The sequence below is a fragment of the Mauremys mutica genome, chromosome 13 (assembly GCF_020497125.1).
Source record: "Mauremys mutica isolate MM-2020 ecotype Southern chromosome 13, ASM2049712v1, whole genome shotgun sequence".
Classification (NCBI taxonomy): domain Eukaryota; kingdom Metazoa; phylum Chordata; order Testudines; family Geoemydidae; genus Mauremys; species Mauremys mutica.
The window spans coordinates 53,755,333-53,825,565 of NC_059084.1; the positions used below are offsets into that span (position 1 = coordinate 53,755,333).

At 51.8% G+C, this 70,233-nt stretch overlaps 5 protein-coding genes and 2 pseudogenes across 5 annotated transcripts; 5 read left to right on the forward strand and 2 right to left on the reverse strand.

The window, feature by feature from the left end:
- The first annotated feature begins 10,991 nt into the window (after positions 1-10,991).
- On the forward strand, positions 10,992-11,924 carry LOC123347757 (putative olfactory receptor 10D4). The gene has a single exon (XM_044984958.1). It carries the CDS (start codon positions 10,992-10,994, stop codon positions 11,922-11,924), a length of 933 nt encoding a protein of 310 aa, XP_044840893.1.
- An 11,712-nt stretch (positions 11,925-23,636) lies between these two features.
- On the forward strand, positions 23,637-24,568 carry LOC123347758 (annotated as a pseudogene).
- A 9,935-nt stretch (positions 24,569-34,503) lies between these two features.
- On the forward strand, positions 34,504-36,665 carry LOC123347759 (annotated as a pseudogene).
- Positions 36,666-38,888: 2,223 nt separating this feature from the next.
- Positions 38,889-40,696, forward strand: LOC123348622 (olfactory receptor 10G6-like; the record flags this gene model as incomplete). Its single annotated transcript, XM_044986199.1, has 2 exons — positions 38,889-39,793; positions 40,681-40,696. Coding segments are annotated over exons 1-2 (921 nt in total), but the record flags the coding sequence as incomplete, so codon positions are not given.
- A 4,313-nt stretch (positions 40,697-45,009) lies between these two features.
- LOC123347760 (olfactory receptor 10G6-like) lies at positions 45,010-45,693 on the forward strand. The gene has a single exon (XM_044984959.1). It carries the CDS (start codon positions 45,010-45,012, stop codon positions 45,691-45,693), a length of 684 nt encoding a protein of 227 aa, XP_044840894.1.
- Positions 45,694-60,340: 14,647 nt separating this feature from the next.
- LOC123347762 (olfactory receptor 958-like) lies at positions 60,341-61,267 on the reverse strand. Its single transcript, XM_044984960.1, has one exon. It carries the CDS (start codon positions 61,097-61,099, stop codon positions 60,341-60,343), a length of 759 nt encoding a protein of 252 aa, XP_044840895.1. The 5' UTR covers positions 61,100-61,267.
- Positions 61,268-68,504: 7,237 nt separating this feature from the next.
- LOC123348441 (olfactory receptor 958-like) lies at positions 68,505-69,422 on the reverse strand. The gene has a single exon (XM_044985979.1). The coding sequence runs from the start codon at positions 69,420-69,422 to the stop codon at positions 68,505-68,507; it is 918 nt and encodes a 305-aa protein (XP_044841914.1).
- Between the last annotated feature and the right edge of the window lie 811 nt (positions 69,423-70,233).

Below are 70,233 nucleotides of genomic sequence, written 5' to 3' on the forward strand. Positions count from 1 at the left end.
CGATCATCTCGTCCCGTGTCTTTTTCTTTCGCCGCCTAATCTTTGCCAGCCTCTGTGAGGGGGATGCTGTGGCAGGTCTGGAGACAGTTGAGGCTGTGTGATGGGAAAAAGGGAGTGAATTCCTTGCAAAGGTAAATTTTTGCGAACAATGAACACACTGTACTCTGTGTCTGTGAACAACACCATGCATAGCACCTATCTCGTCCGCACTCCTGCAGCAGGCAATCCTGAAATCATCAACTCTGCCCCTGTTCCACCCCATCGCAGTGTCCCCCGACCCTTGCACTTCTGGGTTGAGATTCCCAGTGCCTGATGTTGCAAATTTCAGTCTCACGGGTGGTTCTGGGTACATGTAGTCAGTCATTCCTTCCTCCGGGAAAGCAACGCCAGACAATCATTTTGAGCCCGTTTTCCCTGGATTACCCTGGATTACCATGGAGCCTGTTTTGCCTTTTGTCACTGTCACCGTATGTGTACTAGATGCCGCGGACAGAGGCGATTCAGCAGCGCTACACAGCAGCATTCATTTGCTTTTGCATGACAGCAGAGATGGTTATCAGCCATACTGTACCATCTACCATGCCATTGTAAATTGGCAAGGTGATGATGGTTACCAGCCGTATTGCATTATACCTTCTGTTGCTGTCATAGGTGCCCCTGGCTGAGATCAGCCGGGGGTGCAAAAGACAAAACTGGGAATGACTCCCCGAGTCAATCCCTCTTTTATGGTATCTAAAAATAGAATAATTCCTGCATAGAATATGGGGCTAGTGTAGTAGAGATCCAGTGTTCCAGAGAACCAGAGAGCACAGCTGCTCCATGTCAGCTTATTCAGGAATGATGAGCTGCATGGCATTCACAGGGGGGTGCTCTTGCAACAACCCCACCTGTTGCTTCCCTCCTCCCTCAGCCTTCCCGGGCTACCGTTGCAGTGTCCCCTGATTTGTGTGCTGAAGTAATACCGAATGCAGGAATAAGAAACAGTGACTTGTTACTGAAATGAAATAAGGGGAAGGCAGCCTCCAGCTGCTATGATTGTCCAGACAGGACATTAAGCAGTGTGTGGGAGAGGAAAACAGCATCCTGCTGCTATGACAGTCCAGGCAGTACAGAATCTTTTCTTTACACATGAAGGGCGGGGGCTGATGGAGCTCAGCCCCCTGTTGCTATGATGAAGACGGTTAGCAGGCCGTCTACTTATGGGCTGATGAGGAGGACGGATACCAGTCGTATTGCACTACACCATCTACAGCAAGGCTGATGATGATGATGACGCCAGATATCAGTCTTACTGCACCATCAGCCACCCATGAGGCGGGACGGGGGGGAGGATGCTACAGTACAGTGCCGCAGCATCGCGTCTACCAGCAGCATTCAGTACACATAGGGTGACATTTAAAAGAGTCAAGAGACGATTTTTTTTCCTTTTCCTTCTGGGGGTGGGGGAGGGGGGTACATTGACGAGCTATGCCCTGAACCGCCGCGGACAATGTGTTTGACCGTTCAGGTATTGGGAGATCAGCCAAGAATGCAAATGCTTTTCGGAGACTGCAGGAACTGTGGGATAGCTTGCGTCCTCAGTCCCCCCTCCCTCCATGAGCGTCCATTTGATTCTTTGGCTTTCCGTTACGCTTGTCACGCAGCAGCGTGCTGAGTCTCTGCTATGCCGTCTGTCCGGAGATTTTTTAAAAATACTTTGGACCAGGCGTAACATTACAGTAATTCCCCTAATTAGATGCAGGAGTCTCCGAGCGAGATCACCCTGAGGACGGTCACTGAAGGAGATAGAGAGCGCATGCTGCGTGAAAGCTAGCACAAACCAGGGCCCTATGCAGCCATGCTTGGGGAGGCAGTGCTCCCTGAGTACCTCATGAAAGCCAGGCGCGGGAAAGTGTGCTACCACGGAGCACCCAGTAAGGCAGCTCTCCCCAGGAATCTTCTGCGGAGGCTTTTCGATTACCTCCAGGAGAGCTTCGTGGAGATCTCCCAGGAGGATTTCTGTTCTATCCCCATATATATAGAGACCTCCTTTTCACATACTTCAGATTCCTGTTATATTAAGAATAAAAGTTTACATGGTTAAAGCACTTACCGACTGCTCCTTCCCCTGATTCAGGGTCCGGGTTAACGGCCGGGGAGGGTTGGTAGGGGATCTCCGTGACGGTGATGAAGAGATCCTGGCTGTCGGGGAAACCAGCGTTGTAAGCGCTGTCGCCTGCCTTGTCCGCCACAAACCCTTCCTCATCTTCCCCGTCCGCGAACATCGCCGAGGAACTGGCCGTCGACACTGTCCCATTGTCAGAGTCCATGGTCACTGGTGGGGCAGTGGTGGCAGGCTCCGTAGCGTCCGTTTGCCGCTTTGATTTTTTGGTAGCCTTGTCTGGGGTCCTTGATTTTCACGCGGCGCTGCGTTGCATCCCGCCTGTATCCTCTGTCTCTCATGGCTTTGTAGACTTTCTTGTAGGTGTTTGCATTCCGTTTTTTGGAGCGCAACTCCGAAAGCACAGACTCCTCGCCCCACACACCGATCAGATCCAAGACTTCCCAGTCAGTCTATGCTGGGTCCCTCTTTCTATTCAGAGATTACATGAACTCCTCTGCTGGAGAGCTCTGCATCGCTGCCGGTGCTGCTGAGCTCGCCCCGATGTCCAACCACGAAATGAGATTCTAACTGTCCAGACAGGAAAAGGAATTCAAATATTCCCAGGGCTTTTCCTGTGTGCCTGGTCAGAACATCCAAGCTCGGACTGCTGTCCAGAGCGTCAACAGAGTGGTGCACTGTGGGATAGCTCCCGGAGCTACTAAGTTCGATTTGCATCCACACCTAGCCTAATTCGACATAGCCATGTCGAATTTAGCGCTACTCCCCTCGTCGGGGAGGAGTACAGAATTCGAACTAAAGAGCCCTCTATGTCGAATTAAATGGCTTCCTGGTGTGGACGGGTGCACGGTTAATTCGAATTAACGCTGCTAAATTCGAATTAAAGTCCTAGTGTAGACCAGGCCTAAGTGTTCAACAATTGGAACAAATGTTCCCAGAGGTAGGAGGAGAACCCAGGAGTGTGACAAAGTGGGACTGTTCTTAATGTTTCCTCTGAATACTGTAGGGGTGCCTCAGTTTCCCCTATGCATTTCTTAAGTCTCTAGGTGGTGGGATAAGGGGGTGTAATTGTTGCAGAGGAAAGGATCAGTGTGCATAAATAGGCAACACTCTGTCTCCTGGCAACTAATGGCCTGGGCCCTTCCCCCCTGCAAGGAGACGCTAAAGGGCTTGGAGAACAAAGGAATCAGGTGACCTCCTGGCCCGGGAAAGGACAAAGCCCAGAGGAGGAGGGGCTGGAGAGTCAGTTTGGAGCTGGCTGGGGACGGGAAGTGAGGGCAGACGTGGGGGTCTGGCTCACTGCCCCCCAGAATGGACCCGGCCGAGATGTCCTGTTCTCTGTACCTACAAGCTCTGTTTTAGAGCGTGTTCCTGTCATCTAATAAACCTCTGTTTTATTGGCTGGCTGAGAGTCACGTCTGACTGCAAAGTTGGGGTGCCGGACCCTCTGGCTTCCCCAGGACCCTGCCTGGGTGGACTCGCTGTGGGAAGCGCACAGAGGGGCAGAGGATGCTGAATGCTCCAAGGTCAGACCCAGGAAGGTGGAAGCCGTGTGAGCTTCTTGCCCTGAAGACAGAACAGGGGAGTCCTGACTTCTGTCTCCAGGACCCTCTCTCCTGTCCAGTTCTCAGGCAGCTCCTGCTGGTAGCAGGATAACCTTGGCTCAGGCCCTGGCAGTTTCCTGCCCCCCAGTCTCTCGAGGGCAGCTTTCATCTCCTTGTTCCTCAGCGTGTAGATGAGGGAGGGCTCTCCTCTCTGGATCAGCACTGACTGCAATACTCCAATATGATGCATGGGGCGCTGTTCTGCAGGGAAGTGGGGCAGGCGATCAATAGAGGGAGCTGTCTGCTAGCAGCCAGGGCTGAACCCAATGCACCAGTGCACTGCTACAGGGTGCTGTGCTGCAAGGAGCAGGGCAGGGGCTCAGTAGTGCAGTGACACTCCCCCCGCCACACCACCACCAGTATCTCCCACCCTACAACACCCCACATTTCCCTACACAAATACACACCTGTTCCCCCTCCCTCCTGCAACCCACATTCCCCTGTGCATATATACATGTTTCCTCTTCCTCCTGCACCCTGAGGTCACACACACACACTACTTCCTTCTCTCCTGCACGCCTCATTCCCCTGCACTCCCACACCAGTTCCACTCCTTCTTGCATTCCTCTTTTCTCTGCCTACACACACAATGTTTCCTTTCCCTCTTGCCCATGTCCCCACATAATCTAAGTTTCCTCTGCCTGCCTTCACAATATATATAATCATGTGAATGGTAATTTTGGCGGTTATTTTTCAAACCGGAGGTTTATCTGCCAGCACATAAAATTGTCTCCTTTAGAGAAACTCACAAAGAACTTCCATCTTTCAAAATGGCCTCCCACCTCCTTAGTTCTCAAGGGGAGTGAAACCACAGCTTCCCTTAGATGAGCTGCCCTTTTTCAAAATGGCCACTCCCTCCCCTTGTTTGCAGCATGAATGAAGCCAGAAACCACCACTTTTAAGGCTTTTATGGACAGCCTATGGCTTCAGTCCTGGTGAGAACAATGGGAGACAGATGACCACCAAACTGGGTGAGTTATTTCCTGAGTCTCATTGAGAACAACAGGAGATGTCAGCCATCTTGGAAGAGGGAAATGCCAGTTCTACATGGACTTCTCTGTAGTAGCAAATTGTTCATCAGACCCTTCTGAAGGAGAAATTTTCACTTATGAAAAGTAAAGGAGGAGGGGGAAATGACCATTAATTCTAATTAAAGTCTTCAACTGTAATCAGTACATAAGATTTCAGTGAATTTTAACCATAAAGGAAGTTTGACACCTCAGAGCTATTGTTATTAAGATCCTTCAGTTCAAAGAAATGATCCAACACCAGGTGTTAAATATTAAAAGGACCCATTTTAATCCATAAACAAATTAACTGATTTATTGGTAAATTGTCAGAAAAGTAATTCTGTGTCCAGAGAGTAAGAGCTATAATATTTGCCTATGCTGTGATTTTTTTTCATAGATTCCTGGATTTTAAGGCCAGGACCATAAGATCATCTGGTAACACAGGCCAAAGAATTCCATATGGTTACTCCTGTAGTGAGTCCAATAACTTGTGTTTGACTAGAGGCTATCTTCCAGAAAGGCATCCCACCTCAATCCGAAGACTTCCAGAGATAGAGAATCCACCACTTCCCTTGGTTGCTGCTGTTAATTAATCACCTTTCCTGTTAAAAAAATGCATGGCTTGTTTCTAATTTGAGTTTGTTGGACTTCAGCTTCCAGTCATTAGTTCTTATTGTGCCTTTCTCTGCTGGATTAAAGAGGTATTAGTACCTGCTCTTTTCTCCCCATGAAGGTTCTTATACTCCTGGGATCGGCAACCTTTGGCACGCGGCTCGCCAGGGTAAGTACCCTGGCTGGCTGAGCCGGTTTGTTTACCTGCCGCATCCACAGGTTCAGCTGATCATGGCTCCCACTGGCCACGGTTCACCACTCCAGTCCAATGGGGGCAGTGGGAAGCGGCACAGGATGAGGGATGTGCTGGCCGCCACTTCCCGCCACCCCCATTGGCCTGGAGCAGCGAACCGCGGCCAGTGGGAGCCACAATTGGCCGAACCTGCAGATGCAGGAGTGAAATTAGGAAGGCCAAATCACGCTTGGAGTTGCAGCTAGCCGGAGATGTTAGGAGTAACAAGAAGGGTTTCTTCAGATATGTTAGCAACAAGAAGAAAGTCAAATAAAGTGTGGGCCCCTTGCTGAATGAGGGAGGGAACCTAGTGACAGAGGATGTGGAGAAAGCTAGTGTACTCAATGCTTTTTTTGCCTCTGTCTTCACAGACAAGGTCAGCTCCCAGACAGCTGCACTCTGCAGCACGGTATGGGGAGGAGGTGACCAGCTCTCTGTGGGGAAAGAAGTAGTTCGGGACTATTTAGAAAAGCTGGACGAGCACAAGTCCATGGGGCTGGATGCGCTGCATCCGAGGGTGCTAAAGGAGTTGGCCGATGAGATTGCAGAGCCATTGGCCATTATCTTTGAAAAATCATGGCGATCGGGGAAGGTCCCGGATGACTGGAAAAAGGCTAATGTGGTGCCCATCTTTAAAAAAGGGAAGAAGGAAGATCCAGGGAACTCCAGGCCAGTCAGTCTCACCTCAGTCCCTGGAAAAATCATGGAACAGGTCCTCAAGGAATCAATTCTGAACCACTTAAAGGAGGGGAAAGTGATCAGGAACAGTCAGCATGGATTCACCAAGGGCAAGTCATGCCTGACTAACCTAATTGCCTTCTATGATGAGATAACCGGCTCTGTGGATGAGGGGAAAGCAGTGGATGTGCTATTTCTGGACTTTAGCAAAGCTTTTGATACAGTCTCCCACAGTATTCTTGCCAGCAAGTTAAAGAAGTATGGGCTGGATGAATGGACGGTAAGGTGGATAGAAAACTGGCTAGATGGTCGGGCTCAACGGGTAGTGATCAATGGTTCCATGTCTAGCTGGCAGCCGGTATCAAGTGGGGTGCCCCAAGGGTCGGGCCGGTTTTATTCAATATCTTCATTAACGATCTGAAGGATGGTGTGGACTGAACCCTTAGCAAGTTTGCAGATGACACTAAACTGGGAGGAGTGGTTGATACGCTGGAGGGTAGGGATAGGATACAGAGGGACCTAGACAAATTAGAGGATTGGGCCAAAAGAAATATGATGAGGTTCAACAAGGACAAGTGCAGAGACCTGCACTTAGGACGGAAGAATCCCATGCACTGCTACAGACTAGGGACCAAATGGCTGGGCAGCAGTTCTGCAGAAAAGGACCTAGGGGTTACGGTGGACGAAAAGCTGAATATGAGTCATCAGTGTGTCCTTGTTGCCAAGAAAGCTAATGGCATTTTGGGTTGTATAAGTAGGGGCATTTCCAGCAGATCGAGGGATGTGATCATTCCCCTCTATTCAGCACTGGTGAGGCCTCTTCTGGAGTACTGTGTCCAGTTTTGGGCCCCACACTACAAGAAGGATGTGGATAAATTGGAGAGAGTCCAGCGGGGGGCAACAAAAATGATTAGGGGGCTGGAAAACATGACTTATGAGGAGAGGCTGAGGGAACTGGGATTGTTTAGCCTGCAGAAGAGAAGAATGAGGGGGGATTTGATAGCTGCTTTCAACTACCTGAAAGGGGGTTCCAAAGCAGATGGATCTAGACTGTTCTCAGTGGTAGAAGATGACAGAACAAGGAGTAATGGTCTCAAGTTGCAGAGGGGGAGGTTTAGGTTGGATATTAGGAAAAACTTTTTCACTAGTAGGGTGGTGAAGAACTGGAATGGGTTACCTAGGGAGGTGGTGGAATCTCCTTCCTTAGAGGTTTTTAAAGTCAGGCTTGACAAAGCCCTGGCTGGGATGATTTAGTTGGCTTTGGTCCTGCTTTGAGCAGGGGGTTGGACTAGATGACCTCCTGAGGTCCCTTCCAACCCTGAGATTCTATGATTCTATGATTCTATGCAGCAGGTAAACAAACCGGCCCGGCCAGCCACGGTGCTTACCCTGGTGAGCCGCATGCCAAAGGTTGCCGATCCCTGTTATACATTGTCATCAAGTCACCTCTTGATCTTCTTTCTGATAAGATTGACCTCCTTAAAGCTCTCTCTGTGAGGCAAATTTTTCCAGCCCTCAAGTCATTTTTATGGCTCGTATCTGAACCCTCTCCAATTCCTTTGTACATAACAAAGATGTTGAGTCCTTGCTTTAAGTCCAAACCTTACTCCTGGGGGAATTCTGTGCCAAAAAAAATTAAAAATTCTGCAACACAAAATTAAAAATACTGTGCACAATATTTGAAAATTCTGCAAAATTATGCATCAAATTATGCATTTTGTGTCAAAATAACACAATATAGTCACATCAGTTTCAATAATTTTTGGGCATTTTATTCCAAAAATACCTGTCAGCAAGTATGTCCATAACAATACAAACAACAAAAAATTCAGAAAAATGTTTTTTGACAAATAGATTCCTTCCTAGGCATATTAATACAGAACTCTGAGTAATAATCCATTTAAACTACAATAGAGTCCCGTATTTCCCACACCCCTCAGAAGCAGTGCAAAGGCTGTAGGGAGTCGGGGTAATGGAGGAGCTGAGGGAGAGGGAAGTAAATTGCTGGGAAGGAGCCTGGGTGTGAACTTGGGGCTGTTGGGTGTGGGTGGGAAAAGTATGGACAGGTTATTTTGGGGGGTGGGGAAGGATTGATAGGGACCTTCCCGCATGCAGACCCTCGCTGGCACCTAGCCTTTACATACAGTCAGGTACCTCTGTCCCTGTCCCCATGTGTTCCTGCACCCCCATGTGTCCTGGAAACCCCTGTCCACATATGTCCCTCCAGCCCCACTCAGACACCCTCTCCCCCCTCCCTATGTGGCCCTGCACCTCCTCCCCCTGTCCCTGTGTGGTTCTGTGCCCCCACCCACCTACCTATCCCTCTCCCTATGTGTCCCTGTTCCCTCTCTCTGTCATCATGTGTCTCTGTGCCCCCTCCCAACAACCCCCTGTCCCTATGTGTCCCTGTAGCCCCTTCCCCTGACCCCATGTGTCTCTCTGCCCCCATCCATCCACTCCCCTGTCCCTGTGTGTCCCTGTACCCCATCCTCCTGTCCCCGTGTGTCTCTCTGTCCCCACCCAGCCATCTCCCTCTTCCTATGCAGCGTTGTTCCCCAGTATCACAGAATTCCCCCAGGAACACCGTGAGCTTGTTGGAGTTGGAGGGCTACTGTACTGCTGCTGTACTGTGAAAAGTGAGGAGAAGTGGTGCCCAGGACGTATGCTGCCCTCTGTCTGCACAGCGGTGAATTTCACCCTCACACATAACCACACAAGGGCACGAATACATCCCTGTGCACAGAGACACAGCGAAGGGGCAGGGGAACAGCGGGGGACACAAACCAAGGCCAAAGCTCTGTTGGCTTCAGAGGCCTCCAGCTGCACGTCTGGCCCAGGTTCCTCCTATTTCACACCCCTGGGGGATTCTCAGACTTGTGTCACATGGCAGGAGAGCCTAGACGAGCATGAACGTCCCCTCCCCCCATACAATGTCGGGGTCAGATTCTCAGCTGGTAGAAATCTACACAGCTCCTTTGATTCCAGTGGAGTTACTCTGATTTACACCAGGGCGTGCGGCTGAGAGGGGAAACAGCCCCAGGGAATCTGATGGAGTTCCCCAGGAGTCAGGTCAGGGGGAGCGGGAGCAGAATCCAGACCCCGGTGGAGCTGGGGATCTGGCCCTCTCAGTTCAATGGCGCTACACTTATTGATGCCAGCAGAGGACCTGGTCCCGGGGGTCTATGACCATTATCAAAAATGATTCAGAATCTCCGTTAATTGGCGACTCTGCCGAGGTCTCAGCCTGGGAGCCTGGCGGAGATTCAGGGCCCTGGTCCCGATGGGCCTGAAGGGGATTTAAAGACCGTGGAGAGCTGTAAGGAGGCTGGAAGCTGTGAGAAAGCTGTGGGGCTCGGCCGCAGAGTGGGGCAATACGCTGTGGCAGCCCTCGCTAGCTTCCGAGCGAATTAGGTCTCCGGGCTGGATACCAAGAGCCCAGGCTGTGCACCTCTCCTGGGCGATGGGCCGTTTGGGATAAGAAAGCTGGATGGTGCTACAGAGGAGTCAGGGCCATGGACAGAAAGGAAGAATTCCAGCCAGCTGGAGCGGCCCCTCCCAATGCAGCCAGTGTAAGACTCCTGCTTTGGTAAAGTTCTTCTCGCTCTGTCCCTCAGTCTCTGCCTCTCTCTGAATCTGCCAGTCTCTGTCTCGCTCCGAGGAAGATGTCAGCCCAATATTTTCTGTAGAGAGAAATCGATCCAGCCGTCTGTCCATCCTTCTGTGTGCCTGCCTGCCAGTCTGCCTGTCTGTTGTGTAGCTATCCTCTATCTCCCTCTCTCCGTGTGTTACAGCCCCAACCCGCCAGCGTCTCCCCTTCAGCCCAGCCTCTCCTACATGGGGAAAACTCCCTGGCAAAACATAAACAGACACTTCATTATTGTCCTTCAAATATCATCTTAAAAATCCCTCTGGCAGGTTACCCACAGAGCCCAGCCTGCTGATCACGACCGAGCAGAGAAAAGCTGCAGCCAGGGGCACTGGAACAATTTGTACAGTGGGGGTGCTGAGAGCCATTGAACCAAACTGTGAATGCTGGAAATGATGGAAAGCACGTCCGGGGAGGGGTGCAGCCACACATATCCCAGCACCCCAAGTTCCAGCACCTCTGGTTGTGGCTATTCCCCTTCTCCGTCTTTCCTTTTCCTTCTCTCTCTAACCTTAATACCTCCCCCCCGAAAAACAAAAAACAAAAAACCATACACATGATAAACAAAGCTGGGGCAATTCTTCACAACATTCATTGCTTTGTCTGTTCCTTCCTTGTCCTCTTCCTTAAGACACACACATAGCAGCCCATGTGTTTATAAGAACAAAACCCTTCACTGCACATACGGCTTCCCTCTGCGGAGAGGCTGAGAGAGAGCGAGCGAACAAACCACACATGGGAAATGTTAGCCACAAAAGAAAGGCTCTAAGGTACTGTGGTGATAAGGGTGAGGAAAGGGCCTAGACAGAATAGAATAGAATAGAATAGAATAGAATAGAATAGAATAGAATAGAGGTCCCCTTTGTCTGTTCGTCTCTGGACTGTAGGATCTTCAAGGCAGACATTTTCTCTTTCCATGTTCATCACCAGCCAGTGAGGCCGTGTCCCCAAGTGGCCTTACAATGATAGAAATAGACATCACTCCTAGTGACAGAGAGTCATGGGGGCAGTGGAAGGAAGGATGACCATTGCAGCTTTAGGTTGACAGGTCTTTTTGTTTCAACTCACTGGCATTATTTCTCTCCCCATCCGCAGGAATGAGTCCCTCATGGGGCAGGTCAACCACACTGTGGTGACTCATTTCATCCTCTTAGGGATCCCCAACACTGACGGCCTCCAGACCATCCTCTTCATCACCTTCTTAGCCTTCTACCTCTGCACCCTGCTGGGCAACCTGCTCATCTTCTCAGCCATCCTCACTGACCCCCGCCTGCACACCCCCATGTACTTCTTCCTCTGCAACCTCTCCATGCTGGATATTGGTTTTTCTTCCATCAGCACCCCCAAAATACTGGTTAATCTCTGGGCTCAGAGCAGGGTCATCTCTCTGGGCGGGTGCATGTCCCAGGTCTTCTTCTACCACTTCCTGGGCAGCACCGAGTGCCTGCTCTTCACTGTCATGGCCTACGACCGGTACGTGGCCATCTGCCACCCGCTGCGCTACCTGCTCATCATGAACCGGAGGGTGTGCGCCCTCCTGGCCGCCGGCACCTGGATCGCCAGCTCCCTCCATGCCACCATCCTCACCAGCCTGACCTTCACGCTGCCCTACTGCGGGTCCAACGTGGTGGAGTATTTCTTCTGCGACATCTTCCCAGTGGTCAAGCTGGCCTGTGCGGACACATATGTCATCAAGACGGTGAGCTTCACCAATATTGGGGTGGTGCCTATGACCTGCTTCCTCCTCATCCTCGCATCCTACGTCAGGATCATCTACTCCGTCCTGAAGATGAACTCAGCCAAAGGGCGGCGCAAAGCAGCCTCCACTTGCGCCTCGCATCTGGCGGTGGTGACGCTGTTCTTTGGGCCCTGTGCCCTGGTCTACACGCAGCCCCAGCTAAGCAAAATGCTGGTGACCCCTGTGCAGATCTTTGGCAACGTGGTTACGCCCATGCTGAACCCGACCATCTACACGCTGAGGAACAAGGATGTGAAAGCGGCTCTGAGAAAACTGAGAGGGGGTCAAACACCTGCACCTTGATGTGCGGCAGCTGCAGGAGTAGCATGTGGGTCTGCTTGGAAATACATCAACACACACATCTGCATGGCGGCTCCATGGCTCTTGTGAACCTCTCTGTCTCTCCCCATCCCCACACAGCCCCCATCTATGTATGTGGATCTCTACAAGTCATAGAAATGTTCCTAAAAAATACCTGCCTAAGGGCAGGCACAATCAGTCTGCACTAAAATTAATAGGAATTGGAGATCCAAATCTTGTAGCTGACTTATCTACATAGCTTGAACTCTTTAAGTCTATAATTATAAAGAATGTTTTTTACTCCTTCAATTATTCTAATGGCTCTTCTCTGAATCTTCTCCAATTTATCAGCACCCTTCCCGAATTGTGAACACCAGAACTGGACACAGTGTACCACCAGCAGTCACACCAGTGCCAAACAGGGAGGTAAAATCACCTCTCTGCTCCTACTCGAGATTCCTGGGTTATGCATCCCAGGGTTCCATTAGCTCTTCTGGCGCCAGCATCGCACTGGGAGCTCATGTTCAGCTGATTCTCCACTATGACCCCCACATCATTTTTAGAGTCACTGGCCCCAGAATAGAGTCCCCCATGCTACAGGCACAGCCTCGGTTCTTTGTTCCTAGATGCACATGCCTATGTTCAGCTGCATTAAAATGCACATTGTTTGCTTGTGCCCCTTGCCTAGTGATTCTTATCCTGACTGGGGAGGAGGTCGGAGGAGCTAGTCCAGGGTTGGGGTACGGAGGGAGGTCAGTGGAGTTTTCCCAGGGGGAGGAGGGAGGCCACTGGTGTTAGCCTAGGGTTAGTGTTAGGGGCAGGGAAAAGGTCAAAGGAATTCTGCTTGTGTTGAGATAGGGCAGTTGGGTGACACGAGGGTTCAGGTGATGGATGAAGTCAATAAAAAGTTACCCAGTGTTTGGGTGAGGCAGGAAGTGAATACATTAATGCCAGGGCTTATGCGGGCTAGGCAGGAAGTTATGCAAATGATGTCATCTCTTTGGGGCTGAGTTCCCCAGCTGAGACAATGTGATAAAAATTATTCCTTTCACCCCCCCGTCCCCCTCCCCCGTTTCTCTTGTAAGCTCTTTAGGTCAGGGGCTGTCTCTCACTGTGTGTCGGTGCAGCACCCTTTGCCGCTGGGCCTCCAGGCCTCCCATACAACAGAAATAATAATGTATTTTTCTGAATTATCACTGTGACACCCTGACACCCCAATATTCACCACTGTCATGTAATTCAGATATGTTTTGTACAAGGTATGTCTTGTAAGGTGTCATTCTAAAAGTCTTGATCTGCTAGACATGAATATCTCATTGGATTGTGTGTGCTATTGTCGTATGTGAAGTTATGAAGATTGGCTTTGTTTTTGTTACTGAAACTGAAACAAGCAGCCTTTCAGGTACAACAGTGAAAAGGCCAAACAACATTAATGGTTTATTGTGGAAATGCACACAAGCACAGGGATTACCCCAGGAACTGTGTGCAATAGAAACCTCAAGTTTCTATTGTACACTGTGCTGTAGAGACAGCACTACACAATCGGAACCGCTTGAACCAAGTCACAGCAAAAGAGCTTTCCAGCAAGTGAGAAGAAGCTATAAAAGGGGGACAATAACTTCATGAGGGGACCTCACTCTCCCTACAACACCACACCTGGAAACACCTGAGGGGCGAGGACTGAACTGGGGGAAGTGATGGTCCCAGGCTAGAAGGATCTTTAGCCTGTGTATGAAAATCTGGGAAAGCCAAGGCAGCTTGTGCCTTAAGAGTCTGCCAGCCTGTTTATCACTCAGGGTGAGAATTTGCTAATTTATATCCTACCTATCTAGTGTGTTACGCTCAGTTTGTGTTTTTTGTTTATTTACTAAGGTAACCTGCTTTGATCTCTTTGCTATTACTTTTAGTAATTTAAAATCTATCTTTTGTAGTTAATAAATGTATTTTTGTTAAACCAGTTTATGGAATTCATAGCTGGGGGAAAGAAAGCTGTCCATATCTTCCTCCTCATTGAGGGAGGGGGCAAATTTCAATGAGCTCGTGCTGTACAGCTCTCTGTGCAGCGCCGGACAATACGATTTTAGGTTTACACTCCTGAGCTGAAGCCTTCCCAGGCAGAGCTGATCTCAGTGTCTGTGTCTCTCTGCAGCTGGGTGTGTCCCTACCTGTGTGTGTGCTGGAGGAGGCTTGAGGGCCTGGCTGAGCAGGACAGGGTGAGGGAGCCCAGGCTGGTAGACCAGGCGGGCTCAGTGGTACCCCAGTACACCAAGTGGCACTCGGGGGAGCAACTTGTCACAATCAGTAAATCCTCGGACATGGGATTTAACCGTGTGCCTTGAAATGAAAAAATAATAAAAGAAATAAAATGAAAGGAACCTGGGGTAGATAACATCTCCCTGCAAAACAGCACATGCAAGCCTAACACCCGGCACTAGAAACAGCCCTGACGCTGAGGGAAGAGTGCCTCCTTTCGAGTTACCTGCATCTCTCTCTGCTCTGCAGCACTCCCCTTTGCACTGCTGGGATCCTCCTGAATTTTCTCGGTTGTTTCTTTCCATTGGTCCAAAGAGCCACAAATCCAGACTATGGTGAGACTGAGATAAGAAAACCTGGAATGGAAGATCAGGGCACAAATTGTGCACATTGATTTTAAAAACTGCAGTAGATTCTGATGGACAATGAGAAAGTGCCATTGACCTCAAAGCCATGGGCACCGGATGCAGGGTTGCCAACTTTCTAATCACACAAAACTAAACACCACTGCCCCTCCCACTACCCCACTCCTTCCTCAAGGCCCCACCCCGACTAGCTCCATCTCCCATCCCTCCGTCACTCACTCTCCCCCCACTCACTCACTTTCACCAAGCTGGGGCAGAGGGTTGGGGTACAGGAAGTGGTGAGGGCTCTAGCTGGGGGTATGGGCTATGCAGTGGAGCCGGGATTGAGGGGTTTGGAGTGCGGGAGAGAGCTCTGGGATGGGGAAGGAGATTGAGATGTAAGAGGTATGGGTTCTGGGCTCGGGGTACAGGCTCCAGGTGGGGCCGGAAATGAGGGGTTCAGGGTGAGGGAGAGAGCTCTGGGCTGGGGAAGGGGGTTGGGGTGCAGGGGGGTGAGGACTCTGGCTGGGGGTGTGGGCTCTGAGGTGGGGCCAGAGATGAGGGATTGGGGTGCAGGAGGAGGCTCAGGGATGGGGCAGGGAGTTGGAGTGTGTGGGGGTGAGGGCACTGGCTGGGGGTGTGGGCTCTGGAGTGGAGCCAGGGATGAGGGGTTTGGGGTGCAGGAGGAGGCTCAGGGATGGGGCAGGGGGTTGGAGTGTGTGGGGGTGAGGGCACTGGCTGGGGGTGTGGGCTCTGACATGGAGCCAGGGATGAGGGGTTTGGGGTGCAAGAGAGGGCTCAGGGATGGGGCAAGGGGTTGGGTGTGGGTTCGAGGTGCGAGGTCCCAGCAGCACTTACCATGGCTCCCAGGAAGTGGCCATCAGGTCCTTGCAGGCCCTAGGCGCATGGGCAGCCAGGGAGGCTCTGTGCACTGCTGTTGTGCCTGTAGGCACCGCCCCTGCAGCTCCCATTGGCTGCAGCTCCCGACCAATAGGAGCTGTGGATACGGCACTCGGGGCAGGGGCAGCGCGCAGAGAGTCCCTGGCCGCACATGTGCCTAGGGGCTGCAAGGACCTGGCAGCCATTTCTGGGAGCTGTGCAGAGCTAAGGCAGGCAGGGAGCCTGCCATAGCCCAAGGATCCCACTGTGCCGCCGAACGGACTTTTAACAGCCCAGTCGGAAGTGCCAACCAGAGCTGCCAGGGTCCCTTTTCGAATGGGCGTTTCGGTCAAAAACTGAGTGCCTTGAAACCCTGACTGGATGGCCAGAGAGGGAGAAGCAGGGAGAGCAGGCGGCTATAGTATTTGTAACTGAAAACTGTATCAATTCAACACACCTACATTTAAAAAGTCATGTGAATTATTTGCCAGCTATTATCTTGTGGCCAGGAGAAAAACCTGGGACACAGGAGATCTGGGTTCCTGTACAGGCTCTGTAGAAGACTCTCTATTTGACCTTGATTAACTCACTAAAAAATAAATCTCTTTGTGCCTCAGTTTCCCCATATGTTATTCGAGGGTAATTAAATCCTTTGCACTCTCAGCTACAAAATGTGTATTACATTCACGTGGGACTCTCTCTATCTGTGCTGGGTGTAGCACAAAGGAGCCCACGTCTCAGTCACAGACTGTACATCCTACCATAATCCCCATGATAACAATAGGGATAATACAAATTAAACAGTCAAATGTAGTTCCGGCTCCGGTGTCCTTGGCAGTGACACACGGAACTCAGCTGATGGAAACCAAGAATAACTTCTGAGCCTGGTACCAGCGCACTGAGAAGGCCCAGCCTGGGGACTCATTAGAAATGTCAACATTCTAATTAATCCCAACAGACATGGCACCCCGTGGGATGCTCTGACTGGGCTAGGGATAACACAGCTACAGAGATTAATTATACCGTCTGCTTCTGCCCCTTCACCCTGGCTCCCAAGTAAGACGGCCACCGGAGAAGAGCGGGAAATTATAGCGATTAGCAGAATCGCAAGGGGCCTTATTACAACTGCGGTGCTGGGACACCAGCAAATGGATCGATGAGATCACTGCTGGAGCCCCCGAATCTAGCCCTGTCTCTCTCACATCCCTCTCTGTGTGGTGTCTATGGATTTGTCTACACTATAGAGCTTCCCAGCGATGTCGCTAACCACCGCCAACCCCTTAGTGTAGACGCACAGTAGAAGTCCAAGATGAGGCTTGTGTCTATTCCGCTTACCGGGCTAGTGAAGGAGAAGCTTTCGTTCAGTTAAATCAGCTGCAATCCTCTAAATGTCCTTTCTCCTGACCCCCGATTGTGCAAAGGGGTGGGCAAGAGGACATGTGCGAGGCCCAGAAAGACGCAGCACAACGTTCATCCCGATGACAAGAGGAGGGATGGCGTTGATAACCCTTCCTATGTTTGGGTTTAATTACATAGACCGTGAAAAGCAGCGTCTCTCTCACACTGTGTCCGAGCGCCGCCCCAAACAACGGTGCCAGGATCTTGTTGGAGTTGGGCATGGGGGAGAGTGTGGTACTGTACTGCCAAAATGACTCAATGCTCTTTTTGGAGTCTCTTCTGAACTGCCAAAAGTGAGGAGAAGTGGTGCCCAGGACGTATGCTGCCCTCTGTCTGCACAGCGGTGAATTTCACCCTCACACATAACCACACAAGGGCACGAATACATCCCTGTGCACAGAGACACAGCGAAGGGGCAGGGGAACAGCGGGGGACACAAACCAAGGCCAAAGCTCTGTTGGCTTCAGAGGCCTCCAGCTGCACGTCTGGCCCAGGTTCCTCCTATTTCACCCCCCCGGGGGGATTCTCTGGCTTGTGTCACACGGCAGGAGAGCCTAGACGAGCATGAACGTCCCCTCCCCCCATACAATGTCGGGGTCAGATTCTCAGCTGGTAGAAATCTACACAGCTCCTTTGATTCCAGTGGAGTTACTCTGATTTACACCAGGGCGTGCGGCTGAGAGGGGAAACAGCCCCAGGGAATCTGATGGAGTTCCCTAGGAGTCAGGTCAGGGGGAGCGGGAGCAGAATCCAGACCCCGGTGGAGCTACACTTATTGATGCCGGTGGAGGACCTGGTCCCGGGGGGTCTAGGAGCGTTATTGAAAATGATTCAGAATCTCCGTTAATTGGCGACTCTGCCAATGTCTCAGCCTGGGAGCCTGGCAGGGATTCAGGGCCCTGGTCCCGATGGGCCCAAAGGGGATTTAAAGACCGCGGAGAGCCGTAAGGAGGCTGGAAGCTGTGAGAAAGCTGTGGGGCTCGGTCGCAGAGTGGGGCGATACGCTGTGGCAGCCCTCGCTAGCTTCGGAGCGGATTAGGTCTCCGGGCTGGATAGCAAGAGCCCAGGCTGTGCACCTCTCCTGGGCGATGGGCCGTTTGGGATAAGAAAGCTGGATGGTGCTACAGAGGAGTCAGGGCTGTGGACAGAAAGGAAGAATTCCAGCCAGCTGGAGCGGCCCCTCCCAATGCAGCCAGTGTAAGACTCCTGCTTTGGTAAAGTTCTTCTCGCTCTGTCCCTCAGTCTCTGCCTCTCTCTGAATCTGCCAGTCTCTGTCTCGCTCCGAGGAAGATGTCAGCCCAATATTTTCTGTAGAGAGAAAATCGATCCAGCCGTCCGTCCATCCTTCTCTGTGTGCCTGCCTGCCAGTCTGTCTGTCTGTTGTGTAGCTATCCTTTATCTCCCTCTCTCCGTGTGTTACAGCCCCAGCCCGCCAGCATCTCCCCTTCAGCCCAGCCTCTCCTGCACGGGGAAAACTCCCTGGCAAAACAGACAGACACTTCGTTATTGTCCTTCAAATATCACCTTAAAAATCCCTCTGGCAGGTTATCCACAGAGCCCAGCCTGCTGATCATGGCCGAGCAGATGACGAACTGTGGCCATGTTGGGTGCTGAGAGCCGTTGAGCCAAACGATGAACCCTGGAAATGATGGAATGCACGTCAAGCCAAGGGGTGCAGCCACCCCCAGCCTCCCATGTTCCAGCACCTCTGGATGTGGCAATTCCCCTTCTCCTTCTTTCCTTTTCCTTCTCTCTCTAACCCCCAGTAACCCCCCCCACACACACACACACACCATTCACATCATTAAAAAAGCTGGGGCAATTCTTCACAACATTCAGTTGTTTGTATGTTCCATCCTTGTCCTCTTCCTTAACACAAACATGTAGCAGCCCCTGTATTTATAACAACAAAACCCTACCAAAACAAAGTGTTGCACTGCACATATGGCCATCCCTCTCCAGAGCGCAGGAGAGAGAGAACAAACCACCATTGATGATAAGGCTGGGGAAAAGGCCTAGATAGAATAGAATTGAAGAAATTGGAATGGATCAGGAGAGAAGAAAAGAAACTGGAATAGAATAGAATAGAATAGACATCCCCCTTGTCTGTTTGTTTCTGGACTGTAAGACCTTCAAGGCAGACAGTTTCTCTCTCTACGTTCAGCGCCAGCTCAGGGAGGCCCTGACCCCAAGTTGCATTAAAATGATAGAAATATTCACCACTCCTAATGACAGTGAGTCATGGGGGCAGTGGAAGGAAGGGTGACCATTGCAGCTGTAGGATGACAGGTCTGTTTGGCCTGGTCTACACTACGCGTTTAAACTGATTTTAGCAGCGTTAAACCGATTTAACGCCGCACCCGTCCACACTACGAGGCCCTTTATATCTATATAAAGGGCTCTTTAAACCGGTTTCTGTACTCCTCCCCAACGAGAGGAGTAGCGCTAATATCGGTATTACCATATCGGATTAGGGTTAGTGTGGCCGCAAATCAACGGTATTGGCCTCCAGGCGGTATCCCACAGTGCACCACTGTGACCGCTCTGGACAGCAATCTGAACTCGGATGCACTGGCCAGGTACACAGGAAAAGCCCCGCGAACTTTTAAAATTCATTTCCTGCTTGCCCAGCGTGGAGAGCTCATCAGCACAGGTGACCACGCAGAGCCCATCAGCACAGGTAACAATGCAGTCTCCTGAGAATCGAAAAAGAGCTCCAGCATGGACTGCACGGGAGGTACTGGATCTGATCGCTATAGGGGGAGAGGATTCAGTGCTAACAGAACTGCGTTCCAAAAGACGAAATGAAAAAGTATTTGAAAGAATTTCCAGGGCTATGATGGGAAGAGGCCACAGCAGGGACTCACTGCAGTGCAGAGTGAAAGTTAAGGAGCTCAGACAAGCCTACCAGAAAACCAAAGAAGCAAACGGAAGGTCCGGTGCAGGGCCAAAAACATGCCGCTTCTACGCTGAGCTGCATGCAATTTTAGGGGGCTGCGCCACAACTACCCCACCCCTGTCCGTGGATTCCGAGGTGGGGGTTGTAATCTCAGCCATGGCTGAGGATTATGTGGACGGGGAAGATGAGGAGGAGGAAGAGGAGGAGGAGCTTGCAGAGAGCACACAGCACTCCGTGAGCCCCAACAGCCAGGAGCTTTTTCTGACCCAGACGGAATTACCCTCCCAGCCCTCCCAAGCCACTATCCCAGACAATGAAGCCATGGAAGGGACCTCTGGTGAGTGTACCTTTGTAAATATAAAACAAATATAAATATAAATATAAAACAAAGCAAGCGTTTTTTGTTTAAAAGCAAGCGTTTTTTAATGATTGGTTTGCCCTCAGGACTTGGGATGCATTCGCAGCCAGTAAAGTTACTTAGAAAAGTTTCAAGTATCAGAGGGGTAGCCGTGTTAGTCTGGTTCTGTAGAAGCAGCAAAGAATCCTGTGGCACCTTATAGACTAACAGACGTTTTGCAGCATGAGCTTTCGTGGGTGAATACCCACTTCTTCGGATGCAAGCAGTGAAAATTTCCAGGGGCAGGTGTGTATATATAAGCAAGCAAGAAGCAAGCTAGAAAAGTTTGTTAACATGTCTGGGGATTGAGCGGAAATCCTCCAGGGACATCTCCATGAAGCGCTCCTGGAGGTACTCCAAAAGCCTTTGCAGAAGGTTTCTGAGCAAGGCAGCCTTGTTCCGTCCACCATGGTAGGACACTTTACCACGCCATGCATGTAGCAAGTAATCGGGTATCATTGCATGGCAAAGCATAGCTGCGTATGGTCCCGGTGATTGCTGGCATTCAAGAAACATCCCTTCTTTATCTCGCTGTGTTATCCTCAGCAGAGTGATATCGTTCAGGGTAACCTGGTTGAAAATCAGGAATTTAATTAAGGGGACAGAGATGCCCATTTTCCTACTGGGTCCGTGGCCTGCTGCTTAAAAAAAAATCCTTTCTTGCATGTAGCCAAGTGGGGGGAGGGGAGGAGTGAAATAGCGATGAGTTTTTTCGCGTTTGGTTAGCAGGGAACTTCCCAGCTACTAGCCACGCTGGGGGGGGGGGGGGGGAAGGGGGGTGATTAGCAGTGAGCTTTCATGGTACCAGCCATGCGGTGGGGGGAGGGGTAAAGCACTGTATATATGAAGGCTGCAGAAGCCAAAAGACAGTGGCTTACCGTGGCCGCATGCAAGCTGAATTCTGATGCCCGGACCTGTGTCTGTGAGATCTGTAACACCAGAGCCGCAGGCACTCAATATTAAGATGCAAAATGCGACCTTGTAGTGAAATCACATGTGCTATGTAAGGTGAATAGTACTGTTCACGGTGAAAGAGTATAACCATTGTTCTGTAAAATGTATCTTTTTAAATACTTCTCTCCCTTTTTTCCCTCCCTCATGCAGCTGCAAATTTTTCAAGCCTCCCTACTCCATCCCAAAGGCTATCTCAGATAAGGCGGAGGAAAAAGAAGACGCAAGATGAAATGTTCTCGGATATCATGGAAGTAACCCGCAAGGAAAGAGCTCATCTGAATGAGTGGAAGGAGGTGGTATCAAATTACAGGAAAGATGCCAGTGAACGTGAGGACAGGAGGGACGCCCGAGATGAGAGGTGGCGGCAGGAAGATGAGAGGTGGCGGCAGGAAGATCAGCGGTGGTGGGATGCAACTCTGGTGCTGCTGCGTGATCAAACTGACATGCTCTGGCGTCTGGTGGAGCTTCAGGAACGGCAGCAGGATCACAGAGTGCCACTGCAGCCCCTGTATAACCACCCTCACCCCTCACCATGTTCCACATCCTCCTCACCCAGACGTGTAAGAACGCGTGGGGGGAGGCTCCGTGCACCCGCCCACTCCACCCCCGTGGACAGCCCAACCAGAAGGTTGTCATTACTGTGAAATTTTTTTAGTGGCCTTTTCCTTCCCTCCTATCCTCCTCCCAAACCACACCCGGGCTACCTTCTCAGTTCTCTCCCTCTTTTTATAATGAATTAATAAAGAATACATGATTTTTAAACGATAGTGACTTTATTTCCTTAAGCAAGCTGTAATCGAAGGGGGAGGGTGGGTTGCTTACAGGGAATGAGTCAATCAAGGGGGGTGGGGGTTCATCAAGGGGAAACAAACACAGCAGTCACACCCTACCCTGGCCAGTGATGAAGCTCGTTTTCAAAGCTTCTCTGATGCGCACCGCTTCCTGGTGTGCTCTTCTAATCTCCCTGGTGTCTGGCTGCGCGTAATCAGCGGCCAGGTGATTTGCCTCAGCCTCGTCCCACCCCGCCATAAAGGTCTCCCCCTTACTCTCACAGAGATTGTGGAGAACACAGCAAGCAGCAATAACAAAGGGGACATTGGTTTGGCTGAGGTCTGAGTGAGTCAGTAATGTGCGCCAGCACGCCTTTAAACGGCCAAATGCACATTCTACCACCATTCTGCACTTGCTCAGCCGGTAGTTGAACAGCTCCTGACCACTGTCCAGGCTGCCTGTGTATGGCTTCATGAGCCATGGCATCAAGGGGTAGGCTGGGTCCCCCAGGATAACGACAGGCATTTCAACATCCCCAACTGTTATTTTCTGGTCTGGGAAGTAATTCCCTTGCTGCAGCCGTTTAAACAGAGTAGTGCTTCTGAAGACGTGAGCGTCATGAACCCTTCCCGGCCATCCCACGTGGATGTTGGTGAAACGTCCCTTGTGATCCACCAGTGCTTGCAGCACCATTGAAAAGTACCCCTTGCGGTTTACGTACTGGGTGCCCTGGTGCTCCGGTGCCAAGGTAGGGATATGGGTTCCATCTACCGGCCCCCCCCCCACAGTTAGGGAATCCCATTGCAGCAAAGCCATCCACTATGGCCTGCACGTTTCCCAGAGTCACAACCTTTTGTAGCAGCAGCTTAATGATTGCTTTGGCTACTTGCATCACAGCAGCCCCCACAGTAGATTTTCCAACTCCAAATTGATTCCCGACTGACCGGTAGCTGTCTGGCGTTGCAAGCTTCCAGAGGGCTATTGCCACTCCCTTCTCCACTGTGAGGGCTGCCCTCATCTTGGTATTATGGCGTTTCAAGGCAGGGGAAAGCAAGTCACAAAGTTCCATGAAAGTGCCCTTACACATGCGAAAGTTTCGCAGCCACTGCGAATCGTCCCACACCTGCAAAACTGTGCGGTCCCACCAGTCTGTGCTTGTTTCCCAGGCCCAAAATTGGCATTCAATGGCTAGAACCTGCCCCATTACCATCAGGATCTCCAAAGCGCAGTGTCCCGTGGTTTGAGAGAATTCTGTGTCCATGTCCTCATCACTCTCATCGCCGCGCTGCCGTAGCCACCTCCTCCTCACCTGGCTTTGCAGGTCCTGGGTCACCATAGACTGCACGAGAATGCGCGAGGTGTTTAAAACGTCCACGATTGCAGTATTGAGCTGAGCAGGGTCCATGCTTGCTGTGCTATCGCGTCTGCACAGTTCACCCAGGAAAAAAGGCGCGAAATGGTTGTCTGCTGCTTTCACGGAGGGAGGGGTGAGGCTGTACCCAGAACCACCCACAACAATGATTTTTGCCCCATCAGGCACTGGTACCTCAACCCAGAATTCCAAGGGGTGGGGGAGACTGCAGGAACTATGGGATAGCTACCCACAGTGTAACACTCCGGAAATTGAGGCTAGCCTTGGACCATGGACACACACCACCGAATTACTGTGCATTGTGTGGCCGCGTGCACTCGACTTTATACAATCTGTTTTACAAAACCGGTTTCTGTAAAATCGGAATAATCCTGTAGTGTAGACGTACCCCTAGTTTCAGTAACTCACTGGCATTATTTCTCTCCCTTGCCCCAGGAATCAGTCCCTCATGGGACGGGTCAACCACACTGTGGTGACTCATTTCATTCTCTTTGGATCCCCAACACTGACGGCCTCCAGACCATCCTCTTCGCCACCTTCTTAGACTTCTACCTCTGCACCCTGTTGGGCAACCTGCTCATTTTCTCAGCCATCCTCACTGACCCCCGCCTGCACACCCCCATGTACTTCTTCCTCTGCAATCTCTCCATCGTAGACCTTGGATTCTCTTCCATCAGCACCCCTAAATTGCTGGCCAACCTCTGGGCTCAGAGTAGAACCATCTCTCTGGGCGGGTGCATGTCCCAGGTCTTCTTCTGGCACTTCCTGGGCTGCACCGAGTGCCTTCTCTGCACTGTCATGGCCTATGACCGGTACGTGGCCATCTGCCACCCGCTGTGCTACCTGCTCATCATGAACCGGAGGGTGTGCGCCCTCCTGGCCGCCGGCACCTGGATCGCCAGCTCCTTCCATGCCACCATCCTCACCAGCCTGACCTTCACGCTGCCCTACTGCGGGTCCAACATGGTGGAGTATTTCTTCTGCGACATCTTCCCAGTGGTCAAGCTGGCCTGTGCAGACACGTACATCAGCAAGATGGTGAGCTTCACCAACATTGGCATGGTACCCACAGCCTGCTTCCTCCTCATCCTCGCATCCTACATCCGCATAGTCTACTCTGTCCTGAAGATAAACTCTGCTGAAGGGCGGCGCAAAGCAGCCTCCACTTGCACCTCACATCTGGCTGTAGTGACGCTGCTCTTTGGGCCCTGCGCCCTTGTCTACACACAGCCCCAGCTGAGCAAAGTGCTGGTGACCCCTGTGCAGATCTTCAGCAACGTGGTCACGCCCATGCTGAACCCGGCCATCTACACGCTGAGGAACAAGGAGGTGAAAGCGGCTCTGAGAAAACTGAGAGGGGGTCAAACACCTGCATGTTGATGTGTGGCAGCTGCAGGAGTAGCATGTGGGTCTGCATAGAAATACATCGACAAACACATCTCTCTCTGTCTCGCCCCATCCCCACACAGCCCCTATCTATCTATCTATCTATCTATCTGGATCACTAATAACCATAGAAATACTCTTACTTCGCTGTCTGACATTTTCAAAGCTGCCTAAGGGACAGGCACACTCAGTCTGCACTACAAGTAATACAAATTGGAGATTCAAACCTTGAAGAGGACTTTGAAAATCTCAGCCTTGTTACACAGCTCTACAGAGCTTGAACTCGTTAAGTCTATCATTACATGGCAGGTTTTCTAACCCTTCAGTTATTCTCCTGGCTCTTCTCTGATTCCTCTCCAATGTGTCAGCACCCGTCTGGAATTGTGAACACCAGCACTGGACAGAGTGTACCATCAGTGGTCACACCAATGGTAAAATCACATCTCTGTTCATACTAGAGATTGCTCCTTTTTATATCCCAAAGTTGCATTAGGTCTTCTGGCCACAGCATCAAACTGGGGGCTCATGTTCAGCTAATTCTCCACCATGAGCCCCAAATCTTTTTCAGAATTGCTGCTACCCAGGAGACAGGCCCCCATCCTGTAAGCACAGCCTCGATTCTTTGTTCCCAGATGTGCACACATACGTTTAGCTGCATTAAAATATCACAAATCCAGACTTATGGTGCCTGAGAAAAGAAAACCTCGAATGGGAAATCAGTGCACAAAATGTGTACATTGATTTTTAAAACCACTGTAGCTTCTGATGGATAATGGGACAGCTCCATTAACCTCCAAGCCATGGGCACTGGACAGCCATAGAGGGAGAAGCCAAGAGAGCAGGCGGCTATAGTATTTTGTAATTGAGAACTGTATCAATTCACCACACCTACATTTAAAGAGCCTATGGGAATTATTTGTAAACCATTATCTTACAGGTAAGACAAAGGCCTGGAACACGGGAGATCTAGGTTCCAGTACAGGCTCTGTAGAAGATTCTGTATTTGACCTTAAGTAACTCACTACACTGCTTTGTGCCTCGGTTTCCTGACCTGGTTATACATGTGTAATGTAGAGCTACTGAGACCACTGAGTAAGAGAGATCAGTGAAGCTGCTTTACAGCCTTAACTAAGTGCCAGTTGACTAGAGGCTCATGCTTTTAGCTCCAAAAGTCCCAGGTTCAATCCTGCCTGCTGATAACCCAAGTCTGTTGGCATTACACATGGGTAATTAAATTCTCTGTCACTCTCAGCTATGAAATGTGTATTGTATTCAGGTGGGCACTGTATCTCTGTATCTGTGCTGTGTGTTGCACAAAGGGACCCATGTCTCAATTCCAGACAATAGGGATAATATAAATTAAAATAGACAAATGCAGTTCCAGCTCCAGTGTCCGTGGCAATGACACACAGATCTCAGCTGATGGAAACCAAGAATAACTTCTGAGCCTGGTACCAGCGCACTGAGAAGGCCCAGCCTGGGGACTCATTAGAAATGTCAACATTTTAATTAATCTCAATGGCCATGGCACCCCGTGGGATGCTCTGACTGGGCTGGGGATAACACAGCTACAGAGATTAATTATATCATCTGCTTCTGCCCTTTCGCCCTGGCTCCCAAGTAAGACACCCCCCAGAGGAAGGGCAGGAAAATGATAGTGATTAGAGAAATTGCAGGGGGCCTTATTAAAACTGCGGTGCTGGGACACCAACAAATAGATCAATGAGATCATTGCTGGAAACCCCCCAATCTAGTCCTGTCTTTAATTCTGTAAAGACCCTTTCTCCTGCACCCTGATTGTGCAAAGGGGAGGGTGAGCGAGCACTTCCAAGACCCAGAAAGACACAGAGCGATGTTCATCCCAATGAAAAGAGGAGGGATGGCGTTCATAACATTTCCTATGCTTGGGTTGGTTAGCAAACTCTGAAAGGCTGGTTCTGTGTCACTCTGGCTGAGTGGCATCCAGAACAACGGTGCCATGATCTACTCCTGGGGGAATTTCTGTGCCAAAAAATTAAAAATTCTGTGTAAAATATTTGAAAGTCTTTGCATCTCCTGTCTGGGTTCATACAGTATGGCCGGGAGGGGCCTGCCGGCATGGGACGCTGGCTCCTTGGAGTGGTGGCACCAAGTTCTTCTCTCCTTGGCTGCTGCATTTCCTGGGAGTAGAGCCCTGTGGATCCCTGGATACCAATTGCTATCCGCGGATATCCTCATCTGCAGATAGAAATTTGTATCTGCACAGGGCTGTACACACCAGTTTGAATTATTTATGGTCATTTATTTCAAAATACCTGTAAGTAAGTATTCTGTAACATAAAAAACGATTCAGGAAATGCTTTTTGACAAATAGATTCCGTACTAGGCATATAACACAGAACTCTGAGTAATAATTAATTCAAACTACAATATAGAACCATATTTCCTGCACTTCTCAGAAGTAGTGCAAAGCTTGAGGGAATCAGGGATAATAGAGGAGCTGAGGGAGAGGGAAGTAAATTGCTGGGAAGGAGCCTGGCTGTGAACTTGGAGGGTTGTTGGATATGGGTGGGGAAAGTATGGAACAGGTTTTTTTGGAGGGTCAAGGATGGATTGTTAGGGAGTTTCCCCCATGCAGACCCTGGTTGACCCTTAGCCTCTCCCATTCAGTCAGGTACATCTTCACCTATTCCCATGTGTCCTTGTACCCCCTGTCCACATGTGTTCCTCCACCCCCACCCCCATCCCCCTGTGACCCTGCACTCCCTCCCCCTGTCCCTATGTGACTGTGTACCCCTCCCCATCCCCATGTGTCTCTGTGCCCTCACTCAACCACTCTCTGTCCCTATGTAGCTCTGCATCCCCTCCCCGATCACCATGTGGCTTTGCACCCCCTCCCCTCTGTGGCTCTGTGCCTCCACTCCCATTCAGCCCCTGTACCGGTCTGTCCTCTCCCAGTAGCCCTTATGAGCCCCTGTCTGACCCCACAGCAGCCCACACTGTCTGTCTCCCCATAGCCCCTGTCTCCTGACCTGGCCCAACAGGTGATGTGAAGAAGGCAGGCTCTTTCTCTTCCATAGCTGGTGGGGAGCTGGGCTTTGTTCTATCACCACAGTACCCTGTGGTGGGCAAAAGGCAGAACTGCAGCAATATTTTGGCAGAAGCTTTTTTCTGCACAAAAAAATTAAAAATATGTGCAGCTCATTAAAGCTGAAGTAGCGCAGAATTTCCCCAGGAGTAAAATCTCAACTCCATCTTAACAATGAAACCATGGTCAACCACCTCCATAATTATACAGATACCTAGGTCAAAAGAAACTGTTCATATGTTAAAATATTTAACAATCTTTGCTAGCTGTCATTTCACTGAAATGATGCAAAATCCTGTAATTGCTCATTAGGCTGATGCCTCTGCTACCACATTCTTCCGGGAGCTTATCCCAAGAGTGAGTGAAGAAAGATAAAAGCACCTTCTTCTTCAAAGTTTTACTCTTTGTTTCAGTTGTTTCATCCAAAACATGAGCACAGCAGGGTATGTGAAATCTCCGGCTCCAGGAAACAAACCAACCATTCCACAACGTGGGTTAAGAAAATACTTCCCTGTGCACATGTAATCCCATAACTAACTACTGCAGAGTGTCTTACATGATCCCCTGAAGCACAGATTAACAGAAAAGGGGCCTTCTTCTTCACGCAGCGCACAGTCAACTTGTGGAACTCCTTACCTGAGGAGGTTGTGAAGGCTAGGACTATAACAATGTTTAAAAGGGGACTGGATAAATTCATGGTGGCTAAGTCCATAAATGGCTATTAGCCAGGATGGGTAAGAATGGTGTCCCTAGCCTCTGTTCGTCAGAGGATGGAGATGGATGGCAGGAGAGAGATCACTTGATCATTGCCTGTTAGGTTCGCTCCCTCAGGGGCACCTGGCATTGGCCACTGTCGGTAGACAGATGCTGGGCTAGATGGACCTTTGGTCTGACCCGGTACGGCCTTTCTTATGTTCTTATGTTCTTATGTTCTTATGCCTCAACAGGTCATCTAGTCCAATCTGCCCACTCTGAAGCAGGGCCAAATATACTTAGACTATCCCTGACAGGTGTTTGTCTAACCTCTTCTCAGAAACCTCCAATGATGGGGTTTCCACAACCTCCCTTGGAAATCTGTTCCAGTCCTTAACTACCCTTATAGTTTGATAGCTGCATTTGATAAAGTGGGTTCCAGCCCATGAAAGCTTATCCCCAAATAAATTTGTTAGTCTTTAAGGTGTCACTGGAAACTCCCGTTGATTTTGCTGAAACAGACTAACACGGCTACCCTTCTGAAACTTGTCACTTTCCTGAAGTGTGATGCCCACAACTGGACACAGGACTCCAGCTGGGACTTTACCACTTGTGAGTAGAGCAGGAGAATTACTTCCCCTATGTCTAACATACAACACTCCTGTTAATACACCCCAGAACAGGGATTGGCAACCTTTGGCATGTGGCTCACCAGGGTAAGCACTCTGGCGGGCCAGGCTGGTTTGTTTACCTGCAGCGTCCATAGGGCGGCTCCCACTGGCTGCTGTTCACCACTCTAGGCCATTGGGGGCTGCGGGAAGTGGCACGGGATGAGGGATGTGCTGGCTGCTGCTTCCAGCAGCTCCCATTGGCTTGGAGCGGCAAACCATGGCCAGTGGGAGCTGTGATCCGCCAAACCTGCAGACGCTGCAAGTAAACAAACTGGCCCGGCCCACCAGGGTGCTTACCCTGTCGAGCCGCGTGCCAAAGGTTACCAATCCCTGCCCCAGAATGATATTAGCCTTTTTTGCAACTGTGTCACAATGTAAACAGTGAGATGGTAATGTTTGCAGAGGATACAAAGCAGACTGGGAAGAGTTACAAAGGGATCTCACTAAACTGAGTGACTGGACAATAAAATGGCAGATGAAAGTCAATGTTGAGAAATGCTAAATAATGTATATGATGTAGCCATGCCTCAGTGGGTCACAACTGAGAATACCAAATTCAGGACAAATTGCTGAGAAATAGGATAGACACACCCTAAACTAATGGCTATTCCTCCATAAGATATACCAAAACCAGGAACGAAAGTAAGCTTCTGTTTCACCACACTGGCTAACAAGAAGTCATAAAAGCAGTTTCCTTAGGTATTCCAGTTTTTGTATCACCCCCCAAAACACTGGTTTTAAATATGAGTGTTTTTTAAAAAACAATTTAATCAAATAAAAGGTTCTTCTGATCTCAAAGGACCAGCCATGCATCCAAGTGAATATATAACTTAGATTTCACCCAAAAATCACGCTGATGCCAATCCTTTAGTATCTAATATCTAAAGGTTTATAAGAAAGAAAGAAAGAAAGAAAGAAAGAAGTTAAAACTGGTCAAAGTTTTGCCATACAGTAATGGCAAAGTTCTGGGCTCAGGCTTGTAGCTGTGATGGAATAAACTGCTGGCTTAACTCAAGTCTCTGTCTGCTTCCAAATCGTTGGAAGAACCTCAGTCCCTTGGTTAGAATGCTTCCATTAGTGTAAGTTCATAGTCCAGAGGCTGGAGCAGAAAAGGGGCAAAATTGAGGGGTTTCCATTCCAAGGCCTTTTATATCTTCTGCCATGTGGAGGGAAACCCATTATCTCAAACAAAGCCCCCAGCACAACCAGTGGAAAATTACAGGTGATAAGATAGAATTCAGAGTCATATGTACATGCATGAAGGTTTGGCCACAGTAGAAGCCATTACCTATACCTCACACAGCATGATTACAGGACCTTAGAGGTTTTTAAGGTCAGGCTTGACAAAGCCCTGGCTGGGGTGATTTAGTTGGGAATTGGTCCTGCTTTGAGCAGGGGGTTGGACTAGATACCTCCTGAGGTCCCTTCCAACCCTGATACTCTATGATTCTATGATTCTATGACAGTTCATTCAGTGTAGATGGGCATCCCCATGGTCCATTGTCAGTTAAGTGTTTCTTGATGAGCCACTTAATTTGATAGTCTCTCCAAAATGTGCTGGCTAAATACCTTGTGGGCATTACCCCAGGAGCAAACATTTGAAATACAACAATAGAGCCAATGCTCATAACTTCAAATACAAAAATAATACATGCATTCAGATAGCATAATCATAACCAGCAAATCATAAGCTTTCAATAGACATCTTACATGCCACATTTTGTGCAAGGTTTGTTGCAAATATATAACAGTGGTTGCAACAATGATCTATATGGTCATATTTTGATCAGATAATGTCACATATAGAATCCCAACTATACATACAAAATGATGGGGGTCTAAATTAGCTGTTACCCATCAAGAAAGAGATCTTGTCATCATTGTGGATAGTTCTCTGCAAACATCTACTCCATGTGCAGCAGTTGTCAAAAAATCTAACAGAATGTTAGGAATCATTAGGAAAGGGATAGATAATAAGACAGAAAATAGACGCCCATGCTTTGAATACTCCATGCAGTTCTGGTTGCCTCATCTCAAAAAAGATATATTAGAACTGGAAAAGATACAGAAAAGGGCAACAAAATTGATTAACCTTTGGCATGCGTACATGCTTCTGTACAAAAGAGTGAAAAGCCTGGGACTAACAAGGGATATAATAGAGATCTAAAGAATGAAGAATAGTGTAGAGAAAGTGAATAAGGAAATTGTATTTACCCCTTCATATAATACAAGAACTAGGGGTTACCTGATGAATTTAATAGGCAGCAGGTTTAAAACAAACCTAAGGAAGTACTTCTTCACACAACATACAGTCAACCTGTGGAACTCATTGCTTGGGTATGTTGTGAAGGCCAAAAGTATAACTGGGTTCAAAAAGAATTAGATGAGTTCATGGAGGACAGGTCCACCAATGGCTATTAGCCAAGATTGTCAGGGACACAACCCAAAGCCTCTGACTTGCCAGATTCTGGGACTGAATGACAAGGGATGGACCACTGGATAATTGCCCTGTTTTGTTAATTCACTCAGAAGCACCTGGTATTGGCCACTGTCAGAAGACAGGATACTGGGCTAGGTGGACCTTTGGTCTGACCCAGTATGGCCGTTCTTATGTTTCTTACATTACTATCTCATATTCAATTTGTGATCCATCTGGTACTGGCTATCACTGGAGGCAGAATACTGTACTAAATTGAACTCTGGGCAAGCCACAGTGCTCTTCTTTTTAAGAGTGAGGAATATGTCTGTCTGTCTCTCTATCCCCATCCACCCCCTCTATCTATCTATCTATCTATCCTCCTCCAGGGGTGCCAACTTATATGGGCTTGAGGGGCTTAAGCCCCAGGAATATTTAAGGCTGAGGGCTCTGCTCCACCAATATTTGGAGCTGGGTTTCTCGCCTGCCCCCGCCTCGGAGCTTCCCTGTCTGTTTTCTTTCAGGCAGTGACTCTCTCCTTTGTTTGTGCTGCTTCTGCCTAAGGCTATAGAGATCAGCAGCCGGCAGCCTCTTGGAGCATCAGGGGAGGGGAAGAGGGAGAGAGGAGGAGGAAGGAGGCACACAGGTGCTTGGGAGCTCTCTCCCCCGCCCCCCCCGGGGCAGCAGCAGGGGTGGGGAGGCCACACATGATGGCAAACCGCCCCCCCCGGTGTGATGAACTGGGAATGTTCTTAATGTTTTCTCTGAATACTGTGTTGGTGCCTCAGTGTCCCCTCTGCAGTTCTTAAGTATCTAGGTGGTGGGAGAAGGGTGTGTGGTTGCTACAGAGCAAAGGCCCAGTGCACCTAAATGCCTGGCACTCTTTATCCTAGCAACTGATGGCCTGGGCCCCTCCTCTGCAAAGGTGCCAGCTGAAGGTGTTGTAGACAAAGAGGTCAGGTGACCTCCTGGCCCGGAAAGGGGCTGAGCAGAGGAGGAGGGGCTGGAGGGGGTGGTTAGTCTGAAGCTGGCTGGGGACGAGGAGTGAAGTGTGGATGGCGGGGGGTCTGCCTCACTGCCTCCCAGGATGGACCCGGCCGAGGGGTCTGGTTTGCTGTACCTATAAACTCTGTTTTAGACCCCGTTCCTGTCATCGAATAAACCTCTGTTTTACTGGCTGGCTGAGAGTCACGTCTGACTGCACAGTGGGGGTGCAGGACCCTGTGGCCCCCCCAGGACCCCACCGGGGCGGACTCGCTGTGGGAAGCGCACGGAAGGGCAGAGGAGGCTGAATGCTCCAAGGAGAGACCCAGGAGGTGAAGCCGTGTGAGCTTCTTGCCCTGGCCGAGGGAGAGGAGGCTCCCCAGAGTCCTGCCTGGCTTTGTGGGGAGCAGTTCCAGAGCATCGCCCAGGGACTCCTTGACACCCGGTACCCACCATAGGGGAGGTGAGTGGGTTTTCTGGACCTGAGAGAGTCCCTAGGAGCATGTGCAGTGACTGTGGTGCAGAGTGAGTGTGCTGCAGGGAGGGAGGAGAGGAGGGGTCCCTCCCCTGGAGCTAGCTGCTGCCGGTAATGGGGTTGGAGGGGAATCCTCTCTGGCCCTAGCCCTGGGGCAGCCTGTCTGCATCCCAAGTTCCTTATCCCCAGCCCTGTGCCCCCAGTACCCCAACCCTGAGCACTCTCCTGCACTGTGAACCCCTCATCCCCAGCCCCACCCCAGAGCCCTCACCTGAGGGGAAAAACATGCAACTTAAATTTGGTGGTCAGTTTGGAGTATCATTGTGTTTACCACAATACTTGATTATTTTACACCCCTTTAAAGTATATAACTAGTCGTATACAGGTGTTACCAAGTGGGAATGTTCTTCTCTGAATACTGTGTGGGTGCCTCAGTTTCCCCTATGCATTTCTCAAGGATCTAGATGGTGGGATAAGGGGGTGTGATTGTTGCAGAGCCCTACAGGGCCAGTGTGATGCCGTCTGCACAGACAATGGCTGCAACCCTGTGTCCAGGCAACTGATGGCCTGGGCCACTCTCCTGCAAGCTGCCAACTGAAGGTGTGGGAGAACAAAGAGATCAGGTGGCCTCCTAATTCCTGGAAAAGAGACAAAGGCCAGAGGAGGGAGTGTCAGTGCCTGTGCAGACTTCCGGGAAGCGCATGGTGTGGAAGGGGATGCTGGGATGCTTTGGAACTACTCCATACAAAGCCAGTCAGGACTCTGGGGGAGCCTCCTCTCTCTGAGCAGACTGTCCCCAGGGCAAGAAGCTTACACCTTCCTGGGTCTGACCTCGGAGCATTCAGCCCTTCCACACCGTGCGCTTTCCGCAGCGAGTCTGCCCAGGCAGGTCCTGGGGCAACCATAGGTCCCTGCACCCCAACTCTGCAGTCAGACGTGACTCTCAGCCAGACAGTAAAACAGAAGGTTTATTAGACGACAGGATCACAGTCTAAAACAGAGCTTGTAGGTACAGAAAACAGGACCCCTCAGTCAGGTCCATCTTTGGGGGTGGGGAGCCCAGACCCAAGTTCTGGGCCTCTCTCGATTTCCCCAGCCAGCTCCAAACTGACACTCCCTCATCTGGCCTTTGTGTCTCTTCCGGACAAGGAGGCCACCTGATCTCTTTGTCCCCAACACCGTCAGTTGGCACCTTGCAGGGGAAACTGAGGCACCCACACAGTATTCAGAGAAAATATTAAGAACATTCCCACTTTGTCACAACAGGTGCAACAAAATTTAATACCGTATATTGAAGCAGGCAAGTGCTGCTTCTGACTTTTCACTTTTAATTGACTCTTGTAGTCTTGTGGTGCCGACGCATTGTAGCTTCATTTTATATCGGCTTACAGGGCGAGAGCAGGGGGTGGGGGGACCACCATTTTGGGCACCACCAAAAATTATACGAACCTGCCGCCTATGTCCTCCTCATCAGTCACTCAGCCAAGATTTACTTGTAAATTCTCAGAAAATTCACCATGCTGGATATGCTTCTTCCTCACTAAATTACATAATTTTCTTTTCTGCCTTCAGACAAAAGCCTGTAGGAATAGGAACCACGGTAGAGACAAATGGCAAGGCAGAATGTCACCCATATGCTGGAATTCACCCTCCTGGGATTTTCTGGGGCTCAGGAATGGAAGGTTTGCTTTTTTTCTAGCCATCCACCTGTTGACTCTGCTGGGGAATCTTGTCATCCTGTTGACCATCAGTCTCAGCCTCCAGTGCCATTCCCCCGTGTACTACTTCCTCAGCGAGCTGTCTCTCCTGGACATATGCCATTCCAGCGTCATGCTCCCCAGGATGCTGGCTGACTTCCTGGCGGGCTCCCACTCCATCTTCCTTGGCTGTTGTGTGGCACAGCTGTATTCTTTCCACTTCTTTGGAGACACCGAGTGCTTCCTGCTGATGGTCTTGACCTACGACCAATACGTTGCTACATGTGACCCTCTGCACTATGCCAGGACCATGAACCAGAGGGTGTGTGTCCAGCTGGTGACTGGGACATGCCTGGCAGGGTCTCCCCATTCAGCACTGCAGACATCCCTCACTTTCCGGCTCCCTTACTGCAGGCCCAATCAGCTGGACCACTACTTCTGCGACATGCCGCCTCTGCTGAAGCTGGCCTGTGCCGACACCTCATTAAATGAGGCTGTCCTTTTTGCTAACGTTGGGTCGGGATGGTGGCCCTCAGCTCCTTGGACTCGATCCTGGGCTCCTATATCCGGATTGTCACAGCTGTGTTCTGGATGCACTCTGAGTACGGGAGGCACAAAGCCTTCTCCACTTGCGCTGCCCACCTCACCGTGGTCGCCTTGCTGTACGGCCACTGCATCCTGCGTACATGCAGCCCACTCCAGCCATTCTGTTCCCTACTCTGGGAAGGGATTATGGGGTTGGGGCTGTCTTGTTGGGGGTCTCAACAAGATAAGTAGCCATCAAAACAGCATTTTCACCAGCTAAAGATCTGGGTGGGCAGAGACCTTTGCACCTGCAAAAGAAGCACAAAATAGTTGGCTGTGTTACAAGACTGCTCTGTAAATGCAGGATCCCTGTCTGTAAGTGGCTTCCCCAGACCTGAAGAAGAGCTCTGTGTAGCTAAACAGCGTGTCTCTTTCACCAACAGAAGTTGGTCCTATAAAAGATATTTTACCTCCTCTGCCTCGTCTCCCTGCATGAAGATTGTTCATTATTAGACAAGGTGCAGGTAGATGGTGCTCAAGGACATGTAGTGTAGATCCTAGCCTTTGTAGGACCAATCAAACTCACCATTACAGTGTGTAAATGGTTTATCATGGGCAAGGTGTGACTCAGGAGCCCAGGATTCCACTCCCAGTTCGACCACTGGGAATTTCAAAGGAGCCTCAGGGCGTAATGAACTGTGACGGGTTGTACCAGCCTTTGTGGCCTTCTGCTGGGTCTTCAATTCCTGCACAGACACAGCCAATCAAAGCCCAGCGGGCTCAGATAAAAGGAGCGGCAGGACCCTGCTGGGAGCAGAGGGGTGACGATGGGGGCTCTGCTGTGGCTGCATTTGCTGGCCCTGGGAGCGAGAGGACCTGAGAACAGTAACCCGAAGATAACAGGGGGAGGTGAAGGGACTGAGTGGGAAGAGGCAGTGGGAAGCAGCAGCCAATTAAAGGGAGCAGGACATGGTGGCTGGGAAGAGGGTCCCCGGCCTGGAACCCAGAGTGGTGGGTGGCCCAGGTTCCTCCTCTGTCAAAGTGGCCTAAGCCCCAACACACAGACAAGTCTCCTTTAGAAGCCTGAGCCAAGGGCGGGATTTAAAAGGTCCAGCAACCAGGCTGAAGGCCCTGGTGAGGGCAGACAGTTCGACGGACTCTTTGCTACTCGGTAGCAGGTCCGTTTTTTCACCGTGTGACTTGACCGGAGGGCTGAGACATGGAAGACCTGCCAAGAGGGGTCGGCAACCTGGCAGGGGGGTCAGGTGCAGAAAAAAGATTGCATGACCATACCCAGCCACTAGGAGGCACTCAGGAGGTGGGTGGCCCCCTCCCAGGAGTGCCAGTCCTTTGAGCCATTTTGAGAGTCTCAAACTTAATGTGTCTGGTCCTCAGCCTGGGAAGTGGGGGCAATAACCCTTCCCTACCTCTCAGCCATGAGGCTAGATTCACTGGTGTGGGTTGGGAGGAGGAGCACAGAGGAACCGGTGAGATGCATGCTCTCATAATCTCCTGCCATTGCTTGCCTTAGCTCACGCAGATGCCAGGAAGAAGGACCTTTGAAATAGGAGATCTGGGTGGGAATTCTCTGGCGAAGCATTGTTGTGGTTTTTGTTGGAAATGCCAATTCAGCAAAACCAAAACTGCTTGCAAACTGGTTTGGGGTTCATTGGAACACTCAACTCAATGCATGTTTGGTTAGAGACGTTTCAAAGATGGCCAAAGCCTCCTGTTTAACACTGTCAAACCAGAAACTTTTGGGGGGTTGAGTCCAAATGACTTCATTTTGAAATTGTAGTAAATATACACTACAAATGTTTAAAAGGAAAGATGGTTAAAATAGAATAAACATGGTGAAATTATCTAAAAACAATTTTTTTTATTATCCCAAACTGAATTTCCCCCCCAAATTTTTAGTTCAAATTTTTTGAGATTTCAACCTTTCATCCTGATTCATAACAGGCACAATTTCTAAATGTCAAACCTTTCCATGGGAGGGGAAAACCATCTCCTGCCCTCGTATAGTCTGGCAGACATGCACCTTGGGGTCTGCTCCTTACAACCGAGAGTCAAAGTGAATTTTCTCAGTGTAAAAAGACATAGGGGCAGTAACTCCTATGGCGCTTTGGCGAATTACACCAGCTGGGCCTATGACCTGCTTTACGTTAGAGCTGCCTCTGTAACTAGGATATATGTTAGAATTTAGCCAGGAAATGTAGCCAAACACCATGATTAGTGACCCCAAGTACTGCGCTTGCAGCTGGGGTCAGCACTGACTCTCAGGAGACAGCACCCCCTGCTGAGCCCCCCAAGGCCCCTCCCCGTAGCATAGCGCTGGGACATGGGGGTCAGCAATGACTCAGAGAGAACAGGGCCATCTACTGAACCCCCACTCCATCCTCTCAGCAACCCAGTGTCCCCCTAGGAGCTTGCTGGAACACTGGGCTCCACACTGACTCCAAGCAGAGCGCACATCCTAGTGAGTAACCCACTCCAGTCTCTGACATACAGCATCTCCTAGCAGATCCCTGGGATCAGGACTGGCTCAGAGTGGGAGGCCAAGCCTGAATTATCAGGGAGAGCAGTTTTCTGTGAGAATTGCTTCATTAAAGGAAGCAAATGCCAGACCTTCAGTCCATTGTGAGCACCAGAAGCACCTGCTCTAGCACGGCCACCGACTCTCCTCTCTACTGAAATCTCTGAGCTAGTTCCTTCGCTTTGCCCCAAACAACAATTCTAATAAGGCCCATTGGAGTTTGTCAATGGGAAGGCATCATTATGTTCTTAAAAACACAGCCAGTGTCAACAGTTTAACACTGATGTAGCTGCAAGTGACCAGGGGAGTGAAATACACCAGGGGGAAAGAAGAGAGAGCGCAGGGAGGGTGCAAGGTTATAAGAAGCTGCAGGGAGAAAGGACACGTCAGAGCTGAGGAAGAAACTAAACAGAGCAGAGAAATGATTTACTGAAATAGAGAAACGGTCTGCTCGGATGAGCACCAGGGCGCCTCCATCCAGGTCTCCCACGATGCCTGCTACCAGCTGCGTCAGAGGCAGGGGCAAGGACACTGAGGTGGGCAACTCTGGGCTCATCTCCACAAGAAAGTTCCCCTTAAGCTCTTTCAGTCTGAGGCTGGCGTCACGTGGAGGACGAAGCCTTCTTCTGTGTGAAGAGTTGGGTCAGGGAGATGTAAAGGGCTGAAGAGAGACCTCAGGGCACGGCAGTGAGCAGGTGAGAGCACCGCAGCTGGGACACAAAGCCAGGCACTGCGTCCAGATGTGTAGATTCATAGACTGATGGATTTTTAATACCGGAGGAGACCAGCATTATCATCTAGTCTGATCTTCTGGATACCACAGAATGTTGAGCCCAATAACTCATGTCTGACAAACTCCCGTCTTCCACAAAGGCCATCGTGACTCGAAAACCTCAAAAGACAGAGAACACCCTGCTTCCCTTCAGAGTGTTCCCATAACTAATCACCTCACACTTATCAACGTGGGCTTTGTTTTTTCATTTGAATGTGTCTCTGTTTAACTCCAGGGATCTAATCCTGGATGTGGGAGAAGAGAGGGGTCTTGTGAGCTAGAGTCGGGGAGCTGGGAGCCAGGACTTCAATGAAGGCTCTGGGAGCAAATGGGGTTCAGTAGGGGCTGGGGGGTTCAGCACGTGTAGGTTCATTTCCCATCTCTGGGTGGGAAGTGGGGTCTGCAAAGATCACCCATCATTCTCCCTTGGTTAATCATTAACACCTGGCGTCCACTCGCAGGGACCCAAACGGAGTGGATGGAGTGTGGGAACCAATCCCAGCTGACCCATTTCATCCTGGTGGGGCTCCCGTACCCCCCAGCACTGCGGGTGCCCTTGTTCCTCTTCTTCCTCCTCATCTACCTGTTGACGCTGGGCGGGAACCTGCTCATCCTGCTGGCGGTGGCCCGGGAGCGCCGGCTGCACAAGCCCATGTACTGGTTCCTCTGCCACTTGTCCTTCCTGGACATGACGGTCTCCTCGGTGGTGGTGCCCAAGGTGGTGGCCGGCTTCATGCCGGGTGGTGAGGCCATCTCCTTCCATGGCTGCGTGGCCCAGCTCTTCTTCTTCCACTTCCTGGGCTGCACCGAGTGCTTCCTCTACACGGTCATGGCCTACGACCGCTTCCTGGCCATCTGCAAGCCACTGCGCTACAGCGTCATTATGGACCGCAGAGCCTGCCTGTGCCTGGCAGCGGGGACCTGGCTAGGGGGCTCCCTGCACTCGCTGATAGAGACTGCATTCACCTTCCGCCTGCCCTATGGCCGGGACACCCAGGTAGGCTACATCTTCTGTGATATCCCGGCTGTGCTGAAGCTGGCCTGCAGGGACACGGCCCTCAACGAGCTGGTGACATTCATCGACGTGGGATTCGTAGCCATGGCCTGCTTCCTGCTGATCCTGATGTCCTATGTCTACATCGTCTCATCCATCCTGAGGATCCACTCTGTCGAGGGCAGGCATCGGGCCTTCTCCACCTGCGTGGCACATATCACAGTGGTGATGACCTACTACGTTCCCCTGGTCTTCATCTACCTGAGGCCGGGGTCCCATCACCCTGTGGACAGGGTGGTGGGTGTATTCTACACCACGGTGACCCCTCTCCTCAACCCCCTCATCTACACACTGAGGAACAAGGAGATGAAAGAAGCCCTGATGAGGCTGGGAGGCAGGAGACTGGCTGTGCCCTGAGTAGTGATCTATCCTGCCTTCAGCAGGAGCTGCCTGAGGACTGGACAGGAGAGAGGGACTTGGACTTGGGGGATTCTGGACTCCTGCATTCTAGCTAGGGTCTGAAGGACTGTGGTCTGCCAGGGTGGAAGATGGGTGGCACCTGGTAAGCTTAGCAGGCATGTCATCTGTTTATTTTTAATTATTATTGTTGTATGTTCTCTCTGTAATGTTAAACATAATAGACTGTGTGAAATCTGGCTGGTCACTGGTCATTCTTGTCCTTGTCCCTGAGAATGAGCAAACCACAGGTGCTGGAGTAAGCTCAGATCCATGGAAATAGTCACAGTAAATTGCGGGGGGGGGGGTTTCAAGCTCCCTGGTCTAGCGGGAGAGGTACACGGATCCCCTCCCAGCGAGAGGTGGCAGCCGGAAGCATTTGAGCTAAGGGGGCACCGTGAGCATACAACAAAGGGGGTAGAGGTGCAATTAACCCTGAAACTGCGATACTCAAAATGGTCTATTCTGGACTTAAATTCTTTGAAAACATGATCAGTTTCTTACCTTGGCTTTCCTCCCGGCCAAACCTCCTCCACTAGGTTCCACCATTATCTGCCAAATACCCTGGGAATTCTTCTGGGGAGGAGCCGTCTCTCACTGTGTGTCTGTGATGCACAGTGGGGTCCTGGTCTCAATTACTGTGTGTCTGTGATACACCTGGCATGGTGGGGTCCCAACCTCTGTCACTGTGTGGCTCTGAAGTGCCTTGCATGGTGGAGGTCTGTTTCTGTGTATTTAGGAAGCACCTGCCACAAAGGGGTCCCGGTTTCAGTTACTGTGTGTCTGTGCAGTGCTTGTGTATCTATTGGGTTTCCGGGAAACGGGGCGGGCAAAGCCCGCCCCATGCTAACGGACCCCCCCCCCAGCCTAAGGGGAGGTTCCACATGGCCTCAGAAACCCACTAATTGCAGGGGGACAACTAATAAAAGAACAGGGACAGGAGTGCGGTCAAAGGGTCATAAGAAGGGAGCCTGACGGTGACACCGAGCAGAGAACCCCGGACAGCACCCACTGCTCCTCGAAGGCATCCAGGGAGCCAGCGGACGCCGGCAGTGCTTGTGTATCTATTGGGTTATCCGGGAGAGGGGGCGGGCGGAAGCCCGCCCCATGCTAACGGATCCCCCCCCCAGCCGAAGGGGAGGATCCACAGGGCCACGGAAACCCACTAAGTACGGGGGACAACTAATAAAAGAACAGGGACAGGAGTGAGGTCAAAGGGTCATAAGGAGGGAGCCTGACGGGGACACCGAGCAGAGAACCCCGGACAGCGCCCACTGCTCCTCGAAGGCATCCAGGGAGCCAGCGGACGCCGGCAGTGCTTGTGTATCTATTGGGTTATCCGGGAGAGGGGGCGGGCGGAAGCCCGCCCCATGCTAACGGATCCCCCCCCCCAGCCGAAGGGGAGGATCCACAGGGCCATGGAAACCCACTAAGTACGGGGGACAACTAATAAAAGAACAGGGACAGGAGTGAGGTCAAAGGGTCATAAGGAGGGAGCCTGACGGGGACACCGAGCAGAGAACCCCGGACAGCGCCCACTGCTCCTCGAAGGCTTCCAGGGAGCCAGCGGACGCCGGCAGTGCTTGTGTAGCGGGGTGGTTACCCGCTTCTGCCCTTTGGGGCTTAAAACAGCCCAGGAGAGGGCTTAAAAGCTGCAGCTCAAAAAGCTGGGCTGATTGGGGAAGGGGCTGCAGCTGGGCCCCAGCCTAATCAGGCCACAGCTGGCCTGTGTAAAAAGGCCAGGGAAGCCAGGAGCAAACAGTCTTCCTTTGCCTGTAGAGGGAGAAGGGCCTGGCAGCTTAGAAGCTAGAGACAAGGTACCTAGAGTGGAGCAGGGCTGGGGAAAGGCAGAGGAGCTGGGGAGCTCCAGCCTGGAAAGCCCCAGGCTGTGGCCTTGATAAAGGAGCCAGGGGTAGGCAAAGGCAGCAGGTCCAAACCCCTCTTTGCCAGTGATGAATGGCAGATACTGCAGTCTGCCCTAGGGAGCGGGGGCTAGAGGAGACTGGGTAGTAACCAAACTGAAGCAAAGTGGGGATAGTGGGTTGGGGGTTCCCCAGAGAGGGGAGACCCAGATTGGTGAGGTACTGCCAGGGGGCAGCACCCCAGTTAAAAGGGCACCGGGGTCCAGGGAGGGACACAGGGGGGCCAAGCGGACAGGTGGATCACTGGCCTGCAGAGGGTGCTCTGGGCTGGAAAAGAGCTAATTCCTGAGGACAACCAGTAGGAGGCGCCGCAGTGGTGAGTCTGCACATCTACAGCTTGGCACAGTGGGGGTCTGGTCTCAGTTACTGTGTCTCTGTGCAGTGCTTGGCACAGTCAGGGTCCCGGTCTCAGTTACTGTGTCTCTGTGCAGTGCTTGGCACAGTGGGGTCCCGGTTTCAGTTACTATGTGTCTGTGCAGTGCTTGGCACAGTGGGGTCCCGGTTTCAGTTACTGTGTCTCTGTGCAGTGCTTGGCACAGTGGGGTCCCGGTTTCAGTTACTATGTGTCTGTGCAGTGCTTGGCACAGTGGAGTCCCGGTCTCAGTTACTGTGTCTCTGTGCAGTGCTTGGCACAGTGGGGTCCCGGTCTCAGTTACTATGTGTCTGTGCAGTGCTTGGCACAGTCAGGGTCCCGGTCTCAGTTACTGTGTGTCTGTGCAGTGCTTGGCACAGTGGGGTCCCGGTTTCAGTTACTATGTGTCTGTGCAGTGCTTGGCACAGTGGAGTCCCGGTCTCAGTTACTGTGTCTCTGTGCAGTGCTTGGCACAGTGGGGTCCCGGTTTCAGTTACTATGTGTCTGTGCAGTGCTTGGCACAGTCAGGGTCCCGGTCTCAGTTACTGTGTGTCTGTGCAGTGCTTGGCACAGTGGGGTCCCGGTTTCAGTTACTGTGTCTCTGTGCAGTGCTTGGCACAGTGGGGTCCCGGTCTCAGTTACTATGTGTCTGTGCAGTGCTTGGCACAGTGGGGTCCTGGTTTCAGTTTCTATGTGTCTGTGCAGTGCTTGGCACAGTGAGGGACTGGTCTCAGTTACTATGTGTCTGTGCAGTGCTTGGCACAGTGGGGTCCCGGTCTCAGTTACTATGTGTCTGTGCAGTGCTTGGCACAGTGAGGTCCCGGTTTCAGTTACTGTGTGTCTGCGCAGTGCTTGGCACAGTGGGGTCCCGGTTTCAGTTATTGTGTCTCTGTGCAGTGCTTGGCACAGTGGGGTCCCGGTTTCAGTTACTGTGTCTCTGTGCAGTGCTTAGCAGTCTCTGTGCTGGGCCTGGAAGGAGCTAATCCCCAGAGCAGTCAGGACAAGTTGCTGTAGTGGTGAGTGGCCCTGTGATAATCCTGATCTCTGTTACTGTTTATCTTTGCAGTGCCTAGCACTGCAGTCTCCTGATCTCTGTTGCTCTGTGTGTCTGAGCAGTGCCCAGTGCAGTGGGGTTCCCAAGCACAGTCACTCTGGGTTTGTCTGTGCAGTGGGATCCCAGTGCCTGTCACTGTTTGTGCAGTCTCTGACCAGTGTGGGCCTGACCTGTTACTGTGTCTGTGCAGCCCCTGGGAGAACAGGGCTCCATTCCCAGCTGGGCCTCCAGGTGAACCACCATTCACACACTGACAGTATAAATGAGATCTGTCAGCACTAGGAGCACTGGACAGAGACTCGTTCAGGGAGCCTTTCACCTCTAGGTCTCCATTGCAATCCAATAGAAGTGCAGCTACCCACTTCTACCCACTCAGGATCTGGGCCAGGGTCCTTCAGAAACAACAGAGACATTTCCACCTGCAAGGGGCACCCGTGCAGTCCCAGCACTGTGTCGTGTTACAGGAGTGCTCTGTGAAGGAGACACACCTCTGTGAGTGCAGGGCTTGTTAGCAGTGAGGCTGCTGGTAGGTGGCACTCCGGAACATGTAGCAGAGTTCCTGGATTTCATAGGAGCAATGGAAGTTGTTGTTCAATGAATGGTTTATTATGGGTCACCTGCAACTCAAGAGATTTGGGTTTGAGATCTGCCCAGACACTGGGTGAGTCTCCTATGCTGGAAAGGTCAAAGGAGGCACCTAAGTCTGTTGGGCTCCTAAGAAAATTCCTGATAACCTCTCTGGCCCTTAGCCTGTGAAATGGGCCTTCGAGGGGACCCAGGGCAATGCAAGCACTCAGGTAGAAATTGTATCCTTCAGTCTCCTCACTCTTCCCCTAACTCTCCACTTAGCTTGTTCAGATGCCAGGAAAATGAACCTTTGACATACAACTGGTGGGGCATTTTCTGGTGTTTGGTGTGGGTTTGTTTGGGTTTTTGTTTGTTTGGATTTGTTTGTGGATTTTTGGTAGGATAATGTCTATTTTGCAAAACCAGAACTACTCCTGAAACAGTATTGGGCTCAGTAAAACACTTGACTCAAATAAAAATCCTCAAGATTGTAGAAACACCCTGTTTCAATGTTGTCAACCCAAAAAGTTGCGGGGGTTTTAAGTCTAAACAATGCCTCATTAAGAATTTGTTAAAGGGGAAAGGTCAGTATTGACTAAAACACTTACAGATTATTAATAAGAAACATTTATTTATTTATTTATTGAGATTTTTGGTTAAGAAACACTTTGTGGATTTTGCTTTTTTTAATTGAAAAATTTCAAAATGCCAGAAATTCTCCTGGGAAGGAAAAACTTTTTCCCACCTAGCCGTGCTTTGAAAGAAAAGCCACCATTGTATAATCTGATAGACGTGCAGCCAAGAACCAAAGTGAATTTGCTCAATGTAAACAGACATGAGAGTATTAACTCCCAAGGCGCTTTGGTGAGTCGTGCTAGCTGGGGATATGACCTGCTTGAAATTACAGCTGCCTCTACACTCTCACTTAGACAGTTAATTACATTCTAGTTATAGACAGGAAATGAAGGTTAAAACATCGACTTTGATCAAAATGTGCCATGAGTGCTCCAATGACCATGCGCTGGGTTCTCACCTGGGCTCACACTGACTCTCAGGAGACAGCACCCCTACAGCATCACGCCCTCAGCTACCATGCTGGGATATTGGATCCAAAGCTGACTCAGAGGGTATGTCTACACAGGGATAAAAGACCGGTGGCTGGCCTGGGTCAGCTGACTCAGGCTCAGGCTGCAGGGGTAAATATCGCTCTGTAGATGCTTGGAGTGGGGCTGAGCTGAGAAATCTATTGAGCGAATGTTTTTGTTGGTGGTGGGTTTTTTAGCCCAGCTCTTCTTCTTCCACTTCTTCTTCCACTTCCTGGGCTGCACCGAGTGCTTCCTCTACACGGTCATGGCCTACGACCGCTTCCTGGCCATCTGCAAGCCACTGCGCTACAGCGTCATTATGGACCGCAGAGCCTGCCTGTGCCTGGCAGCGGGGACCTGGCTAGGGGGCTCCCTGCACTCGCTGATAGAGACTGCATTCACCTTCCGCCTGCCCTATGGCCGGGACACCCAGGTAGGCTACATCTTCTGTGATATCCCGGCTGTGCTGAAGCTGGCCTGCGGGGACACGGCCCTCAACGAGCTGGTGACATTCATCGACATGGGATTCGTGGCCATGGCCTGCTTCCTGCTGATCCTGATGTCCTATGTCTACATCGTCTCATCCATCCTGAGGATCCGCTCCGCCGAGGGCAGGCGTCGGGCCTTCTCCACCTGCGTGGCACATATCACCATGGTGGTGACTTACTACGTTCCCCTGGTCTTCATCTACCTGAGGCCGGGGTCCCATCACCCTGTGGACAGGGTGGTGGGTGTATTCTACAGCACGGTGACCCCTCTCCTCAACCCCCTCATCTTCACACTGAGGAACAAGGAGATGAAAGAAGCCCTGATGAGGCTGGGGGGCAGGAAACTGCCAGGGCCTGAGACATGATTATCCTGCTGCCAGCAGGAGCTGCCTGAGAACTGGACAGAGAGAGAGGGACTTGGAGATGAACATCAGGACTCCTGGGTTCTGTCGCTGGGTCTAGGAGGGGAGTGGGTCTAACGATTGAACTCCAGGCTCCTGGGATCTATTGGAATTTGTTCCAATGCTCTTATGGCTAGAGAAGCTGATTGGCACTCCGGACTCTTGGGTTGCATTTCTGTTTCTTAGAAGGGAGTCGTGTCTCGTGCTAAGAGCAGGGTGGGCTGGGAGTCAGGACTCCTGGGTTCTTTTTCCCTGTATGACCTTGGGCAAGTCCCTTGGCATCTGTTTCCCCATGTGGGTCATTTCACTACCACACCACACCCAGGGTTGTGAGGCTAAAGTGATTACCGACTGGGAGGAGAATGAGGAGGAATTCAGTCATGGGAGCCAGAGAAATAGGTGGGGTCTGTGTGTGACAATGGGAGGTGATGGGATCGGCAGCTTGGGGGTAGGAGCTGTGTTTTTGTCCCATGTTTGAACATCTGGCATACTGGGGTCCTGGTCCGTGACTGTGGCTCTGACGTACTAATCCAAGGAGAAAGGAAAAGAACAGAATTTCAGGCTCATCTAAGAAGGGTCCCGGGGCAGAATCCGAAGTGTTCAACTTGTTTTAGGGACACAAGAACAGCCAAACAGCATCAGACCACTGGTCCGAACAGCCCATTATCCCACCCCTTGGAACTGTCAAAGCTCTTCAACTCCTAAAAATAAAATGACGTCTGTCACCACATGGTCTTATTTTAGTAAACCCCACCCCCGCCCTCAGTATGTCACATGCACTTGCTGTGTCTTGCCTCAGGTTAGAATGTCCTGTCCTCGGGGCCCATGTGGCCTCTCTAGCTCTGTGCAGCACACAGCACAAGGGGGCCCGTAGGCCCCCAGCAATTCCCAAAGAAGGAAGGGTCTGAGGTGAAGGCACTGGAGTGGGATGCCAGACAGCCTGTCACTTGCTCTGCACAAGCCTTGGTTTCCCATCTGTAAAATGGGGCTAGGGCACTGCCTTAAGGCTGTTTGGATTATAAACTCCTTTAGGACAGGGACTGACTCTGCACAGGGCCCACCACATCGAGCCAGACCGCTAGGCGTTATTGGACAGATCCCCAGCTGGCAGAAATTGGCTGTAGCTCCATTGGAGTTAATGGTTCAGATCTGCAACTGGTGTGAACCCACCACAGCTCCACGGGAGTCAATGGTTCAGATCTCGAGCTGGTGTCAATTGAAATCAATGGGGCCACGTCAGTTTATACCAGAGAGGGTCGGGCCGCGTATGGCCATATCTGTATGTAGTGAGATTTCTACACCTTTCTGGCCCAGCAGTATTACTTTCCTTGGTGCCCAGTTCACTGTGGGTTGATGTAGTAGAGAGTCATATTCCCATCTAGTGGATGATGTTTACCCCTGGGCAGGTACATTGAAAATCGAATTTTCCACCAAAGAAAAGCTCCAAAAGAAAATTTACTACTTGTCCTTGAGTTATATAAAAGCCAGTCATCATCATCAAGATGTTCTCATTATCCAGATCAATCTCTGATCCTTGTTTGAAATCTACTAAGCTCTTGGCCTCAATAATAACGTGTGCCGATGAGTTTGTCAGGCTAATTGTGCAAGTATAAAATGGTTTAGGACGGAAGTTGGTATAAAACTGGAGAGCTGACCTTCTGCACACCCAGGTGAACTTCATCTCACACTTTTGCTTTAGATTGGGAATTTCAAAAGCACCTCACAAGAGCTAGGTGTCTAACTGCCATAGACTTTTAACTTTCTTTGGAAATTCCAGCCTTAATGTCCAGCTATTTTTGCTGTTCTCTAAGATTTCACTTGCTCTTTGTCGGTCTCATAGAGGGGCCCAACCGTCTCCAGACACTAGATTCCAGATTTATTTTTAATTTGAATTACTAGAAAAAGCACAGAAAACTTAATGATCGTTTCCAATGACACAACAGCTGGGGGCAGGAAACAAGAAAAAAATCCCCATTTTATTCCCAGGTTTAGGTTCTATGTGTATTGCATATTACTCAAAATTCAAGGCAACAGGTGCAGAAGACGCAATACATAAGCACCACAAATCCAAAATACATTGTGTGTGATGAGTGTAGCATTCTCACCTCGGTTAAATCTATTAGCATTTTTCTTTCTTTTTTATCTTTCTACTTTATCTATGGGTATGTCTACACTACGGGATTATTCTGATTTTACAGAAACCGTTTTTTAAAACAGATTGTATAAAGTCGAGTGCACGTGGCCACACTAAGCACATTAATTCGGTGGTGTGCGTTCATGTACCGAGGCTAGCGTCAATTTCTGGAGCGTTGCACTGTGGGTAGCTATACCATAGTTCCCGCAGTCTCCCCCGCCCATTGGAATTCTGGGTTGAGATCACAATGCATGATGGAGCAAAAACAGTGTCACGGGTGATTCTGGGTAAATGTCATCACTCAATCCTTTCTCCATGAAAGCAACGGCAGACAATCATTTCGCACTCTTTTTCTCTGGATTGCCCTGGCAGATGCCATAGCATGGTAACCATGGAGCCCGTTTAGCCTTTTTTCACTGTCACCGTATGTGTACTGGATGTTGCTGACAGACGCGGTACTGCAGTGCTACACAGCAGCATTCATTTGCCTTTGCAAGGTAGCAGAGACGGTTACCAGTCATATTGTACCGTCTGCTGCTGTCATGGGTGCTCCTGGCTGGCGTCGCTGAGGTTGGCCGGGGGTGCGTGGACAAAAATGGGAATCACTTCCCAGGTCATTCCCTTCTTTATGTTTTGTCTAAAAATAGAGTCAGTCCTGCCTAGAATGTGGGGCAAGTCTACTAGAGAACCAGAGAGCACAGCCACTCCAGGTCAGAGCCCCAGCTATCCCGCAGAAATGATGAGCTGCATGCCATTCTAGGGGGTGCCCCTGCAACAACCCCACCCTCCTCCCACACCCCTCCTGGGCTACTGTGGCAGTTATCCCCCCATTTGTGTGATGAAGTAATAAAGAATTCAGAAATAAGAAACACTGACTTTTTAGTGAGAGAAAATGAGGGGGAGGCAGCCTCCAGCTGCTATGATATTCCAGGCAGGACATCTCCATTACTCATTAATGGGTTGTGGGGAGAGGAGCACAGCCTCCCACTGCTATGATAGTCCAGAATCTCCATTAGACATGAAAGGAGGAGGGGGAGAGGAGCTCAGCCTCCAGCTGCTATGATGAGGACGGTTACCAGCCCTTTTGCACCATCTGCCAGGACTGAATCTCCAGGACACAAAGCTTAAAGAAGGGAATGACCGGGAGTCATTCCCATTTTTGCCCAGGCACCCCCAGCCGACCTCACCAAGGCCAGCCAGGAGCACTCACAGGATGATGACGAGGACAGCTATCAGTCATATTGTACTGTACTGTCTACCACCGGGGAGGGGAGGGGAGAGGATGCTGCTGTTTAGTGCTGCAGCACCCCGTCTACCAGCAGCATCCAGTAGACGTACGGTGACATTGAAACGAGGCAAGAAACGATTTTTCCCCTTTTCTTTGAGGGGAGGGGGAGGGGGGTAAATTGACGACATAGTCCCGGAACCACTGGCGACAATGTTTTTGACCTTTCAGGCATTGGGAGCTCAGCCAAGAATGCAAATGCTTTTCGGAGACTGCAGGAACTGTGGGATAGCTCGAGTCCTCAGTCCCCCCTCCCTCCCTCCCTCCATGAGCGTCCATTTGATTCTTTGGCTTTCCATTATGCTTGTCACACAGCACTATGTTGAGTCCCTGCTGTGGCCTCTGTCTATCATAGCCTGGAGATTTTTTCAAATGCTTTGGCATTTCGTCTTCTGGAACGGAGCTCTGATAGAACAGATTTGTCTCCCCATACAGCGATCAGATCCAGTATCTCCCGTATGTTCCATGCTGGAGCTCTTTTTGGATTTGGGACTGCATTGCCACCCGTGCTGATCAGCGCTCCACGCTGGGCAAACAGGAAATGAAATTCAAAAGTTCACAGGGCTTTTCCTGTCTACCTGGCCAGTGCATCCGAGTTCAGATCGCTTTCCGGAGCGGTCACAGTGGTGCACTGTGGGATACTGCCCGGAGGCCAATACCGTCAAATTGCGGCCACACTAACCCTAATCCGACATGGCAATACCGATTTCAGCGCTACTCCCCTCGTCGGGGAGGAGTACAGAAATCAGTTTTAAGAGCCCTTTATATCGATATAAAGGGCTTCATTGTGTGGATGGGTGCAGGGTTAAATCGGTTTAACGCTGCTGAATTCGGTATAAACGCGTAGTATAGACCAGGCCTATGTAGCAAATAAAATTTTCAAAACCTCCTCATTAACTTAAGAGAGTAAGTCCCATTTTCAAAAGCCATTCAGGAGCCCAGTTCTCACTGAAATTCAAATGTGGCCAGATTGTCACAGGTGTATCACCACCTAAAGATGCAGATAGGCACGTAGTGGGATTTTCAAATGGACCGTGGTGTTTAGGCCCAACTTTTGGTCACAGTTCAGAGTAACTGCACCTGTATTTCCCCTTATTGGTCCAGCAGGAGCAACTCTCTCGGGCTTCCAGCTGTTGGGTGGAGACCCACATCTCTCTCCCTCCTGACTGGAGCCGTTCCAGGCTGAGCAGTTCCTTTCACTGCATTATTCCCTCAAAAGTCAGCCCGCCTGAGCAGCCCGACTTTGCTTCTTCCCCCCAGGTGTGGTGCACAGTGTAATTGCCTTCATTTTAAGTTCACACAGTTCTGCCTAAGTCACCATATTTTATTTGTAAGGTAAAAGCAATACAGAGAAAACATATTAAAAATATGCTCTTAAGCAAAATAAGCTGTCATGGGATAGGAGGGAAGGTGCTCTCATGGATTGGTAACTGGTTAAAAGACAGGAAACAAAGGGTAGGAATAAATGGTCAGTTTTCAGAATGGAGAGAGGTAAATAGTGGTGTCCCACAGGGGTCAGTACTGGGCCCAGTCCAGTTTAACATATTCATAAACCACCTGGAAAAAGGGGTAAACTGTGAGGTGGCAAAATTTGCAGATGATACAAAATTACTAAAGATAGTTAAGACCCAGACAGACTGTGAAGAGTCTTGGTGACTGGGCAACAAAATGGCAGATGAAATTTAATGTTGATAAATGCAAAGTAATGCACATTGGAAAACATCATCCCAACTATACATATACAATGGTGGGGTCTAAATTAACTGTTTCCACTCAAGAAAGATCTGGGAGTCATTGTGGATAGTTCTCTGAAAACATCCACTCAGTGTGCAGCAGCAGTCAAAAAAGCGAACAGAATGTTGAGAATCATTAAGAAAGGGATAGATAGTAAGACAGAAGATATCATATTGCCTCTCTATAAATCCATGATACGCCCACACCTTGAATACTGTGTGCAGATGTGGTCATCTCATCTCAAAAAAGATATACACCTCTATCCCGCTATAACGCGACCAGATATAACACGAATTTGGATATAACGCAGTAAAGCAGTGCTCTGGCGGGGCAGGGCTGAACACTCTGGCAGATCAAAGCAAGTTCAATATAACGCAGTTTCACCTAAAACACAGTAAGATTTTTTTTGGCTCCCGAGGACAGCGTTATATCAGGGTGGGGGTGTATTGGAAAAGGTTCAGAAAAGGGCAACAAAAATGATTAGGGGTAGAGAATGGCTTCCATATGAGGAGAGATTAATAAGACTGGGACTTTTCAGCTTGGAAAAGAGGAGACTAAGAGGGGGATATGACAGAGGTCTATAAAATCATGAGTGGTTTAGAAAAAGTAAATAAGGAAGTGTTATTTACTCCTTCTCATAATACAAGAACAAGGGCCACCAAATGAAATTAATAGGCAGCAGGTTTAAAACAAACACAATGAAGTATTTTTTCCACGCAACACACTGTTAACCTGTGGAACTCCTTGCCAGATGGTGTTGTGAAGGCCAATACTATAATGGGGTTCAAAAGGGAGCTAGATAGATTCATGGAGGATAGGTCCATCAATGGCTATTAGCCAGGATGGGCAGGAATGGTGTCCCTAGCCTCTGTTTGCCAGAACCTGGGATTGGGTGACAGGGCATGGATCATTTGATGATCACCTGTCTGTTCATTCCCTTTGGGGCATCTGCCATTGGCCACTGTCAGAGGACAGGATACTGGGCTTGATGGACCTTTGGTCTGTCTCAGTATGGCTGTTCTTATATTAATAAAAGTGCCTACGTGCATAGTAATAAACATACCAGAGATCACCCCAGCTCCACCATGGACTCTGTCGGGTGACTAGCCCTTCAAACCCCACAATGGGGTCTCGTCTGTGGTCACCAGCTTATAACAGCCTCAGCTCAGAACTAGCTCTGTCATGGCAAGTTTAGTCCATACTTTATGCAGGATGGGGGTTTTTGATCCGGGGTTTCCAGGACCAGCTAATCAGTAGAGTCCTCCCAAATGTGTCCTGGCCCCCTTCACACATACTGTCCCAAACAGTTCTGAGAAGTTCCTAACATTTCCCCAGGATTACATTAGTCAGTCTCCTTTGAAAGTTACGTTCAATCCACAATAATGCATACACAATTGTATTTTTAATACAACGGACCCCAAAGGGATTAAACTTAATTCAATGTTTATCCAGGAAATTGCCGTAACTGTCGCGCCTTTAAAAATCAGGCCCTAGATAGCTAACTCTCATTGATTTCAATGAGAAAAACTTTTGCAAAAGCTTCTGAAAATCCTAATTGGTGCCTAAAGAGCTTTAAAAATCTGGCCTACTGTCTAGCTTTACAGAGGTTTAGTAAATCCCACTAGGCACATAAAACTTCTAAATAGGTCAGGTGCTTAACTCCCATTGAAAGTAACTGGCTAAATGCCTTAAAAAATCTGGTCTGCAGACGTCTAAATCCCATGGCCATTCAGTGAGAATTAGACTCCTAAATACCTCTATCACTTGAAAATGGGAGTTAAGTCGCCAAATCACTTAGGTGGTTTTTGCAAATTTTATCACAAATTCGTTGATCTTCAGGGCATGTTGAAAAGTCCAACTGTTCACCCAGGAACTTTAGGCAAGTACATAGGACAGGTGCCTGGTGATCTGGGGTTCATGCCAGAAGATGAAGGGAATTTTTTTCCCTTCCCTTTTGCATGTTCAGAAGATGCTGCACTTCCTTCCACAGATCTGTGTAACAAGGCTGAGATTTTCAAAGTCAGCCACAAGATTTGGATCTCAAATTCCTATTAATTTTAGTGCACAGTGATTGTGCCTATCCCTTAGGCAGCTTGGAAAATATCAGCCTTACTGCATGTCAAAGACAGGTAGGTATTTTTAGGAGCATTTCTATGACTTGTAGAGATACAGACATGTAACCCTTCTGCCGGGCCGAAACAATAGCAGCAAGGGCCGGGTTCAATACATAGGGGTCCCTTCCCCACAGCATAATGCAAAACCAGCTCGAGCCCCCACCCAGTGACCTGGGAAAATCTTACACTCACCCCTGGGCGCCTCGAAGAGGCAATACTTCCCCTCTAGCAAGCACAGAGTCTTGGTGTAGCAGAAAAGGTTTAATTACATGACAAACAACAAGCATTAAATTGGGAAAATACCTCAGCTAGAGTTCATAGGTCAAACCGTGAGCAAAGACCCACTCCAGCAAATTGGGCCATGTCCTTCTCTCGGGGCCCTTGAGTCCAGCAACCCCCAAATCACCCACAGTCCCAAAAGTCCCACAATCCAAAAGTCTCTGTTCCGGGTCAGTGCAGCCCCAGAGCTCAAGAGTCTCTCTACAAAGGTCCCCCTCCCCAGCCTGGGTAGAAAGGAGCACCTTACGTGGTTTCGGGGCCAACTGCCCTGCCTCTTCATGGAGTTCTGCTTTCACTAGTCATCTCTGCAAACAGCTCAGCTCGCTCTGTGGGCTGCTACGCTCTGCCAGCTGCTCTGGTCCACCAGCTGTCCTGTGAGCCACTCCAGCCGTCCTCGCGAGCTGCTTGGCTCCACTCACCTAGTGGCTGCACAAACTGCTCCACTCTGCTCTGCCAGCTGCCCTGCTCCACAGTATGGCTTCAGGCTCCCCCACTCATTAGCACAGTACTCAGAGCCCTAGTACCAGTGAATTCAGCTCAATAACCTGCTTTTAGATTCTTCAGGGAATCAAAAATTAACTCTGACATTCCACAGTGGAGAGAGGCATAGGTGGAACTGGTGCTTCTGGCTTACACAAGGCACCTGCACCACCAAGTACAGATCTCTATCCCCAGCCTCTCTCTCGACTGGGTTTTGGAACCCATGTCCCTTGTCTAGCAAGTGCTATTTAGTTGACAATGAAACCCTCTATCATAAGACAGTTTTGTAGTTCCTCATTTACTTAATCGGGATGACAACATTTTATTGCTCCTGCCCCAATAACAACAAAATTGGGGCTCCCATAGCTGTGAAAATAACCATCCCAGGCTGCTTTGCGGTATGCTAAGTGGGGTGGGAGTGCCCATGCAAATAACTGAAATGCTAATGCGAATATTTGAAACTTCTTTCCGCACTCCCCATAATCTACCACCAGATGTCAGGGTAGAGCTCATCCTGACTCTGCTTACAGACAGATGGGGCTGTGTGGTGATGGGGAAAGACAGAGGTTCACAAGAGCCACGGAGCAGCCATGCAGATGTGTTTGTCAATGTATTTCTATGCAGACCCACATGCTACCCCTGCAGCTGCCGCACATCAATGTGGAGGTGTTTGACCCCCCCCTCTCAGTTTTCTCAGAGCCGCTTTCACCTCCTTGTTCCTCAGCGTGTAGATGGCCGGGTTCAGCATGGGTGTGACCACATAGCCAAAGAGCTGCACAGCGGTCACCATCCCTGTGCTTAGCTGGGGCTGTGTGTAGACCAGGGCACAGGGCCCAAAGAACAGCATCACCACCGCCAGATGCGAGGTGCGTCGCCAATTAACGGAGATTCTGAATCATTTTCAATAATGCTCCTAGACTCCCGGGACCAGGTCCTCCACCGGCATCAATAAGTGTAGCGCCATTGAACTGAGAGGGCCAGATCCCCAGCTCCACCGGGGTCCGGATTCTGCTCCCGTTCCCCCTGACCTGACTCCTGGGGAATGCCATCAGATTCCCTGGGGCTGTTTCCCCTCTCAGCCGCACACCCTGGTGTAAATCAGAGTAACTCCACTGGAATCAAAGGAGCTGTGTAGATTTCTACCAGCTGAGAATCTGACCCCAACATTGTCTGGGGGGAGGGGACGTTCATGCTCGTCTCTTGCATCTGAAGAAGTGGGTATTCACCCACGAAAGCTCATGCTGCAAAACGTCTGTTAGTCTATAAGGTGCCACAGGATTCTTTGTTGCCTTTACAGATCCAGACTAACACGACTACCCCTCTGATACATGCTCGTCTAGGCTCTCCTGCCGTGTGACACAAGCCAGAGAATCCCCCAGAGGTGTGAAATAGGAGGAACCTGGGCCAGACGTGCAGCTGGAGGCCTCTGAAGCCAACAGAGCTTTGGCCTTGGTTTGTGTCCCCCGCTGTTCCCCTGCCCCTTCGCTGTGTCTCTGTGCACAGGGATGTATTCGTGCCCTTGTGTGGTTATGTGTGAGGGTGAAATTGAGCACTGTGCAGACAGAGGGCAGCATACGTCCTGGGCACCACTTCTCCTCACTTTTCGCAGCACAGTAACCCTCCCCCGCGCCCACCAGCAGCACCACCAAGAAGATCCTGGCACTGTTGTTCTGGGTGCAGCTCAGACACAGAGCGAGACGACCCGGCCTTCATAGTTCACTCTCTAACTAACCCAAACATAGGAAGGGTTATCAACGCCATCCCTCCTCTTGTCATCGGGATGAACGTCGCACTGCGTCTTTCTGGGCCTCGCACGTGTCCTCTTGCCCACCCCTTTGCACAATCGGGGGTCAGGAGAAAGGGCATTTAGAGGATTGCAGCCGATTTAACTGAACGAAAGCTTCTCCTTCACTAGCCCGGTAAGCAGAATAGACAAAAGCCTCATCTTGGACTTCTACTGTGCGTCTACACTAAGGGGTTGGCGGTGGTTAGCGACATCGCTGGGAAGCTCTATAGTGTAGACAAATCCATAGACACCACACAGAGAGGGATGTGAGAGAGACAGGGCTAGATTCGGGGGCTCCAGCAGTGATCTCATCGATCCATTTGCTGTGTCCCAGCACCGCAGTTGTAATAAGGCCCCTTGCGATTCCGCTAATCGCTATAATTTCCCGCTCTTCTCCGGGGGGCATCTTACTTGGGAGCCAGGACGAAGGGGCAGAAGCAGACGGTATAATTAATCTCTGTAGCTGTGTTATCCCCAGCCCAGTCAGAGCATCCCATGGGGTGCCATGGCCGTTGGGATTAATTAAAATGTTGTCATTTTTAATGAGTCCGCAGGCTGGGCCTTCTCAGTGCTCTGGTACCAGGCTCAGAAGTTATTCTTGGTTTCCATCAGCTGAGTTCCGTGTGTCATTGCCAAGGACACCGGAGCCGGAACTGCATTTGACTCTTTTAATTTGTATTATCCCTATTTTAATCATGGGGATTATGGTGGGACATGCAGTCTGTGACTGAGACATGGGCCCCTTTGTTCAGCATCCAGCACAGATAGAAAGACACAGTCCCAGCCTGAATGTGAAACACATTGAATAGCCGAGAGTGACAAAGGATTTAATTACCCATGTATATAACAGGTGGGGAAACTGAGGCACAATGTGATTTTGTGAGTTACTAAAGGTCAAATAGGGAGTCATCTACAGATCCTGCACTTGAACCCCCATCTACTCTGTCCCAGGCCTTTGTCTTAGCCACAAGATAATGGTTTGCAAATAATTCCCATGGGCTCTTTAAATGTAGGTGTGATGAATTGATACATTTCTCAGTTACCAAATATGATAACCTTCGGTATGCGGTTCGCCAGGGTAAGCACCTTGGTGGGCCGGGCCGGTTTGTTTACCTGCTGTGTCCGCAGGTTCGGCCGATCGCGGCTCACACTGGCTACGGTTCACCATCCCAGGCCAATGGCGGCGGTGGGGGGAAGCAGCGGCCAGCACATCCCTCGTCCCGCACCACTTCCCACAGCCCCCATTGGCCTGGAGAGGGGAACCGCGGCCGGTGGGAGCCACGATCGGCCGAACCAGCGGATGCGGCAGGTAAACAAACCAGCCCAGCCAGCCAGGGTGCCAAAGGTTGCCGATCCCTGTACTATAGCCACCTGCTCTCCCTGCTTCTCCCTCTACGGCCTCCCAGTGCCCATGGTTTGGAGGTCAATGGAGCTTTCCCATTGTCCGTCAGAATCTACTGCAGTTTTTAAAATCAATGTGCACAATTTGTGCCCTGCTCTTCCATTCCAGGTTTTCTTCTCTCAGTCTCACCATAGTCTGGATTTCTGGCTCTTTGGAAATTGATTCCCTGGACAAATGCAAAGAAACCACAGAGAAAATTTGTGATGAACCCAACACTGCAAAAGGGGCGCTGCAGTGCAGGGAGTGGTGCAGGCAGCTCAGTAGGGGGCGCTCTTCCCTCGGCATTTGGGCTGTTTCTAGTGCTGGCATGTTTACTCCTGGGGGGATTCTGCACCACTGCACACAGGGCCGGCTCCAGACCCCAGCACGCGAAGCTCATGCTTGGGGCGGCATGGCGTGGGGGGCGCTCTCCCTGTCGCCGGGACGGCGGCAGGCGGTTCCAGTGGACCTCCGGTGGACCTCCTGCAGGCGTGCCTGTGGATGCTCCACTGGAGCCGCGGGACCAGCGGACCCTCCACAGGCACGTCTGCAGGAGGTCCACCGGAGCCGCGGGACCGGCGACCGCCAGCGCGCCCCCCGCGGCATGCCGCTGTGCTTGGGGCAGCAAAATTACTAGAGCCACCCCTGACTGCACAATGCAGAATTAGGCAAAATTCAAGGTCCCCCCACAGACTCAGGCTGCAGAGCTGCCTGGTGCAACTAGGGACCAATGGACTCTGCGGAGCCCAGCTCGCAGTGAGCGGAGCGCCCAGGCTGGCTGAGCTGGAGGCTGCTTGCTCTGCTTAATCCTCATTCTCCTGGGGACCCCAGGAGACCTATCTCTGGCAAGGGGTGAAGAAGGGCAGGGCTGCACCGTGTCCCCTGGCAGGACAGTAGAGAACCTGGGGACAGTAAAGGCTCTGGGAGTGCCAGTGTCTGAGCTGTGGGCAGGAGCGGCGCCAGGGTTTCTGACGCCCTAGGCAGAATTCAGGGGGTGGCATTTTGTGTGCTCCCCACGGGGCGCGTGGGAGCTTCCGGTTCCACTACCATCACGCTGCCGAGAAGGACCCTCTGCCGAAATGCCGCAGGTGACAGCAGCAGTCATTGAGCTGCTCAATTGCCTGCTGCTGTTTTCTGCAGCATGTCGGCAGAAGGTCCTTCTTCGGCGGCGCAACGGGAGCGGAATCGGAAGCTCCCATGCGCCCTATGGGGAGCACACAAAATGCTGCCCCCCGAATTCTGGTGCCCTAGGCAACCGCCTAGGATTGCCTAATGGATGCGCCAGCCCTGGCTGGGGGTGCCCTGTGGCTGGGCCCTGAGGGGAGGGGGGTGCTGGTGTCTGAGCTGGGGGTGCCCTGTGGCTGGGCCCTGAGGGGAGGGGGATGTTGGTAGCTGAGCTGGGGGTGTCCCGTGGCTGGGCTCTGGGGGGAGGGGGGTGCTGGTGTCTGGGCCGGGGGGTGCCCCGTGGCTGGGCTCTGGGGGGAGGGGGGTGCTGGTGTCTGGGCTGGGGGGTGCCCCATGGCAGGGCTCTGGGGGGAGGGAGATGTTGGTGGCTGAGCTCGGGGTGCCCCATGGCTGGGTCCTGGGGGGAGGGGGATGCTGGTGTCTGGGCCGGGGGGTGCCCCGTGGCTGGGCTCTGGGGGGAGGGGGATGCTGGTGTCTGGGCCAGGGGATGCCCCATGGCTGGGCTCTGGGGGGAAGGGGGGTGCTGATGTCTGGGCAGCGGGGATGAGAGTGCAGGTGACTGGGCTCTGGGGCCTCCCCCCAACACCCCTCCCCCCAACACTCCCAACCTGGAACTGGGTTGTTGTAGAGGTGTCTTTAACTCTCTACTCCTGGGGGAATCTTTTTTGCTCTTGTCTGTTTGCTGACATACCTGTTGACAGGTATTTTGAAATAAATTACCAAAATAATTGAAAGGGAGTGATTATATTATGCTATTTTGACAAATGAAATATGCAGAATTTTGCAGAATTTTAAAATATTATGTGCAGATTTTTTAAATTTTTTGGCACAGGATTTCCCCAGAAGTAGATGTTGGACTCTCATGCACTGTTCTGCAGGGAGAAGGGTCAGGGGCCTGGCTCACGGGATCTACCCCAGGTTCCTTTCACTTTTTTTATTTTATTATTTTTTCATGTCAAGGCCAGAAGGTTAAAACCCACGTCCGAGGAGTCAGTGATAATTCTGAACAGTACGTTATTGTGTCTGTCGGATGGGAGGCCTGGAGGCCCAGGTGCAAGGGGTGCTGCACCGACACACAGAGAGACAGCACCTGCCCCAAAGAGGTTACAACAGAAACGGGGGTGGGGGGTGGGGAGAAAAGAATAATTTTTACCACAGTCTCTCAGGTGGGGAACTCAGCCCCAAAGAGATGACGTCATTCGCATAACTTCCTGCCTAGCCCGCATAAGCCCTGGCATTAATGTATTCACTTCCTGCCTCACCCGATGCCTGGGTAACTTGATTGACTTCATGCGTCACCTGAACCCTAGTGTCACCCAACAGCCCTGCCTCAATCCGAGCAGAATTCCTTTGACCTTTTCCCTAACGCTAACCCTAGGCTAACACCAGTGTCCTCCTCCCTCACCCTGGGAAAACTCCACTGACGTCCATCCGAACCCCAACCCTGGAATAGCTCCTCCGACCTCCTGCCCAGTCGGGATCAGGATTGCTGGGTAAGGGGGCGCAAGCAAACAACATGCATTTTAATGCAGCTGAACATACGCACGTACATCTAGAAAACAAGAATCATTCCTGTGCTTATAGCACGGGGGTCTCTCTCCTGGGGAGCCATTACTCTGAAAAACATTTGGGGTCGTGGTGGAGAATCAGCTGAACGTGAGCTCCCAGTGCGATGCTGGGGCCAGAAGAGCTAATGTGACCCTGGGATGCATAAAGGAGGAATCCCGAGTACGAGCAGAGAGGTGATTTTACCTCCCTGTTTGGCACTGGTGTGACTGCTGGTGGTACACTGTGTCCAGTTTGGGTGTTCACAATTCCAGACAGGGGCTGATAAATTGGAGAGGAATCAGAGAAGACCCATGAGAATAACAGAAGGATTAGAAAACCTGCCATATAATGATAGGGTTAAAGAGCTATGTAGATCTGTGAAATAAGGCTGAGATTTTCAAAATCCTCTACAAGGTTTGGGTCTCCAGTTCCTATCAATTTTGATGCAGGCTGAGTGTGCTTGTCCCTCAGGTAGCTTTGAAAATATCAGCCTTACAGTATACAAAGACAGCTCTATATTTTTAGGAGCATTTCTATGACTTGTAGAGATCCACATAGATAGATGGGGGCTGTGTGGGATGGGGAGAGACAGAGAGGTTCACAAGAGCCACGGAGCCGCCATGCAGATGTGTGTGTTGATGTATTTCCAAGCAGACCCACATGCTACTCCTGCAGCTGCCGCACATCAAGGTGCAGGCATTTGACCCCCTCTCAGTTTTCTCAGAGCCGCTTTCACCTCCTTGTTCCTCAGCGTGTAGATGGCCGGGTTCAGCATGGGCGTAACCACGTTGCCAAAGATATGCACAGGGGTCATCAGCATTTTGCTTAGCTGGGGCTGCGTGTAGACCAGGGCGCAGGGCCCAAAGAACAGCGTCACCACCGCCAGATGCGAGGCGCAAGTGGAGGCTGCTTTGCGCCGCCCTTCGGCTGAGTTCATCTTCAGGACGGAGTAGATGATCCTGACGTAGGATGCGAGGATGAGGAAGAAGCAGGTCATGGGCACCACCCCAATATTGGTGAAGGTCACGGTCTCGATGACATATGTGTCCGCACAGGCCAGCTTGACCACCGGGAAGATGTCGCAGAAGAAATACTCCACCACGTTGGACCCGCAGTAGGGCAGCGTGAAGGTCAGGCTGGTGAGGATGGTGGCGTGGAAGGAGCTGGCGATCCAGGTGCCGGCGGCCAGGAGGGCGCACACCCTCCAGTTCATGATGAGCAGGTAGCGCAGCGGGTGGCAGATGGCCACGTACCGGTCGTAGGCCATGACAGTATAGAGCAGGCACTCGGTGCTGCCCAGGAAGTGCCAGAAGAAGACCTGGGACATGCACCCACCCAGCGAGATGGTTCTACTCTGAGCCCAGAGGTTGGCCAGCAACTTAGGGATGCTGATGGAAGAGATTCCAATGTCCAGCACAGAGAGGTTGCAGAGGAAGAAGTACATGGGGGTGTGCAGGCGGGCGTCAGTGAGGATGGCTGAGAAGATGAGCAGGTTGCCCAGCAGGGTGCAGAGGTAGAAGGCTAAGAAGGTGACGAAGAGGATGGTCTGGAGACCGTCGGTGTTGGGGATCCCTAAGAGGACGAAATGAGTCACCACAGTGTGGTTGACCTGCCCCACAAGGGACTCATTCCTGGTGATGGGGAGAGAAATAATGCCAGTGAGTTACTGAAACAAACAGACCTGTCATCCTAGAGCTGCAGTGGTCACCCTTCCTTCCACTGCCCCCATGACTCACTCTCACTAGGAGTGATGCATATTTCTACCACTGTAATGCCAGTTTGGGTCAGGGTCTCAGTGTGCTGGCGCTGAACATGGAGAGAGAAAATGTCTCCCTTGAAGATCCTACAGTCCACAGACAAACAAAGGGAAGGTCTATTCTATTTTGTTCTAGTCCAGTTTCTTCTCTTCTCTCCTGTCCTATTCCAATGCCTTCAACTCTATTCTATCTAGGCCCTTGCTCCACCCTTATCACCACAGTACCACGGAGTCTTCTGTTTGTGGCTAAAATTTCTCATATGGTTTCTTCTTTCTCTCTCTCACCCTCTCCACGGAGGTATTACCCTGGGTGCAGTGCAGCGCTTTCTTTTGGAAGCATTTCGCTGTTATAAATGCTAGTGCTCCTATTGTTTCTGTTAAGGAAGAGGAGGAGGAAATTACAAACCAATGAATAATTGGAAGAATTGCCCCAGCTTTGTTAATGATGTGAATTGTTTGAGGTTTTTTCCTGGAGTTAGAGAGAGCGGGAAAAGGAAAGAAGGAGAAGAGGAATAATTACTGCCAGAGGTGCTGGAACTAGGGGTGCTGGGGGCTGCTGCAACCACTGGCTTGCATTGGCTTCCACTTCACACCCACTGTACAAATTGTTCCAGCGCCCCTGGCTGCAGCTTGTCTCTGTTCAGCCGTGATCAGCAGGCGGGGCTCTGTGGATAACCTGCCAGAGGGATTTTTAAGGTGATATTTGAAGGACAATAACAAAGTGTCTGTTTATGTTTTGCCAGGGAGTTTTCCCCGTGCAGGAGAGGCTGGGCTGAAGGGGAGACGCTGGCGGGCTGGGGCTGTAACACACGGAGAGAGGGAGATAAAGGATAGCTACACAACAGACAGACAGACTGGCAGGCAGGCACACAGAGAAGGATGGACAGACGGCTGGATCGATTTCTCTCTACAGAAAATATTGGGCTGACATCTTCCTCGGAGCGAGACAGAGACTGGCAGATTCAGAGAGAGGCAGAGACTGAGGGACAGAGCGAGAAGAACTTTACCAAAGCAGGAGTCTTACACTGGCTGCATTGGGAGGGGCCGCTCCAGCTGGCTGGAATTCTTCCTTTCTGTCCACGGCCCTGACTCCTCTGTAGCACCGTCCAGCTTTCTTATCCCAAACGGCCCATCGCCCAGGAGAGGTGCACAGCCTGGGCTCTTGCTATCCAGCCCGGAGACCTAATCCGCTCAGAAGCTAGCGAGGGCTGCCACAGCGTATTGGCAAACTCTGCGGCCAAGCCCCACAGCTTTCTCACAGCTTCCAGCCTCCTTACGGCTCTCCGCGGTCTTTAAATCCCCTTCGGGCCCATCGGGACCAGGGCCCTGAATCCCCGCCAGGCTGAGCCCTCGGCAGAGTCGCCAATTAACGGAGATTCTGAATCATTTTCGATAACGCTCCTAGACCCCCCGGGACCAGGTCCTCCGCCGGCATCAATAAGTGTAGCGCCATTGAACTGAGAGGGCCAGATCCCCAGCTCCACCGGGGTCCGGATTCTGCTCCCGCTCCCCCTGACCTGACTCCTGGGGAACTCCATCAGATTCCCTGGGGCTGTTTCCCCTCTCAGCCGCACGCCCTGGTGTAAATCAGAGTAACTCCACTGGAATCAAAGGAGCTGTGTAGATTTCTACCAGCTGAGAATCTGACCCCGACATTGTCTGGGGGGAGGGGACGTTCATGCTCGTCTAGGCTCTCCTGCCATGTGACACAAGTCAGAGAATCCCCCAGGGGTGTGAAATAGGAGGAACCTGGGCCAGACGTGCAGCTGGAGGTCTCTGAAGCCAACAGAGCTTTGGCCTTGGTTTGTGTCCCCCGCTGTTCCCCTGCCCCTTCGCTGTGTCTCTGTGCACAGGGATGTATTCGTGCCCTTGTGTGGTTATGTGTGAGGGTGAAATTGAGCACTGTGCAGACAGAGGGCAGCATACGTCCTGGGCACCACTTCTCCTCACTTTTCGCAGCACAGTAACCCTCCCCCGCGCCCACCAGCAGCACCACCAAGAAGATCCTGGCACTGTTGTTCTGGGTGCAGCTCAGACACAGAGCGAGATGACCCGGCCTTCATAGTTCACTCTCTAACTAACCCAAACATAGGGAGGGTTATCAACGCCATCCCTCCTCTTGTCATCGGGATGAACGTTGTGCTGCGTCTTTCTGGGCCTCGCACGTGTCCTCTTGCCCACCCCTTTGCACAATCGGGGGTCAGGAGAAAGGGCATTTAGAGGATTGCAGCTGATTTAACTGAACGAAAGCTTCTCCTTCACTAGCCCAGTAAGCAGAATAGACAAAAGCCTCATCTTGGACTTCTACTGTGCGTCTACACTAAGAGGGTGGTGGTGATTAGCTACATCGCTGGGAAGCTCTATAGTGTAGACGAATCCATCGACACCACACAGAGAGGGATGTGAGAGAGACAGGGCTAGATTCGGGGGCTCCAGCAGTGATCTCATCGATCCATTTGCTGTGTCCCAGCACCGCAGTTGTAATAAGGCCCCTTGCGATTCCGCTAATCGCTATAATTTCCCGCTCTTCTCCGGGGGGCATCTTACTTGGGAGCCAGGACGAAGGGGCAGAATCAGACGGTATAATTAATCTCTGTAGCTGTGTTATCCCCAGCCCAGTCAGAGCATCCCACGGGGTGCCATGGCCGTTGGGATTAATTAAAATGTTGTCATTTTTAATGAGTCTGCAGGCTGGGCCTTCTCAGTGCGCTGGTACCAGGCTCAGAAGTTATTCTTGGTTTCCATCAGCTGAGTTCCGTGTGTCATTGCCAAGGACACCGGAGCCGGAACTGCATTTGACTCTTTAATTTGTATTATCCCTATTGTTATCATGGGGATTATGGTGGGACATGCAGTCTGTGACTGAGACATGGGCCCCTTTGTTCAGCACCCAGCACAGATAGACAGGGGCGGCTCTAGGAATTTTGCCTCCCCAAGCAGGGCAGGCAGGCTGCCTTCCGCGGCTTGCCTGTGGACAGGCCGCTGGTCCCGCGACTTCGGCGGACCTCCCGCAGGCACGCAGAGCGCCCCACGTGGCTTGCCGCCCCAAGCATGCGCTTGGCGTGCTGGGACCTGGAGCCGCCCCTGCAGATAGAGAGACACAGTCCCAGCCTGAATGTGATACACATTGAATAGCTGAGAGTGACAAAGGATTTAATTATCCATGTATATAACAGATGTGGAAATCGAGGCACAAAGTGATTTAGTGAGATACTCAGGGTCAAATAGGGAGTTTTCTACAGAGTCTGAACTTGAACCCAGATGTCCTGTGTCCTTGTTTTGTGCTTTGCTTAACCACAAAGTAAAGGTTGGCAAATAATTTCCAAGGGCTCTTTAAATGTAACTGTTTTGAACTGATACAGTTCTCAGTTTCAAAATACTACAGCCACCTCTCCCCGCTTCTCCCTTTACGGCCACCCAATACCCCGGCTTGGAGGTCAGTGGAGGTTTCCCATTGTCCATCAGAATCTATTGCGTTTTTTCAAATCAATGTTCACAACTTGTGCCCTGATCTTCCATTCCAGGTTTTCTTATCTCCATCTCACCATAGTCTGGATTTGTGGCTTTTTGGAAATTGATCCCCTGGACCAGTGCAAAGAAACAACCGAGAAAATTCAGGATGAACCCAGCAGTGCAAAGGGGTGCTGCAGTGCTGTGAGTGGTGCAGGTAACTCAGTAGGGGGCGCTCTTCCCTCGGTGTCAGGGATGTTTCTAATGCCAGGTGTTGGGCTTGCATGCGCTGTTCTGCAGGGAAATGTTATCTCCCCAGGTTCCTTTCCTAATTTTGTTTTATTATTTTTTCATGTCAAGGCTACAAGGTTAAAACCCACGTCCGAGGAGTCAGTGATAATTCTGAACAGTACGTTATTGTTTCTGTCGGATGGGAGGCCTGGAGGCCCAGGTGCAAGGGGTGCTGCACCGACACACAGCGAGAAACAGCACCTGTCCCAAAGAGGTTACAACAGAAACGGGGGGGAGAAAGGAATAATTTTTACCACAGTGTCTCAGGTGGGGAACTCAGCCCCAAAGACATGTCGTCATTCACCTCACTTCCTGCCTATCCCGCCTAAGCCCTGGCATCAATGTATTCGCTTCCTGCCTCACCCAAACACTGGGTAACCTCACTGACTTCATGCATCACCTGAACCCTAACATCACCCAACTGCCCTGCCTCAATCCAGACATCATTCCTTTGGCCTTTTCCCCGACCCTAACGCTAACCCTAGCTCAGGGGTCAGCAACCTTTCAGAACTGGGGTGCCAAGTCTTCATTTATTCACTGTAATTTAAGGTTTCGTGTGCCGGTAATACATTTTAATGTTTTTAGAAGGTCTCTCTCTATAAGTCTATATTATATAACTAAACTATTATTGTATGTAAAGCAAATAATAGTGCAGCAGGCTGAGCGGGGCCGGAGGCCGGAGCCCCAGGCCGGCGGCAGGGGGCTGAGCGGAGCCGGCGGCCGGAGCCCCAGGCTGGCAGCAGGGGGCTGAGCGGGGCCGGCGGCCGGAGCCCCAGGCCGGCGGCAGGGGGCTGAGCCGGGCCGGAGGACGGAGCCCCAGGCCAGTGGCAGGGGGCTGAGCCGGGCCGGAGGACGGAGCCCCACGCCGGTGGCAGGGGGCTGAGCCGGGCCGGAGGCCGGAGCCCCAGGCCGGCAGCAGGGGGCTGAGCGGGGCCGGTGGCCGGAGGCCGGAGCCCCAGGCCGGCAGCAGGGGGCTGAGCGGGGCCGGCGGCCGGAGCCCCAGGCCGGCGGCAGGGGGCTGAGCCGGGCCGGCGGCAGGGGGCTGAGCAAGGCCGGAGGATGGAGCCCCGGGCCGGCGGCAGGGGGCTGAGCCGGGACTGGCGGCCGGAGCCCTGGGCCCGCGGCAGGGGGCAGAGCCGGGGCTGGCGGCCGGAGCCCCGGGCCGGCGGCAGGGGGCTGAGCCGGGCCGGAGGACGGAGCCCCGGGCCAGCAGCAGGGGGCTGAGGCGGGGCCGGCGGCTGGAGCCCCGGGCCGGCGGCAGGGGGCTGAGCGGGGCCGGCGGCCGGAGCCCCAGGCCGGCGGCAGGGGGCTGAGCCGGGGCCGGCGGCCAGAGGCCGGAGCCCCAGGCTGGCAGCAGGGAGCTGAGCGGGGCCGGCGGCCGGAGGCCGGAGCCCCAGGCCGGTGGCAGGGGGCTGAGCGGGGCCGGCGGCCGGAGCCCCGGGCCGGCGGCAGGGGGCTGAGCCGGGCCGGAGGAGGGAGCCCCGGGCCGGCGGCAGGGGGCTGAGCCGGGCCGGAGGATGGATCCCCGGGCCGGCGGCAGGGGGCTGAGCCGGGGCCGGCGGCCGGAGCCCCGGGCCGGCAGCAGGGGGCTGAGCCGGGCCGGAGGATGGATCCCCGGGCCGGCGGCAGGGGGCTGAGCCGGGGCCGGCGGCCGGAGCCCTGGGCCGGCGGCAGGGGGCAGAGCCGGGGCTGGCGGCCGGAGCCCCGGGCCGGCGGGAGGGGGCTGAGCCGGGCCCGGGGACGGGGCCCCGGGCTGGCGGCAGGGGGCTGAGCCGGGCCGGAGTACTGAGCCCCGGGCCGGCAGCAGGGGGCTGAGCGGGGCCGGCGGCCGGAGTCCCGGGCCGGCGGCAGGGGGCTGAGCCGGGGCCGGCGGCAGGGGGCTGAGCCGGGACCGGCGGCCGATATCCCGGGCCGGCGGCAGGGGGCTGAGCCGGGGCCGGCGGCCGGAGCCCCGGGCCGGCGGCAGGGGGCTGAGCCGGGCCGGAGGACGGAGCCCCGGGCCGGCAGCAGGGGGCTGAGCGGGGCCGGCGGCCGGAGTCCCGGGCCGGCGGCAGGGGGCTGAGCCGGGGCCGGCGGCAGGGGGCTGAGCCGGGACCGGCGGCCGATATCCCGGGCCGGCGGCAGGGGGCTGAGCCGGGGCCGGCGGCCGGAGCCCCGGGCCGGCGGCAGGGGGCTGAGCCGGTCCGGAGGCCAGAGCCCGGGGCTGGTGGCCGGAGCCCCAGGCCGGCGGCAGGGGGCTGAGCGGGGCCGGCGGCCGGAGCCCCAGGCCGGCGGCAGGGGGCTGAGCGGGGCCGGTGGCCGGAGCCCCAGGCCGGCGGCCGGGGGCTGAGCGGGGCCGGCGGCCGGCGCCCCAGGCCGGCGGCAGGGGGCTGAGCCGGGGCCGGCGGCCAGAGCCCCAGTCCGGCGGCAGGGGGCTGAGCCGGGGCCGGCGGCCAGAGCCCCAGGCTGGCGGCAGGGGGCTGAGCGGGGCCGGCGGCCAGAGCCCCAGGCCGGCGGCAGGGAGCTGAGCCGGGGCCGGCGGCCAGAGCCCCAGTCCGGCGGCAGGGGGCTGAGCGGGGCCAGCGGCCGGAGCCCCAGGCCGGCGGCAGGGTGAGCATGGGCCGGCGGCCAGAGCCCCAGGCCGGCAGCAGAGTGCCACTAAAAATCGGCTCTTGTGCTGCTTTTTGCACATGTGCCGCAGGTTGCCAACCCCTGCCCTAGGCTAACACCAGTGTCCTCCTCCTTCATCCTGGGAAAACTCCATTGACCTCACTCCGAACACCAACCCTGGAATAGCTCCTCCAACCTCCTCCCCTATCGGGATCAGGATTGCTGAGTAAGGGGGTACAAGCAAACAGTGTGCATTTGGATTCAGGTGAATGTACGCACATAAATCTAGGAACAAAGAACCAAGGCTGCACTTATAGGATGGGACTCTCTCCTGGTGAACCATGACTCTGAAAATGATTTAGGGGTCATGATGGAGAATCAGCTGAGTGTGATCTCACAGTTTAGCACTGGTGTGACCACTGGTGGTACATTGTGTCCAGTTCTGGTGTTCACAATTCCAGAAGGGGGCTGATAAATTGGAGAGGATTCAGAGATGAGCCATGAGAATAACTGAAGGATTAGCCATAGCAGTGATGTAAGTACGGTGAATTCAAAGACATTCCACCAGCAGAGAACATGGAGTGAGACTTCTAAAAGCAAAAACATGAATTGGGTTTCCAACACTCACTCTTTCCATGGGAGTTGGGTACCTACAAGCCCTTTGTGCCTTTTAAAATCTCCCCATTTCTTCCAATAATGTCATTCCCACAAGGTTAAGGGGGAAGACATTCCATTTCAGCTGGCGATTTTTGCTGGGCTGCCATTAGCCACCTTTCATTTTCCTGAATGCTGCCTTGACTTCCCTATTCCTCAGTGTATAGACCACCGGGTTCAGCACCGGGGTGACAACATCGCAGAAGATCTGAATGGGGGTAGCCAGCACATTGCTTAGGGAGGGCTGGGTGTAGAGGAGGGCGCAGGGCCCGAAGAAGAAGCACACCACTGTCAGGTGTGATGCGCAAGTGGAAACGGCTTTCCAACCTTGCTCAGCACTGTGCATCCTCACCACAGAGGCAGCAATCCTGACGTAGGAGGCGAGAATGAGGAGGAAGCAGGTCATGGGCACCACCCCAATATTGGTGAAGCTCACAGTCTTGACGACATATGTGTCCGCACAGGCCAGCTTGATCACCGGGAAAATATCACACAAAAAATACTCCACCACATTGGACCTGCAGTAGGGCAGCGTGAAGGTCAGGCTGGTGAGGATGGTGGCGTGGAAGGAGCTGGCGATCCAGGTGCCGGCGGCCAGGAGGGCGCACACCCTCCGGTTCATGATGAGCAGGTAGCACAGCGGGTGGCAGATGGCCACGTACCGGTCGTAGGCCATGACAGTGAAGAGAAGGCACTCAGTGCTGCCCAGGAAGTGGTAGAAGAAGACCTGGGACATGCACCCACCCAGTGAGATGGTTCTACTCTGAGCCCAGAGGTTGGCCAGCAATTTAGGGGTGCTGATGGAAGAGAATCCAAGGTCCACAATGGAGAGGTTGCAGAGGAAGAAGTACATGGGGGTGTGCAGGCGGGCGTCAGCGAGGATGGCTGAGAAAATGAGCAGGTTGCCCAGCAGGGTGCAGAGGTAGAAGGCTAAGAAGGTGACGAAGAGGATGGTCTCAAGACCTTTGGTGTTGGGAATCCCTAGGAGGATGAATTCCGACACCACAGTGCGATTCTCCATTTCCATGCGAGATGGAGTTATTCCTGAAGACACCGAGATTATGCAACCAGATTAGCAATCTCAATAAATCATTGTTTGTTTATCCCTTTGCACCCCACCAGCCTTAACTGCAAAAGATAAATCTTTCTTACCAGCCTAAATTTGGTGAAAGTGAATGGAAAGTCAGGACTCTTATATTTGGTTGATTTTGTACAATTCTACTTGATACTATTCAACTATATTCTATTCAGTTCTTATAGCTTATCCACCATTGCGGCATCAGTGAGCCAAAGAAAAATTAATAAAAGCAAAGCAAATTACCACGAATTGGAACAGGGGTTGTCAACCTTTGGCAGCGGCTCACCAAGGTAAGCACCCTGGTGGGCCGGGCCGGGCCGGGCAGGTTCGGCCGATCGCGCTCCCACTGGCCCCAGTTTGCCACTCCTGGCCAATGGGGGCTGCGGGAAGTGGCGTGGGACGAGGGATGTGCTGGCCATGGCTTCCCGTGGCCCCCATTGGCCAAGAGGGGCGAACCGCGGTCAGTGGGAGCCATGATCCGCCCAACCTGCCAACAGGGCAGGTAAACAAACTGGCCCGGCCCGCTAGGGTGCTTACCCTGGCAAACCATGTGCCAAAGGTTGCCAACCCCTGAATTGGAACATGATTTTACCTGACTCCTAGCTGCCTTCACAATGAGTGTATAAGGCAGAAAGAAAAAAAACGAGGAGTCCTTGTGGCACCTTAGAGACTAACAAATTTATCTGGGCACACCACAAGGACCCCTTGGGTTTTTTTGCTGATACAGACAGCTACCACTGAAACTGGTCACCGAGGCAGA

Coding starts and splice junctions, on each gene's coding strand:
- LOC123347757 (XM_044984958.1), top strand. CDS start 10,992: ATGGGGCAGGTCAACCACACTGTGGTGACTCATTTCATCCTCTTAGGG.
- LOC123347760 (XM_044984959.1), top strand. CDS start 45,010: ATGTTTTTGTTGGTGGTGGGTTTTTTAGCCCAGCTCTTCTTCTTCCAC.
- LOC123347762 (XM_044984960.1), bottom strand. CDS start 61,099: ATGTACTTCTTCCTCTGCAACCTCTCTGTGCTGGACATTGGAATCTCT.
- LOC123348441 (XM_044985979.1), bottom strand. CDS start 69,422: ATGGAAATGGAGAATCGCACTGTGGTGTCGGAATTCATCCTCCTAGGG.